Raw genomic sequence first — 67225 nt, forward strand, 5'->3', positions numbered from 1 at the left:
TTTAAGAAACCCCAAGAACTCCCCCATGACGACTGGACGCTTTGATGAGCACTAGCTCATTAGCAGCAGAGGAACGCCAAAAGGAAAGCCGGGGGGATGTGGGGAGGGGAAGAGAGACTAGAAGGGGATAAAGAGGCTGGAGAACTGCCGACCCTTGTCCTTTCTCACTCTTTGACTTGCAAATCACATTTCCTTTTCACGGAGCAATGAAAAACCTCTACACCTTGGCACGGCTTTGGAGAGACCGGGCTACGCCAGATCCATGGAATATCTGTCCCCTGCAGCCAGCCTAAAATTGTACCCTACAGCGTATCACACACTCCTGCCTGCATCCCCAGCAAACCCCATTTTAAACCAGTCGGGGCTGGGATTTCTTTGCAACCACAAGAGCTGCAAATAGGTTGCTGGGAGAGACGCATGCCAAGGGAGAAAGGTTAAACGGACGTCGCACTCTGAGGGGAAAAAAGAAGGATCCGACTCAGCTTTGCAGTTTCTAAAACAGTCTCGTTAGATCCTGAGTGAAGCGTGCGCAAGCAGTTTTTGGCAAGGAGAAACAAAAGACCTGAGGAGTGAGAGAAAGGATGAGTGAACAAAAGACAGGAAAGCTGCACACGTTTTCAATCCCTGAAGCTCACTTGTCTCTCTTTTAATGCCCAAGCACTTTTCTTCATGAGGCACCTTTGGGAAAGGTAGGAAATGGGGGATGGGAGATTTACTACTACCGGTTTTCTCGCTAGATCCTATTAAATAAAAAGAATGGGAGCAAGGAGAAACTCCCAAGGCGAGAAAAAAATCCATCATTAATTGATGGGCCCCTGGGGGGGCTGAAGCAGAGATGTTGAGCTGAATTCGATTACAGACCCGGTCAGAATCATGCAGGAAGATGTGGCTTCTTTCACTGTGTCAATTAAAGAAGTGACTGGGAACGATAGACTTCTCTGCACAGCCTCTGACCCATGAGTCAAAACGTGCTTCCATCCGGCACTGCCTGATGGCTCTGTGGCTCCCACTGGGAACATATGGGCTCATGGACAGTGCAGGGATGCCAGAAGGCATCTTTACAGGCTGGGCACTCGATAAAACCAAGCCTTGTGCCCACTGCAGAAATCGCTGTGCTCGGCAGGAAGACGGCATCATTAACGGTAATTAATTTGCAGCCACTGCCCTTTTCCTCTGTGTTACCTGAGCGGAACCGAGCGCACTGCCGAGCTGCATTGCTGAGCTTACTGCAGCAGCGCGCCCGCAGCTTACTCACGAGATTTGGGTAGATAGTTTCTTGGGTCCCTGTTCAGCATTTCCCTTCGGGAACTAGGAAATAGCTGGCCACACTCCCCTCCGGCCCTGTGAAAAGAGACAAGGTGGAGAAGTTTTCAGGAGGCATCTGGGGACTGAAAGTGTAGCATCAAATCACGCACACATCTCCCTGGCCGATGGAAGCTGGTACAGCTCCACTCGTACCAGCTGGGTGCTGGCCTGCTTGTGTCAGGGTCTGAAAGCCGGAGGGTACAAGAGCAAAAAGCAGATGCCAGGGAATATCACATCCTTCCCCCTTCACTGTCCTCCACCTTAGGCTGGGTTCGGGTATCTCAAATTCTCAGTCTTCCATCATTTCTCTTGCGAGACCAACTCACAGTTTAAGAGCTCCTAGACAGGCAGAGCCATCCTGGCTAATCCACTTACCTTCTCGCTTCCTCCTGTGCCTCGATCTTGTCCCTGTGGCTCACCTTTAGCATTAGAACAGGCAGTGACAGAAGATAACGAACCAACGGCAATCTGCACCTCAAACAATGCAAAACCAAAGCGCATGGATGCACCCAGCAATGGGCTGAGAGAATTTGCTAGGTGATGTCTTAAATGCAAAGCGGTGTACATGTGTCAGGAGAAACCACGGAAAAGGGAGAAAAGCAGCAAGGAAATTCCAGGCTCAGCTGGGCAGGGCTCTGAGAGCATGGCCCAGAGAAGAAACAGGACCAGAGACATCCGTGCTGAGAACGGACAAAGCAGGGCAGAGCTGTGAGCATGGCCACGTCCCCTGCTTCTGATTCCTGCGGGGTTCAGGTGAGCAGGAGCGTGTCCTTTCTTTGTAGGACCAGAGCACTTCAAAGGAACCTCCACTCCATTGCCACTTTCTCCTCCTACCTGGGATAACCTGCAAGGCCTCCCATTGTCAACTGCTCTCATCAGAGGAGTGACAATACTCTGTTCCTACTGACACCATTTTACACTTTAAAAAGGATCTCTCCTTCTCAGATTCCCCTTCAAGGGCTGAAAACATCCTTTCTTCTACTAGTTCCTGCTACTTTCCTTCTCCTTTGAAAACATTTATTTTATTGAACAGTTTCCATTGCAACACATACAGCTTACCGTTTACTTATACCGGATCCATCGTGCCCAGCCAGGTCACAGGATACTGCGGGCTGTTTCAAAGCCTTCCTGGCACACTCACACACTCCTTCCAATAAAAAGCAAGAAAATTGGTACCAGAGAGGTCCAATTCCCCTCTGCCAGCACAGCCCAGAGTGCAGGATTCACTAGCAGTAAGAAGGAGATGGGCTGATCCTGAACTCTCTGTGGACTAGCTGAAACCAGGAGCATCACAAAGCGAGCAAGAACAAAAAGGTCCCATACAGGCACATATATATATATATATATATATATATATATAGCTCTTGAGTGCTCCTTTCTTGCTGGTGCTAAAGTGGTATTGCTAGCGCTTGGGGAAGGATATCCTCAAGAGAGGGGCTAATTGATGGAATTATTGACGGCCAGTTAATGGATAACTGGTGGAGAAGGCTGAGCAGAGTGGTGTGTTGTCGGAAGAAGTTCTCTGAGGCCTTGGGAGGGAGAAAGAAGCCAAGAACAAAGGATCTGTGCAGTGTCAGGCAGGGCCAGGGACGGGAGGAATTTCTGTTTCTCATGTTCTTGGCTTATTTACAAAGATTCCCAAAACTCCTGTAATGAACGGAGGAGCAGCACAAGCAATGCTTCATTCCCCGCTCCAGAGCACAGTCCCAGCAGCCAAGGGAGAGGTTTATTACAGTCAACAAAACCCAGCAGTGTGTTGGAAAAGGAGCTTTTCTGCTGCCTCCAGCTCTACCTTTGCAGCGACCCAAGCCAGACCCTCAGCTTGTAGGAGGCTGATGGTGTGGGGACCATAACACAAGGTCTGAGAATTCCTCTGACCCTCGCCACTGGTGAAGTGGAAAGGACAGGCTGTGGTTGTAAGTCAGCCCTGGGAAAGAGGGAGGGAAAATGCCATGCCCCTTCTACCTGGCAGCTTTTGGGTTCATGTCTGCATTACTTCTCCGCCCAACAGATCATCTCCATGCTTCAAGACACCGCCAGCATCTCTCCCCTTCTTGCCTTGCCTTTCTCAGCTTCTTTGGAGCTCAGAGGGTATCGAGATGTCCTGGTGGTGAAAGAGAAGGCAGCCCCCACTTGAGATGCTAAGAAATGCTCTCCTGCCCCGATCAATAGGCTCATTCCTGCGGAGAGGCTCCCGAGCTGAGCAGACACCATGTGTTTGGGAGAGCTGTCAGCAGGAAGGAAAGGATGGGAGAGAAGGAAGAGGCACGTGCTCTACCCGCTGGTGCTAACTAAACCCTGAGGCTTTGTTTGCTTGGTCTCTCCAGCTCTCATAAAAGTCAAATGAGCTTTATAGCTTGGAGCCCTTGGGGGGACGGAGAGGGCTGGGATAAGTGCGGCAGTGTGGGCCATCACCTGCTGCCTCTCCCCATTGGGGGGCCCAAGGAGCCATTTCAGTCCTTCGGTCTTACAAGACTACCTTGGTCTGGGGCTCCTCCTGCCCCAAGTTTCTCCCTTTAGGAGCAATTCAGGAGGGCCATACAAAAGGTGGCCATGACCGAGATGTCCCAAGAGGTTGCAGACAGTGCTGAACTTCTGAAGGTCTCACCTTGAATCTGAGCAGGGACTGAGGACTGACAGAGAGAGGAAAGCAGGCTCGCCGACTCCTTCATCTCACCCTTCCCTCCCCACTGAGATGTCAGGCAGGACCAAAGGCTTGCCCAAGATGAGGAGCATTTCGGAGCGACAAGGCAGAGAGCACAAACGCTCCCAAGCCCGTTCCTCCAGCCTGGGAACTACCACGGCAGCAGCCGAAGCAGCGATTTCCCCAGTCAGGAGGAAGGAAAGGAGTGAGGAGCGCTTGGCAGGGAGGTGTAACGGGAAATCCCACTTTACAAAGGCCCAGTCAGCCCTGCTCGTACCAAGTGACAGCCCTGACAGCAGCGATGTGACAAAACACAAACAGCGTCTGGCAGGTACAAAACAACAGCGAGGACTCGGCGGTCTCTGCCCCAGCGGGTATGTGGATGCCGAGAGACAGTTCCCAGGTAACACGTGGGGCTTTTTATTTGAAAACTGCTCCTTTTATTATTATCTTTCCTCCCACTGCAAAAGGCAAGGAGAAAAGAGACAGGGAGAGGGAGAGCCGTTTGACGAGCTGAAAACTTTTATGGGGGAAAAAAATGAATAAGTGGGGAAAAAAAATGAATAAGGGGGGGAGAATTAAAAGTACAAGTCACTCTGTAAAGAAGGGAAAGCAAAGTCAAGAGCCTCAGGGCTGAGTCAGTGTGTTGCAGGGTTCGTGAGGGAGACTGTCTTTTGGAAATCAGTAATCCAAAGGGCTCTGCGTGTGTGCGTAAAGTTATTGACTGACTGCATTACCTCCACTTATCCCCCATTAAGCAGCAGGCTGCAGTTTGATCCCAAACAGCAAGGAATTAGAGTAACTCTACCCTGCGTTTCTAGAAGGCTTTCCATCTCCGAGGAATCCGAAGTGCTTCGGCAGCCCTCCGGGGAGGGCTGACATCCAGAGGCTTCTGGGGTGGGGGCTGGCAGCGGGACGGGCTGCCGTGTACAGCGGTGACGGGAGGGAAACCCTTGTACTTCTGTGAAAAGCTATAGGATCGCTCTTATGCAAGCTGAGTGGAAAAGGGTGGGCTTCCAAGGACACGGAATATAATTAGCCGACCTCAGAACAAGCAGCGATTCTTCCTCTGCTAAGCTTCTCGCAGTTCAGCTTCAAACAAATCATCTCTCCTCTCTGCTCTGCTGCCTGTGTCTCTGCACGCAAGAACCAGGCAGCTCTTAAAGTCTGGAAGGGACAAACAGCTATAGGTCTCCATACAGTTACAGAAAATTTTCAGTGGTACAGCTGACTTTTAGAAAGTTTTTGTTCCTCTCTGGCCCCACTTCAGTTTTCCACCCCCTCAGCTGTACTGATGCAACCGCTTGTGGATCTGTGGGGAAATCAGACCACAGAAATTATCTTTTTTTTTTTTTTTTAAATCCTCCTTTGTTTTTTTAAGAGCCATTCACTTGCATCGCTTCAGCAGAACAGGGTCCTTGCAGCCCCCCGTCTCAGAGCAGCACAAAGTTTGATGAAGAGGTGGGAAGAAGCTCCCAGGGGGGAGAAGGAAAGCGAAGGGGGCCTCAGGGTCCCTCCTCCAGCTCCCGAGGGTGCTCCGCTGTGGAGTCACCCATGCTGCATTACGCTGGTGACCCTGCAGCTCTGCCAAGCCAGCTCCGTCCAGATGTCCCTGCAGCTGGCACGGGGGGACGCTTACGCGCTCTTGTTTCAAAGATGCTTTGCTTTGTGTCTCTGGCGTCACTGCCATGCCCCAGCTGACTTCCAGCACAGCAAAGCCGCTTTGTGATAGATGCCGCTGAAAATGCTTCTCATGGAGCTGGAGAAGAACGGGGCGGCTCTAAAGGAAGAGGAAACCGCAGCTCCCTCCAGGAGAAACTGAGTCAGCTGAGAGTGCAGGGTTTCCAGGTCATCCCAGACCTCTAGGGCAGAATTGGGGAAAGACCAATGATCTAGATGAGGGAATTGAGTGCTCCCTCAGTAAGTTTGCAGATGACACCAAGTTGGGTGGGAGTGTTGATCTGCTGGAGGGCAGGAGGGCTCTGCAGAGGGATCTGGACGGGCTGGATCGATGGGCCAAGGTCAACTGTATGAGGTTTAATAAGGCCAAGTGCCGGGTCCCGCACTTCGGCCACAACAACCCCATGCAACGCTACAGGCTTGGGGAGGGGTGGCTGGAGAGCAGCCCGGCGGAAAAAGACCTGGGGGTGCTGGTTGACAGCTGAATATAAGCCGGCAGTGTGCCCAGGTGAGGGGTCTGGAGCACGAGTCTGATGAGGAGCGGCTGAGGGAACTGGGGGTGTTCAGTCTGGAGAAGAGGAGGCTGAGGGGAGCCCTCATCGCTCTCTACAACTGCCTGAAAGGGGGTTGTGGTGAGGCGGGCGCTGGTCTCTTCTCCCAAGTAACCAGCGATAGGACAAGAGGAAATGGCCTCAAGTTGCGCCAGGGGAGGTTTAGATTGGATATTAGGAAACATTTCTTCACTGAGAGAGTGGTCTGGCATTGGCACAGGCTGCCCAGGGAGGTGGTGGAGTCACCATCTCTGCAAGTGTTCAAAAAACGTGTGGATGTGGCGCTTCAGGACATGGTTTAGGGAACACGGTGGCGCTGGATTAATGGTTGGACTTGATGATCTTGAAGGTCCTTTCCAACCTTAGTGAATCTGTGATTCTGTGATTCTGTGAAATCAGAGCGTTTAACCCCTGCTGTGACAGCAGCCATGGAGGTTCCAGCACCTGCACACTTATGTTGGGCTCAATGATCTTAAAGGTCTTTTCCACCCTAAATGATTCTATGCCTTAGCTGCCTCCTCTCACAATATAGCTGGGAGGCTTCACTTCTGCTACAACATATAGCGGTGGTCCTCGACTACATTGCTGCTGTCCTGCACCACTCCTCAAATCCTCCAGATGCGAGCTGGGGATGATTACGTTTGTTGCCTTGAAAATAGCTGGTGTCCCAATGTCAACTAGTTCAGAGGGAGCTGTCAAACTTCCCTGCACACCCCTCTGCACCCTCCAGACAGTGCATCTGAGAGGCACCTTGTTTATGGGCTTGACACTAGGTATGACTTAACCAGCTTTGACAGGGGTGATCCTATTTATAGGAGGAACTCGTAATGCCTCTCATTCAATGTCATATTTTGGGAAAAGTAAAAAATGAAACAGAAATGACCTCTGAGTTTCTACCTTCAGTAATGGAAATTTCAGCTGCTGACCTCGCCGGTATGGGCAGCATTGAGCCAGTTTCTTCAAGGTCACCCAGAAGTTCACATCACAGTCCAACTTCTCCTCTTTGAATATCCTTCTCTTCTTGGCTTGGCTTGGTACTCCTGATGCATTTCATGTCTGGACTCCCTGCATTTTGGAGCTTTCCAGAAGCTCATCCCCAGCTCAGCTCAGTCCATAAGGACGGGCATGTGAGGAGCTGAAGGAGAGGTGCTACTGTCATAGATTACCACTCAGGAGCTGCACAAATACTTTGCTATACACTCCTAAACACAAGTGAAGCAGAAGGAACATCCAACCAACTACCTTTATTCCCCCATACACACCAAAGACTTTGGCAGAGATTTGCAAAAGAATCCTTTTTTTTTTTTCCTGTGGGTTTTTCTAGCATCTCAAAGGATGGCTGGCCACCCTTTGAGCCACCCAGTTGGCCACCAGTGCTAGCCCTTTCAAAGGCTTATGGTCAACTCCTGCCTCACAGGGCTGTATCCAGAACCCACCAAAGGTGCATTGCTCTGTGCTGGGCTGTGCCGAGACACAGCACGCGTGCAAGGTATCTTGAGCTCCAGGCGGCTGGGATGAGTCAGAGCCAGTCGCCTTTTTCCCTGCGGTGCAATTGTACCAGGCCCTGACAGCATCATCTGGCTTTTATCGCTGCTCCACATCAGAGCTGTCAGTCCTGAAGACAATGGAAGGTGTGTGGAGGGGGAGGAATTGAGCATCTCTGCGCTTCATTGGTTTCCCAAAATGATGCCAAAGTGGCGAGCGAAAAGTTTTTGATTAGCAGCCTGCTGCCGCAAGAGGATTAGCGAGGACGTCAGTGACTGTGGCAGCACTGAAATTAAAAAGCAATGCTTATTGAGCTTCCTCTGCTACTGTTTTGTGGGGAAGAGCTTGACTGATGGTGAGGAGGGCACGTAGCCATTGGAAGTTTCACCCATGCTTGTGGACCCATGCATGGAGAACGCCTGATCTACCGGCTCCAGTGGGGTCTGCGAAGGATTCAAGTCACCTCCTTAGTGCAAACTCATCTTGCCCTGCGTGTAACTTCTCAAACTCACTCCCTGCTGTGGCAGGGACAAAGAAAGAGCAGGAAAAGTGCCTGGAAAAGCAAGGTCCAGGGTGAACAAACGGAAAGCCTCAAGTGAATGAAAAGACCAAATCTTGCTGGCTGAGTTCTCTGCCAAGGAGTGGGGGGTGTTTGTGCCTCCTTCAGGCATATCACGGAGTCTCCTGTCCCCCAGGCTTGCTGGGAAGATCACCCACGTGGATTCTCAAGCCGCCCCTCATGTACATTGTCCCGTGCCTCTCCCTTGCGCTCGGGGGCGGCTTCCTGTGAACGCCCACGGAGTGATTTGTTCTCTCCTTGCACATCCCTGATGAGATGCCGATGGGACGGCTTACAACAGCTAGGCAGCTGGTGGGCAATGCCCAGGGTCTATTTGCCCATCAGCTCAGCCTGGTTTCATTGCTTCTCAGCAGACTTGCACCTGCCTGTTGTCCCCATCTTGCACTTACGCACTGAAGTCCCTCCAGCACAGAAATCGGCTTTTTATTCTATTTGTAAAGCACAGAACACAAGGACTTCGATGCCATCTAGGTACTATGTTTATCCTCCTAAAACCAGAGGTAGGGAAAGTGTTATGTTGATTACTTCCCAGATACAGAAGTTAGGTTCAAGGCAGGGTAAGTGATTTAATAGGTCTCGGGAAATCTGTGAACACTGTCAGAGCAGGGTCCATTTCTCCTAGATCTCAAACCAATATCTGAAACATGAGTCCATCCTTCCCTTCAGAAAGGACTTAGAACAAGTCTGTTTCCCTACGGTGCTGAGGCATTATGTAAAATAAATTGGCTTGGTCTGTGCAGGGTCAGGTACAATGGGTTTCTAAATTAAACCCTTCTAAATGGAAATGGTAAGACATGTGTGAAAGAACATACCTACAGGCTGAAAAGCTTAATCAGAAATGAAAGTTGCTGAACGGGCCGGACGCAGTCATTTTAGCAAAAATCACGTGATGTTGCTGCAAAACAGCAATAAAATGGCTGTTGTTTTAATGGTCCCATGCAACCTGCTCCACTCATGTTACAGAAGGACTCAGGCACTGGGTCACTATGTTCCTGCGGGCTGCTGTAGTGACAGAAGTGGCCAACTGTCCTAGGGCCCTGTGTGGTCCCAGCCTATGGCTTTCCATCCAGCTCCCACAGGTAAAATGCCCTGTGATGGCCGAGTGGCATTTCCTCCCCACGGTATTCCTCTGGAAGTGACACATGGATGAAAGAACACATTCAGCAGCAGGACAAAAGCTACAAAATAAGCGGAAAGAGAGGAAGTTTAAAAATTAATCAGAGATCAAAGTGCTGTCAAGTTTCTCCTCCTCCCTCCCTATGTGGACACACAGCCATCACCAAAGATTAGAACCGATCAACTGACCAGGTCAGGGCAGAGAAGATGTGATAATAATGCAGGTTTCCAGTAATTGGCACAGAGTGAGAAAAATCACAGTGCCCAGCATCCTGTGCAATGACCAGGTACCTTATGCTCAGCATGCGCTGGGCTGGGACTAGGCTAGCTGAACGTAAGGTCTCAAGCACAGGACAGTCAGCATACTGGTTTGACTCCCTTCGGTAGGACCATGCAAAGCCAAACCTGACCAGCTTTCAGAGCATGGCGTTAGATTCTCCTAGAAGACAATTTACAGGTCTCTTCCTCCACCTTCCCTCCTCTATAGCTAGTTCCTGTTCCCTTGCTATGAAAAGTTTGGTTGTCTTCTCCTTCTTCTGGCTGAATCTTTCCACGGCAGTTAGCTGCCATGGTGATAGAAGTTACAGAAATTAGTAAGAAGAAGAGTCATAATTAACAATTGACTGACAGTCCCATCTGACCTGAGACAGTAGCTGAAAGCTGCCTCCCACTTCAATCTGCTTGCCACGAAACAACCAGGAACATGCAGATTTGCTAGCCGAGGTGGTTTGGCTATTTGGCTACATTCCTGCAGTGGCTGTCCTCAGCTGATTTGGTGCTCAGAGTGTCAGTGAGGATGTGTCACCATTGCCCTCTTCTGGATTGTCAACCAGGTCTGCTCCAAAGCTTGGGGGATGTCACCGTCTAGTGATGGCAGCATGTGGTGACTCCAAGGCGACAGTTTCGTAGGTGACCTCTGGTACTTTGCAGGTGCTTTGCACTGTTTCATTCAAAGACCTTCAGGTTCTTCTGCATTTCTCCTTCCAGCATGGTGACCACACTGCAGTGCAGATTTACAGCAGATAGTGGATTGAAATGGATGGAGAAAGTAGACAAACTCTACCACTAAATACATAGCTAATACAAGATCTTCGTGAATGTGTACCACTGCTAGATAAAAAGGTTGGTGGTTTAAAACCTCCTGGCACTGCCAAGTTCACCACTAAACCATGTCCCTAAGCACCACGTCCACACGTCTTTTAAATACCTCCAGGGATGGTGACTCAACCACTTCCCTGGGCAGCCTGTTCCAGTGCTCGATGACCCTTTTGGTGAAGAAATTTTTCCTAATACCCAATCTAAACCTCCCCTGGTGCAACTTGAGGCTATTTCCTCTCATCCTGTTGCTGGTTACTTGGGAGAAGAGACCAGCACCCACCTCACCACAACCTCTTTCAGGTAGTTGTAGAGAGCGATGAGGGCTCCCCTCAGCCTCCTCTTCTCCAGACTGAACACCCCCAGTTCCCTCAGCCGCTCCTCATCAGACTCGTGCTCCAGCCCCCTCCCCAGCTCTGTTGCCCTTCTCTAGACACGCTCCAGCACCTCAACGTCCTTCTTGTCGTGAGGGGCCAAACACTGAACCCAGGATTCGAGGTGCAGCCTCACCAGTGCCGAGTCCAGGGGCACGATCCCTGCCCTGCTCCTGCTGGCCACACTAGTGCTGATACAGGCCAGGACGCTGTTGGCCTTCTTGGCCACCTGGGCACACTGCCGGCTCATGTCCAGCCAGCTGTAACTGTGGCAAGAAATCCCTTGCCACAGGATATTGAAGAGGTTAAAAATGTGTATGAACTTAAGGGGAGTCTGGAAAAGTTTGTGGAAGAGAAATCCTATGAAGGTTACTAATTACACAGAACTTCTAAACATTTATATATTTCCAGATGAAATACATATTTACGGAAGAAAAGTCTTCCTAGTCCTTCCTAGGTACCCTCTTTGGGGCTACATATAAGACAGGATACTAAATTAGCCCTTTGCTGACCCAGTATAAGCACACTTCTGTTGTTATGAATATGGAAGAGCACACAGATCTAATCAGGGGTCAGGTCCTCAGCTTCTGCCTCAAGGTTTATTCAGCCTGAGGCAGGCAGGGACTCAGTAATTGCTTAGAGACACTCTTGAGGCCTGGCCCACCATCAAGCTCTTGAGATCTGGTGTTTTTGTAATGCACAAAATTATGCAGAAGCTGCACTGTTTTATATGGGGAAGAAAATTAGCTAGACTCAGTGAAGTACATTACTTATGGACTGAGCAAGGCAATTTTTCACGCTCAGCTGGAAAGTATTTCTCCACTTGTCTGTTTGCTGGAGTATGTGCAATATGGTAACATGGAGCACCAAACCGAACTGACAATGGAAATTACGGGGCTGTTGTCAGCATCCAAGGAATGAAAATAGGCAGAAAACAGCAAACCGGTGAGGAGTTGCAACAGCTTGACCCAGCTCCGTAACGGACTTCAGAGTCAAGAGCAGGTTGATGACAGCTATTAATCCCTTCCAGTGCAACCCAGCCTTCCTCTCAGCTCTGCCTGTGTTCCCTACTGTTTGAATAATTTACTTCCCAAACAGGGAAAAAATGGGAGTGGGCATCTCCCCTTTCACTCAGCATGGGGGGAAAGATGGGGAGAATGGTGGGCCCCTGGCAGCAGGGGAGAAGTAGAGGGAATGATGGGTGAGAGAGGCAGGAGATGCGTGGAGTGTCTGGCACATGGAAGGAGAATGGTGGATCCTGATGGAATGGGAACCAGTAGGGACACAGTAGGAGGGCACATACATACCTGAGCCAAGGGTATAGGGGAAAGGATGGCACGCAGACCTCTTGGTTCAAGGGACGGGTCAGAGGGATGTAGAGTGTCTCTGATATTGGTCTGGCAGACTGGGACTCTCCAGAAAAGTAAGAACGGAAAGCGAAGTACCCCCAGTCCAATGCAGTCAGTCCCAGTATGAAGCCCTAAGTCTGAACAGTGGGACAGAAGGGGCAAACCCACACCTGGGGTATATCGACATCATCTCCAACGGGTCTCTGCCAAATGAAGACCCAGCCACCGTACTGCAGAGGTCTAGAGAAGAACCTGTGAGACGGAGCTGTTCTCTGTCATTTTTCAAGGGTGATAAACGGGATACAGTACAAGTAGCGCACGACACGCATAAAAGATCCTCTTTAGGATCCGGATGATAGAGTGCCTGACAGATAGACCAGGGACTAAAAGTCAGAATTCCTGACCCCTGTTTAAACTTTGGCACTTGAAAATTTACATTGGACAAAAGGCACAACGCTGTTCCAGTTCCCTGCTTTCCAGCGTGTAACAGTCACTGCCTGCTCTAGCGAAACAGCATTCTCCATTCATGTTTGGGGAGCTCCTGGATAGCAGAAACTCTACAAGTGCAAAGCATTATCTCCTCAGCATCCTGCAAGAGCCTACCAGCAACATTTAACGTCCCCTCAAATCCGGTGGCAGGTCACGGCGATTGGCGGGTCTCGCATGTGTGACTGTGAGTCACCCAGTATTACTGATCTTCATGTTAATCTATTGTTGTAAATGACTTGGAGCTGCCTACAGACAATCCTTCAGAATACGGAACAATGGAGAACCTGCACATCTGAAGAAAGCCTCCTCTGCATGGCAACTTATTGCCATCGTAACCAGCATAAACAAGAGCAATTAAGACAATTTCAGAGCATCACCTCCTCCCTCTGGGGTCTTAATGAGAGCACGCTCAGAAGGGGGCTGGAGCAGCAGCAAGCAAGGGCTGGGAGTTAACTTGTGTGGGAAAAGAAGGGTAGGAGAGTTTTAGATTCAGAGGATTGCTTCCTCTCCACCCCATGGCGTAATGCAAAGGGCAATTAGGGGGAGAGATTCAATCCATCAACTCTGTGGTAGATAGAAAAGGCTCAGAGAAGCAGAGCTTTTCTGCTGCCTAACCCTCAGACCGGGTGTCATGACCCTGCAGAACTTTTTGCTGACATACCCAGGTAACGAGAAGTAGCTAGAATGGGTAAGTGCCACAGGCGTCGCTCAGAAGTTCAACAGCGTTCACAGCCATAGCTCTTGGTAGAAAACAGGGCTGGATTGATGGCCTTTAAGAAGCAAGGTGTTAAGGAAGACGCTCTTCTAAAGATGATGATGATCTATCCCAGAAAATAAAGACGGGTCTTAACGTGGTTCTGTTGGATTAGTATATAAGTTGTTTGCACATCCTCCTTAAAGCTTTGCTATAAGCTAGTGATCTATGAGGGTGTGGGCGGCTATGCAGTGAGGAGAGAAGGAAAATTGGGAAGTTCTTCTATGAGGAAGCTGCCAGGAGATGAGAGCTTACGTATTAGAGGGACTGACCTGTATAAATACTCCAGGGAAGGAAGGAGACAGCTCCTATCAGCTTGGTGATAACACCTCTTCCTTTGGCAATCTGCCCCCTTGCAATGGAGAAGAAATGGATGGGGCTACAGAGCAGAGCTTTCGTTAAGGTTTTCATATGATCTAATATTGCAGGAACTATATGTTTTTCGATTAACTCTTCTCAGATTTAAGGCAGAAGTCAGAAACTAGGTTCCTGCATTGTCACAGTGTATAAATAGCCCTGATGGAAGCATAACAGGAGCTCAGTTAGGTTTTGCCCAGTACAGCAAATGATGTATCATGGACTCAAATATTTTTATAAAAAAGCCATAGGATTTTATCCAGCTACTCTTGCAACAAGCTCACTAGCTTCTGTTTAATGTGTGTGTAATGACAGCTACACATGCTTGAGGTGGATCACAAAACTCACCCTAGAGACAAAATGGTTCTTTCCATTCTTTGCAGAGACAATCTTTTCCTTTTAACTTGAAATTTGCTATCACAGATTTGATTGTCTGCTTAAAAAAAAAAAAAAGAAGAGGAAAAGTGGCACATTAACTTGCAGAGAGAAGAGAGGAGCTAAATCTGAGACCTCTTATCTGAATCTTCTTGATGCCTAAGTGCTGGATAATTGGAATTGCTGCCTGAGCCATAAACGTTGTTTTGCTCAGATGTTGCTAACCTCATATATTCTTCTTCTTTCTGCTTTCCTAGCACAGAAGAACCCTGGTTCTAGGATCTAGAAGATACATGAAATCTGACCTTCAATGGAGAGAGATCCTACAGAAACTTCCTATAAGCCAGCAGGAGACAAGCGCTTCGCAAAACGAGAAGCCCACATTCTGGAGGCAGGGGCTGTTCAGAAGCGAAGCATCACTCAGCCAAGCCACATGGACCAACTTCTTCTTAACTAAGACTTTTGACAACCAGAGTCCAAACCCTCCCAGCCAAAGGACTTTCTATCATCTACCCCCATCAGGTGGGTCTTTAGGAGGGATGTGTGAAAAGGTCACGTTGTTGTTAATAAAAGTTCAGGAAACTGGGGTGATCTGCTGTGGTCCTCCTTGTCTTGTGCTGGTTCTGCATGCATCAGACTGGATGGGTGTGCAGAGCCAGAGTCCACCTGCAAAAATATATATGAGTGCATAAAGAGGAATAACCGTTAGTGGTTGCTGATATTCAAGACAAGACAGCTTTCTCCATGGATATCTTGTTTAGGTACTGCCTGGAGGGGAACTAGTGAGGACTCAGCAATTCTGAATATCAGCTTACGTATTTAGGAACCTCATGTCAAACGCTTTCTAAAAAATAGCAAAAAGGCCATTTGACAGACAAAAATGGGGAGATGTGAGCAGCTGAATCTGTTCTCTACCACTGACTCACCAAAGGACATGGAGCGAGTCACCTTATTTCTCCGTGATTCAAATACTCCCTTGTAAAACGAGGCCAACAGAAAAGCAGGTACAGCATTTTCTGTAGAGCCCTGGTTTGTACCTGCTGATGTGTGTGTCTGGGTGGGCTGGGTTGCACAGGAGTTTTCAGTTCAGAAGAAAGGCCTGCAGAGAGACATCAGGATTTGTTAACCCATGCTTTATAATGTTCTGACATCTGGAAGGGCAGAGAAGAATCATTATTGTTAGGATGATGATCACTGTTTCCCTTATTAAGAGGAAATTAAAAATAGGAAGCGGTTATAATTATTATTTTGGACACCATTCCTGTGGCATCATTCTCACCATGCTGTCAGGATTATAATGTAATAGCAAAGTGAATGTCATCCTACAATTCCTTTATTCACTGCAGCACAAGCGTGAGCCAGTGAGATCCCTGCTATCTCCTTCCTCGACACCCAGCCGCGCATTTTCCAATAAGTCTGGCTCCCTCTTTCCGAGGTCCATTGTAACATTAACAAAGGCAGCCAAGTGGTACTGTTAACATCCAAATGATGGAAGGGGACACAGAAAAAAAACAAACCCAGCATCTCTAGGGATTAAAACAATCATCTTGCACCATTCCAGAGGGGAAGAGAAGAATTTCCCAGGTAAAGTTTTATCAATGTCCCTGTCACCTGCTCTAAGGCGAAGTGCTGTTGCCCGTTCCAAGGTCACCAGTTTTTCTCGCTGCTCCACTCAAAAAAGAGAGGACCTTCCTTTGGAAACTGCTAACCTTTTCCTGCATGGAAAACCAAACGAATACACTTTGTTTGGGAAAGGCTTGAACTGGGATTCGTAATAAGCCATCGTTGACGTGACAGACCTTGTTATTGACGTGGAGCCAAATCTTGAGGTCCTTGCCTGAAGGATCAGAAAGATTTGACCCCAGGACTGTTATTAGCCTTGACATCACCAGCTCCTGACATGGGATAGTTTTCCAGTGAACTTGCTTGAGAATGTTTAGAAATGTCAAGTGGCCGAGCCATGAGGACACAAGAACGAGAAGGTGTCAGATTCGCCCAATTGAATGGGAGAATTTCAGTCCTCCCCCTTGCTCTCGTTGGCGATGGCAGTGCTGCTGACAACGTATGTCAGGGTTACACTGCGTTATCAGACCTCTCCTCAGCCCAGGCATCCTTTGTCAGCACAGTCCATGTGTGAGATCCCTGCTAAGCAAGAGCAATGGGATCCCTACACAGGCTCAGAGACCCGTAAGAGCAGTTTTTCAGCACTACTTGTATTGTGGTGGATGGAGCTTGTACCAAATCTCTTCAAGCGGAGGTTGGATGCTGTGTAAGCTGGACAGAAGCCTACAAGTCCTGGTTGTGCTGTGGTAGCATTTTGCCAAAAGAAACCTGGTGTCACATCACGCTGACAGCTTTGAGGGTGAGGAAGGCGAAGGGCAGAGAAGACTAAAGAAGCCAGATAGCTGTAGGCACCGATGTACCACTCTTGAGGTGCAGTGATCCCCATACGTTTACACTTCTTTCAGAGAGGCAAGACTTCTGTGTTTGAACTCTAGTGGAGGAAAGGCTGTGTGTTAGCTAAAATCTCTGGCCAAACTCTTGCTCCATGCTGGGAATAGCTACTGCACTTTCTCTACTTGTAGAACAACTCAGCTCACCATGGTCTAAACCAAACTTGTCAACAATCTTTTCCATTCTCCATTGTCTTCATTGTTTTCAGTGCTGACAACCTTCCTCAGGTACATCCACAGCCTGAATTATACAGTAAATCTTACTCCTGTGCTCATGGACTCAAGCCACCATTCTGGTTGTTGACATTACTGAAGGTCTAACAAGATCTACCATTCATGCCTCCAAAAAACTTATACCATCAAGGTGCCATTATTGTGTGATACTCATAGTTTCATGCAGCTAAAATCAGTTCCACTAACAAAAATGATAACGGGTCAGAATCCGTATCGATCATATATCCACCCATCTATCTTGCCAGCTCTCCGCAATTTCCATAATCCTTGAGAGCACCACTTGTCAGCGTGCTGCAGGAACTCACCCAAAATGCTTTAAGATCCCCAAATTAATCACGGAGGATTCACCTTCCTTTCCATCAGGGAAAACAAAAGCTTGAAATTCAAGGGGAGGGCTGAAATCTACTCGGCTGATTGGCTGGAGGATGCCTTCTCGCCCACACGTCCTGCTCGGTAACATTTCCAAATATTTTTGAGCAAGCTGAAAACAATTGTGTTGGAGGGGCAGAGAGGGCCTGCTAATACCCTATCGGTTTCACATTCTTAGGAGAGTTCCCAGCCCACCGATCCACCGTCCTATATCAGGCAATGAGTCTTCAGCTGGAAACTTTACCCTGGCTCTACCTATTGTCCAATGTTTTCCTTCCTGCCAGATGATTGGAATCACACCAGTTGTTAATTTTACACCTGCTGTTTGTGAATATCCCTGGGTGACCTTTCCGACAACAGCTAGCGCAGGGGAGTTCTCGATGGAGAGATGCACATACACGCATGTGGGAGCAGATAGAAAGGGAACAGGAAGGGGCCTCCCGATGAATGATGAGGGATTAAAATAGCTCTTGCTGGGGCCATAGTGGGATATCGGACAGCAGGAATGATGAAGCGGATGTTTAAAGCAGAGTGAAGTGTCGATCTAAGCACGGAGGGCAAAACAGTGTTATCAGATCCCTTCCTCTTTCCAGGTCTCTCCTTGTGCCCAGTTGGCTGAGCTTCTTACAAAAGAAGAATGTCTCTCTCAGATGCTGAAGCCAAGGTCTGGAAAGTCAGAAAACTTTTTCATTTGGGAATCTGAAAGGAATATCTGCCCTACAGCCCCATTCATCTCTTCCTTACCTTGGTGTAACTGACCTTAGTGCTATCTCTGGAAGGTATTCATCACCCCAAGAGGGATGTGTCAGTAAGGCATGAACAGGAAAAGCCATTGGCTTCACAGTCCTGAATTCTAGCTGGTCTGAGGAAGTCACAGGTGCTCAGATATCACTGTGACCAGCTTTAATACTCAGATTAGGTTAAACAGATCTAGCCCACACTAGAACTGCTGCATTAAGCACACTCTGGTTATTAAAAATTATTTATGGGGCCAGAGATGGATCAGAGGAGAAACTGGCCATGGGCTGTAGCCAGGTCACCTCAACATTTCCTACAGCAGGCTGGTGCTTGGCTGTAGAAAGTGGAGCTAGTATGCATGTGGGAGCAGGAGATGGCACGTTTCCCTCTGAGGGAATACTGAATGTTGGATAAATATCTCAACACAGTGGTGGATGTCTGCTGAGTGGCAGCAGATGTTCGGGGATAGGCAAGCCTGACCCTTGTGGAGGAGAAATCCCCGACGTGGATATCAACACGATTCTGTGTGTACATTGCTCAGTCACAGGCCTCCATCCTGCCTGGTACAGCAGCGATCAGTGTGCCAAGCAATCCCTCTCCCAGCAAGCTCAACACACCCTTTCACCGGAGAACGGCTCTGGCTCAAGAACTGACTCTGTTCAGAGACGATGGGGCAAATCTCACTGTTTGCAAAGCTTCTCTGCCCTTTATCCTGGTCAAGCACAACTCAAATGGAAAAAGGCTTCTCAGATCTGAGCCCCAAGCCCAAAGCAAGCTGGAAGAGCCTGGGGCAGCAGTCCCCACTCCTGTAACTCATCACAGTAACAGGATGAGGGGATCCCATGCTGTTCTAGATGTCACCTTGCAAGAGAGGCTCTCTTTGCATCTAAGCTAATGATCAGCCCCACCGTATCTTGTGCAAAATGGGAACGCTGAGAGTTGACCACTTGCCAAACTGAAGAACAATGTTCTGACAATCTAAACTCCCGCTGTAGTTTTTACCCCAGCAGACAGTGCCCACATCTTCTCCTGACCAAGTGTAGTGTGGAAGACAGGACTGTTTCTGCAGAAAGCCTGTCTACAAGCGCCGGGTGAATAATTTCAACATGCCTCTCAGAAGGAAGGATGTCCCTGACTAATCGTTTTGCTATGGTGTTCTTGCGATTCCTTCTTCTGAGACTTTCAGGACAGCAAGCCACCACTTTCTAAATACTTTTGGCCAGAAACCCACTCAAATGCAGGGACAGCTGCAAACAGTATGATGCACTGTGGGCAGCATCGGAAGGGGTCTCTGTGTCACGTACCTCCAAACCCCTGGAAACCAGGGGAACAATAGTTGTTATCCCAAAACAACAATCCCTCAGCTAAGTGAAACCCATCTTTGAAGATCAGGGATGGCAGATGAGCTTCTCCCTGCAGCCTCACAGACATCCTAACAGCCATCTGCATCTCTGGATTCAGTCCTGTCCTTGACCAACCCAGTTTAGAAAAGGTTTTGTTTTTCTTGGGCTGGTTTTGTTTACAGCCACTTGACCGAGGCAGAGAGTTCACCAGCAGCTGAATGCAACCCAGGCTCTCTCAAGTGTAAGTTCTCCAGTGAAACATCTGGTCACAAGGCAAGGTCAAACGGGCCTGAAACGGGAGAGGGCCACAGGCTCTCTCCACAGAGATGCAGCTGGGAAAAGAACAGGCTTTTCTGGGCATGTTTGAGCATTTGGCTGGGAAAAGGAAAAAGAAAAAGAGAGAAAGAAACAGATACTGCAAAAAAAGCCAGGGATCAAGAGGCTGGTTCTTTTATTGGTTAAAAATCAAGACCACCCTAGTTGCCACATGAATTGCTGGGTCTTATTTAGCAGGAATTCTAGCTGTTCCCAAATAAACAGAAGGTCTCTTCAAGTCCCTCATTTATACATATTTACCGGCATATATATATATGAACTCCTCTATTCCCCACTATCCTGGAATTACCCCCGATACACATCTCAGGCAGAAGACCTTCTTCCCACTCTGTTCTTTCTGCTATTTACCGCTCACAATTGCACTAGAGCTGGAAGGGTAAAGACAGACCTGACCTGCAGCACACTGCAAACCTTGATCTCACAAGTTCCTTAGGACAAGGACCACCCAGCTGCGCTGTGGCTGTACAGCACCGGTAGCACCACTGGTGCCCAAGTCAATGTCTGGTTGCGATAACGACACAAATAACAATATTGCTCACGAACGGCGCGAGAGCTGTTGAGAAGCAAAGAAACCATTCAGGAAGCCTAAAGAATGAACCCTTCCACGCAGCCCCAGGGAATGTTAGCAGCAATCTAACATTTAGGATGTCCTTGTTTTTTAAAAAAAGCCTCGTTCCTCAGAACAAGGATCAGGAAAACACCCATGTGAACCAAATGACCAATCAAGCACACAGAACAGAGATAAAGCTTATGATGGACACACAGCGGGAACTGTTTGGTGAACTGGGATTGATTCATGGACTACCAAAAAATAGCGGAAAAGATTAAATTCACATTATGGCATTCCTACAGCATAAGCTGACCGGCCATAATAACACTAATCCTTAGTACATGATTTTCAGAGAGAAACAAGTGAAGAATAATTGTCTGAGCATGGGACCAAGCACTATTTCTGAGCTCTGATGCTTCCTCCTTTAGGGACCTTCACTAAATCTTTCAACCTTTTTGTGCTTGAGCATCCTTCTTTAAAAGGATAAGGACAATAGCAGTCACTCACCTACTTCACCGGGTAATGAATGATTCTGATAGCTCTCATCGACCTCTTCAAGTCCTATACAGAATATCCGATGTGTCATGCAGCAGTTCGCATCAGCCAGAAAGCTATCATCTCTTAATGGGACAGAGTTTCAAAGGTGATGGACAGGGCAAAGCCTGTGGAAGGACCTGGCCTCTGAAACTTTTTCCTCTGGCATCTCTGTCCGAGCTGGGGCTGGTTTGCAGAAGGATCCACTTTCCTGCGGAAGGAAGTACGGAGGGAGGGGGGCACAACTTGTGCTGAGTGTGTGACTGTCATTGCACAGGGTCATGCTGGAATCCGGACGTCAGGGGCAGAAGCATCTTTTGAAGCACAGCACACCAGCTGCTGCCTTCGTGCTCCAGAAATAACGGACTCCAAATCCAAACCTGGAAGCCAACCAAAATACCAGAAGACCGCCGTGGTTCTCATGTGCATAATCTGATGCCTAATTTGCGTGCACCGCTTGTGTATCTTAATCCCAGCTTTCTAGAGGATGCTGTGCCATCCCTGATTCCATCAGCAGATGGGCTACATCTGCCCAAATGAAAGCCACAGTTTCACCCTACTCAGATTTTTCCCACCAAACTGCTGGATGCAGCTGTTACCCATGCCCCTGCCTTATGCAGCCTTTGGTCCAAATGCGGAGATTTTCTTTCACAAGCTCGTTACCATTTCGATCACCCTTCAGGCTGCCTGGACACGAGCAAGCTCTGATCTGGAGTCTCTGTGCTGCAATGAACACAGTCAGCACGTCTCGGCACATAGCACTGGCGAGTGTTTGCCTGGCTTGGAGCACAGATCCTGTGCAAAACCCCACCCAGACCAGCCAGTTATTCTAACAGTCTATAAAGGGCACATCTGGGTCGGGACTTTACTCAGACATGCTTGGGAGTAGTCATTGCTTACTTCAAAGCACACCTCACCTTCAGAAACTTATTTGCAAAAAGCCAACCACGTGACTTTGCAATTTTCTGCACCCTCCATCCTGCAGGTAGGATCCCGTGAAAAGAGATGTTTGCTCTGACCCTCTGGTGTCTGCAAATAGTGTTGGAGGGATAAAATGGAACCTGGTCCCATGCTTTTCCCAGAAAGTCTGGGGGACAACTCAAGACACATATTCCGTCCCCTAAATAACAAGCAACAACAGGGACACAGAGAATCACACTCTTGTTCCTGAATTAGTGCCTCCCAAAACTGAGCCAGTGGTATTAGGAAAAGGTGTATTTCAAGCCCACGGACTTAGATTTACCGGGAGAAACTGAATGGTTTAGGCATAATGGTAGGCAAACCCAACTTAGAGCACTAAGTATGCACATGCTGGAACCCATCGTAGAAACTGGGCTTGAGAAGCAACATAGTAAAATGTTGATTCATCCTCAGCCCTTTCCTTCACTTCTGTCTCTTTTCTCACAACGGGGAAGAGTCTCTCTAGAAAATTTCATCCCGTATCTTTCAGTTTTGATAAAACAACTTTTCCAGCTGCCTACTCCAAACATACACATCAGTGCACTAAGCGCGGAGTTTTGTCATAACGTAAAGGGTCAAATAGTTTCCCTCTCCTTCTATTTATTCACCTCCTCCAGGTGGATTCAGGTCATTCCCATCCTCTCCTGGGCAAAAGGGGCTTCTTTGCTTGTAGAAGTTGTACCAAAGTAGCCAGCAAGTTTTGGCGAGGCTTCCCCTCTCTCTGCTGCCAGGAGGTGAACTGCACTGACAGAAACCATCTGGGACTTGGGCATTTTTCTTCCTCTTCCTTCAAGCAGAGGTGTTTTGATTAAATTAGTAAAACCATTCATGTTCTCTGGCACTCCTTAACTTTATTTTTGTCAATTCTAGCCAGCTCGAAACATCCTTTCCCAGGTAACATTCCCTAACATTCCCAACATTCTTGGAAGCCAAACCTACTGCCTCCCTGCACCCAGACGACAGACACTCCTGCGCAGTCAGGTCTGGTATGGGCTGGGGAGCCGCAGTGAACCCCTCCAACCCCAGTTCCCTCCAACGAGCTCCTGCTTCCCTCTGGTCCTGGGAGGTGACATCCTCCAGCACTGCATCCCGGCTGGGAAAGGTCCCTGCCCCGCTCCCCGTGGCTCTCACTTAGGAAGCGCCAACCCTCAGCTGAGGACAGGGTGTCCTGGGGGTCCACCTCCGTCGCCTCCCCGTACCAACGGTCTAAGGGCGCTGACTGGAAGCATCCGCGGTGGCTGGGCAGCTCTCCAAGCACGTCGAATGCAAGCTCAGTTCCACTTCCACGGGCTGGGATCACGCTCCGGGATGGCAGCGTAGCCAACCCTCAGATTGCATTGGGCAAAATCCTGAACCAGGGAAAGGGTCCTTAAAGCTTGTTCCCTCTCTCCAGTTATTCACAGCAGGGATAAGTAAGGCCTCATCTATAATCACCTAAAAACATCGCATGATTCCTGCTCTCACAGTACAACAGCTGAGCACGCTGCAGGATACGCAGCAACGTACATTGGTGATGCACCATTACACACTTTCCCATTGCAAGCCCTGTTGAAATGCTGCCATCAAATTATTTGAACTGATCAAAATAGGAAAAAAATAGAATATTAAAGCCCCAGATAACAAATTAATAAGAATAAAAGCATGTAGGTGAGAATTAAGAAGGCATTAACATTCTGATGGCATCTGCTGCCTAAATTAAACTACAGGGAAAAAAAAAATGAGTTCAGCTGACGCTCAGGATCAGGACAAATAGTTCTCAAATGGAAATTACAGTTTTGAAAATTATGCACCAAAAAAGGATCCAATTTAGGACATTTCTGATTTGTGAAGTTCTTTCTCCAGGTGGGGATCTCAGGCTTGACTAGAGGGCTGGCAACATGATGGGCAAGTTGCTGGAGTCACTCAGTTCCTGCATCCCGCAGTAGGACTAAAGCGGCCCATGGTCCGGCTGGGCCAGTGCCTTCTCACCTCCCCGGTCCCTCTGGGGCTCTGTCCCCTTTTGGAATTGGACCATATGGATATGGTGTGTAAAGTGTCTTTCATTCATGCAGACGCCAACTCGGAAAATGAGGAGGAATTAGGCCTGGATTTTCAAAGGAGCTCAGTGTTAAATTATGTGGATAACTGCATCCGTAATTCACATGAGCAGTTACTGTGACAACTAATAGTGAACGTCATAAGTAGCCAGTTGAGCATGTAATGACCTGAGTTATATGCACCATCACGTCTCTTCGGCACACCAGATTAGGTGTGCATACACATTTTGCATGCCCCAGAGGACTTCTACCTCAGCAAAGAGCCTTAATTTCACAGCACAAGCCTGATCTCAGCAGCCAAGCGCAGCACAGACAGTTTATGCAATGCAAAGAGCTGGCACAAACTCCATGGCCCAGGTCAGAATGGATCCTCAGACAGCTAATTAATTTTTACTGCTCCTTTGTGAACTGTAAATTACCCTTCATTTCCTAGATTTCTGTCCCGTTTTTTTGCCTGCCTTTCTCTAGTGAAGCAGTAAAAAAGGGAAAAGTGCCAGTAATAGGCTCCCGTTGTGATAAAGGCAGCCACGACTCACTCACACTTTGGACAATGCGACGACCGGAATACAAAGGCAATTGGGTTTCAAGAAACTGTCCAGAGACAGCGACTGTTCCTGGAGATGGGAGGATACGAGGAATATTTTAAAAAAGAGGGGAGGGAGGAGTGTCTGTTTTTGCAGGACAAACACAACCAAGCTCCTCTCTTGCAGAGGGTTAAAAACTAGATAAATAATCTTCACTTAGAGACCAAGTTCATCAGTATTGCCTGCACAAGAGCAGAAGGAAACTGCTTACGACGCTGAACCGCTAACAGCCTCCCCTTCTCACTCAGAGAGCAGAGGAGAGCCTCTCCGAGAATGAGTGACCTTCAGACCACACACACACACCAGAGTCTTTAAGGAGCAGCCCCGGAGCAAATGGTGCCAGAGCAAGGACGGGCAATATTTTTTCAAATTTTTTCAATACGGCCGTGACCCTGTTCAAAGACTAAAGCTGCCCATTCTGTTGAATCCAGATAGCAACACCCTGCCAAGGAAAGACCTACTAGTATATACAAACCTGCCAAAACATGGCTCCAGTGTCTGCTCTTTGCTGATGCCACTCTTACCCAAACCTCTTACCTTCGGGCACACACCTACAAGAGGCAGAAGTAGCTGTAGGGAAGAGATCATAACACACCTGAGGTGAACTTTGCACAGGCTCTGCTGAAACTCAGGACAGCTTCAGCATGGTGAGAATCACTTCACCCTTGTGCCAGGACACCAGTATTTGCATTAAATCTGTGAATAACAAAAAGGTATTACTGGAATTTTCATGTGGTTGCATCTACCAAATGCCCCTTGAAAGGCCATGGCCACAAGAAGATATGGAAGATCTCTGGGTCCATGCTGTTGGGATGCTGCAGGAATGAGAACACAGCATTGTTGGGGTGCCTTTATGGGGCCTTCAGCGTATTAGATACTTATATTGCAAAACACCACATTCCTCAGCTCTGACTGAGCCTCTTTTATCTCAGCTGCAGATTCCTAAGCCGAAATCGCTGCCAGATGACTGTGCGCAGTGAGTTAATGGCCACAAAACCCGAGCTTCTCTTGGCTCAAGTCATTTAGCCATAGCATCAATGACGTTATCATGTTCAGCCCATATTTACTACAGCTACAAACTGATTCAGAGAAACCTGGAGTACAGGATTAATCATTACTCTTGGGATGTTGAAAATGGATACCAGAACGGACTTCCAAATTAGGTATCTAAAAGTCCTGCATCTCCCAGGAGAGCCCCATTACATCTCCCTACTCGTTCTAATGGAATCTATAGTATGTGAGCACGGATTTGCCTCCCACAAGCCCTCCCTGCATAATTAGCCCCAGCTCAGACTGCTGCTCTCTGTAATGGCTGGAGAACCACTTTCTTCAGGCTACCGAGATGTAAAGAGGAAATGTTTATTGCAAAATGCAAGTCAACCACAGCCAGTGGGTCTGGGCCATGGTGGAGGGATACAGAAATGGCTGCTGTTTTTTTTTTTTTCCTCAGAAATAGAACTCACTAAAAATAGCAGTTCCTCAGGAACAAGACTGCCTGAAAATAGCTGTTTCTCAGGAGCAGGGCTGGCTGCTTCTGAAAGAAGTAGCTATTAATGTATAATTGTCCCTGAGGCTGACTTCTGAGAAAATGCTGTACATACAGAGGGCTGTAAAGAGATATGTTCACAGGCAGAAACACAGGCACCCCTCTCTTGTCAGAGGTCCTGTAAACTCCAATAGCTCACGTAAGTGCATTTGGTTCACTAATCTCAGGCACAGTTAGATCTGTCACAGCACTGGGAGGTATTTTCCTCTGTCCTGGTGAAAGCAACACTCTGGGATGCTCTTATTATCTAGACCCGTAAATGACAAAGCCTCCATCAGCTCTAACCAAACCTACCATGGTTCTTCACCTGGGACTGCGAAAGCCTTGCAAGCTGGAGCCAGATCGGAAACTCCAGCACTCTCTTTCCACAAAAGATTAAAGAACTTTGTTGAATTGCAGGTTGTGCAGTCTACTTCCAATTTCCTGCTCTACTCAGCACTTAGAGTTTTCTCATGCAGATGCTACAGGGCAATAAATCTTCTGAAGAATGATCCTACATTTCTCCCACTATGGTGTTGCCTTGTAATGAGGAAAGACAAATTGCTTGTGAGATTGGTTGATCGGTTGGTTATTCCCTAAAATGTCTCACTCATCCCTCTCATATCACCATGGGTTCAACAGCTCATTTCTCGTGTCATCTTTTTCCTTCCTGGCACAGACAGACGATATCTGCACAGAGGCCATGCTCCTCGTCTTCGTCTCCCCTTAAGAAAAACTCCAGCTGGCCAAAAGAAGCAGAGATTTTAAAACAACCAGAAGAGGCGAATTTTGCAAAGCAGCAGCTTTAAGGAAACAGTAATGCAGCTGAAATACAGGAGGCTCTGCTTGATTGCTGCCACCGTTTCAATCCCACAGCACGAGCGCCAGAACCCACAGTAGCCTCTGCTGAGAGCATCCTTGGATCCCAAAGGCTGGGTAGGACTGGGCTGTGTTGTCACCGGAGGGAAATCTATACCCTGCTTCTTCCAGGCTCTGCTTTAAGTGCTTCCTCAAGTCATACCTCTCCTCTGTTCACCGGTGATCTGACGCTTCAACATTCCGCTAACAGCAGAAGGAGGAGGAAGTGCAAGGCTGAAGTTCTAGCCACTGAGTAGCACAAGGCAGGTCTTTTGCTCAATAAGCAAAAGTTTGAGTCTTTTAGCTCAATAAATCACTCTCTTTTTTTCCTGACCAAATTCCAGCAAAAGAAATGGCACTCTGCTTGCAGTTACAGCAGGCTGCAATTTTCACTATGGAAGCTACCTTTGGTTCGGTGGGTAGGCTTACATTGCAGCGTACAACAAAGACAGACATGCTCAGACTTCATTTTAACCTCGTTTGCTTAGGAGGGAGTACCAGAGAAGCTGCAGCGAGCCTGATTTCACATACCCACAGCTGTGGGAAATTTGTAAAACACAAAATATATGGTGCCAGAACTCCGGTGTCTGACATGGCCAGGCAAAACTAGAGCAGGTGTACATACCCCTGCCACACAGCCATGACGTCTAACCACGCTGTTAACTGATTTTTCCTTTCCCTATTGCTAAGTGGTATTGTTATATAATCTAAACCACATACCTAAAGGGAAAGATCTATAAAATACAGATATATACATACAGTCCTTGCCTTTTTATTTTGTTAAAAGTTTTGAAAAATGCCTTGGGACCCTCAAATCAAATAGCCCGTGAAAGACAGACTGCTTCACAACATTTCTGTTTGGTAGCAGCAGGGTGAGGAGTTTTTGCAGCTCAGATCGGTTTGATTAAACAAGCATTTTGTTGCAGCCATCATACAGCGCTCATTAAAAAATACTCTACATTTGTGTAGCATTTATCATCCAAGAATCTCATCATGTTTTACAAAATGTAATTAATTGACTTTACAACTCTCCTCAGAGAGGGATAAGGAAAATGGAGAGTTGCCTTAATCCATCACCGCACCGCAGCAGACGCTGGGTTAGAGGAAAGCAGCTGTTCAACAGCATGCAGCAGCACTAGGACAAGAGATCTCCAGGCAAAGTCACCCAGGGAATGTACTACACGCCTTGAGTTTGCATGAATTGTGCACTTCCACTATGGGTTAAAACCCGAATCTTGCAAAAAGGAGGATGATTTTTCGCCCCCACCTCGCACCCCGCAGGACAGCACGCCTTGTCTCCGCGAGAAGTATTCCATCTGTTGAATCCCCGGCGCTGCTAAGGACCAGGGGCAGCCACAATCCTGACCAGAGCTGCGAGAGGCAGAAGATAGAAAGCCATACAGCCACAATTGCATCTCACCGTGCTGAAATGCTGCGCAAGCTGGCGCTTAAAGCGGAGGGAGGGTCAAGTGCCCTTAATCCCTTGCTTACAGCCCTCTCCCCGCCCCATCAGTAAATTCACACCTGCTAAAGGTCACCCTGAAACCAAATACATTTGAATGCTTCTTGCTGCTCTGTCCCAGTCCCCTGCGGTCCCTCCCAGTTCACGCTGCAGAGCAGGAGAGGGAAGGGGGGTGCCCGTGTGCCCTGCTTGAATGTCAGTCGCGTGGCTGAAATCCCAGCCGACTCTTAGCTGATCTTTAGAGAGGAATCTCTTTCTCACCTTGGCTTTGAGCTCCTTGCTTGCCGAGCATAGAGGATAACATGGCCACCGGGCAAGCCTGATGAGACAGATCTGTTATGCCACTTTCACTACCTTGCAAAAAGCCAGACTTCGATCTGGTGCAAGTTGGGGAGGGAGTGCAAAGCGTCGCTCATTTGCAAGTGAAGTGTGACAACAAAAACACAGAGATAAGCGTAGGGAGAGAACGATGCAAACACACACGCATGCATCCGCGCTGCACCACAGCGAAGCGCGGAGAAACTGGACAACAGATGGAAGAGCAGGTATTTCACCAACTAATCAAACACAGCCATGAATCCTGTACCAATGACTGCGTCTATTGATGGGACCGTGGCTGTGGCTCTCCCACTGCAGCCCTACAAACCTCCTGATTCCTTCTAAGAAGATGCTTAGCTCACCCACTGGTAAAAAAATAAGAATGAGATCTAAACAAAACAGTAGTGCTCCTTGGTTCCAAAGCATTTACTTCAATCTGAAGTCTTCTCGCTATGACAGGTTAAACAACTGCAGCCATCAGGAAGAAAGAGAAACCCTGGGATACAAGCCCTCCCAGAAGCGCTCAATGGGGAGATGCACTGGGCTGAACTGGAGACTGGCTGTGGTCTGAGATCTGCAGAAAGCAACATCAATGGCCATCTCCACAGGGCTGTGGAAGCGATAAAACCCCAAAGCCACCAGTGCCTTTTTTCTGAATTAGACTGCTGTCAGCAACTGAATTTCTTCCAAGACACAAACCAGCAGAGGAAGAATAGCCATCCACTTTTTTGGCTGGGATGGTCAGACAGACACTTTCCACGCATGGCTACGCAAGTGCTGAGTATGTTCATCAGACGTGAATGCGGGAAGAGAGGAAAAGTTACAAGGATTGTGCTGAAGGAACTGACAGAGGATTCAAAAGTGGTAACAAGGTGATTTTTTAAGCCTCCGTCACACTATTTAATTAGTCTCCAAACCCTCCCCTGATAATATGAGGCCCATTTGTACAACCCTCCTGCTGGGCCACTCACACTTAGCCAAACAGACACATTGATAAGATGGGATTCATCACACCAACCTTCTGCACAGATGGAAGGTGTGTTCAGCCCTGCCCTTTGGCATTGATAACACCGTGGTTTTCCAGCGGGTACATGTCTTTCCTCTTTTTAGCATGAGGCAACTGTTGTTTACTGGTCCCTGGTTTTATTTTCGTGTTTGTCTGCAGGAAGCAGGCAGTCTCAGATACAGCTGTCGCTGCAGCGGATTTATCTTAGTGAAAATTCCTGCTTTGGTTTTGCAAGTGTTTTAATTAACGTAAATTATTTTACTACACTTTACTACTGATAGCATGTAATTATCTCCCCACAGGTATATATTTAGCAAACCAGCAGGCTGATCAAAGACCTACAAAATAAGGTACTTTTGCAACTGACACTAGATACAAGCAAAGGCCAACAAGATGAGACCAAAGGCGGAGGGAGAAATGAAAGGAGGTTTTAGCGAGGTGGGTGCTGGTCTCTTCTCCCAAGTAACAAGCGATAGGACAAGAGGAAATGGCTTCAAGTTGCACCAGGGGAAGTTTAAATTGGATATTAGGAAAAATTTCTTCACCAGAAGGGTCATCAAGCACTGGAACAGGCTGCCCAGGGAAGTAGTTGAGTCATCACCCCTGGAGGTATTTAAAAGACATATAGATGTGGTGCTTAGGGACATAGTTTAGTGGTGGGCTTGGCAGTGCTGGGTTAACGGTTGGACTCGATGATCTTAAAGGTCTTTTCCAACATAAATGATTCTATGAATTCCCCCTCCCCAGTCCTAAAGACAGGGCTCAAATTTCTCCACTTGAAAAGATAATCAAAACATTAACTTACACATTTTATCAGAGGAGCATGAAGATGCATCGATACTCAAATGCTGTGAAGGAGAAAAGAACTATGTACATGCTAAACTATTAATCATTGGTAAACAATCTCCTTTGTAAAGTGTTTTGAGGTTGACTAAGGAAACTGGCTCTGTAATAACTCAGAGCAAGCAATCCGCTTACAATCATAGGTTAATTCTTTCAACTGCTTTTGCTGGTTCAATCCCTAGGTATTATTATCTATGCAAGGCAATTCACCATTTTCCTGAGGAAGTCTGACTATGGAAGAGATTCCAAACTCCACACCCCTTTCTCACCCTATTCAACTCGGGAGTGGTTTCCACTGCAAGCACATTTTTAGATGAATGAGGTTGAGACCTATGCTGAGCAGCTGCATTGCTCTCACCACATCAAAATGTTCATACAAATAAAAAGTAAGAGATTGGACCAAGCTACCTGGGACCATAACTTTTCTCCAAATTACCGGTTGATAAAATGTGCATCTCTCCACTGACCTCCTAGAAGCGCTGGTAGCCTATGATTTCTCTTTCTCCTTGATGGCTGCAGCTGCTTAACCTGCGCTGGTGGGAAGACATCAGCTTGAAATAAGTGTTTAGGAGCCAAGAAACATCCTACGCCAAACCACATGTTTCAGAACCGTATCTGTCCACTTGTGTAGGTTTGATCCTTTATTAAAAGCACTGGGTGCTTTGTCATCAGTTTCAGTGGGCACAGGATCACTTGGGTAAATCCTCGTCTCTTGACCTTCTTGAAGGCCACTCTGTGCTGCTTTACACACCTGTGGACACTGTGCCTGCATATTACTACAGCATCACTGGCCACCAGGCCCAGGTGAGACCCTGAGTTTTCAAGGGTGGCTCACAGAACAGAAAAAATGATCCCAGCCTCTAAGGTCTTACAGTCTGAGAAAGGTTGTGTTATGCTTTTTACTTCTCCTTTTCAGCAACTTTAATGAAGAGTGTTACTTAACTTTTCAGGCCACAGCTGAATCTTTGGACTGAAAGCTGCAATATTATGTGTTACGGTTGCTACCGGAAAAAGGAAACCTCTTTCGTATCTATTTACGTCTTTTGCAAAATAACCTGGGTTTTTTTGAATTATGTACTCCCTATTATTTCTATGCCACTACTTATAAACTTCACAGCATTTTCTAGAGGGGTCTTCAGTAAGATGAAAACCTCAGGGCAACACTCCATTAGGCTTTTATTTTTATAGGTTGGGTTAAACCTCCTTGAAACTGGTAGGTTTAACTGCGTTCCTTTATTTCGGGTAGCTGAAGGAGACATTAAGTCTATTTCCACCCACAATGCAAGATTGCTCAAGTACCTGAAGGCTCTGGGAGGACAGTTTCGGGTTGGATATTAAAAGGAAAGAAGGTTATGTGTGGATGGACAATACAGTTCAGGTGGAGGAGGAGACAGAAGATGGTATATTGAAACAGGCAGGGAATAGAAACTTCAAACAGCCTGAACAACCGTTGATATAAAACCTGGACTGAGTACAAGAAACAGGGATTTGGGGTCACATTGTTGCCTACAGCAGGTCTGGAGCTATAAGCAAGGAAACTGGCTCAACTGCGTGATTTCTTCTGTGTTCAGGAAAGGAGGGCTGTGAGCATTCTTGTAGGCAAACAGAAATACATCAGACATATCTTTCTTCATCACTCCTCCTCCAACCTGGATCAACCAAGAAGACCCTGAATTTTGGCCAGCACCACAGGTCACAGGGAAGAAATGTGTGCTGCAAAACCTCCTGTACTTCTGTACCATTTAACTCTTCCTGCTTGCTTCAGGATTAAGATGGCATAAAGACAACAGCACTGTGCCTCTCTTACTGTACCAGAGCAGGTAGTTCAGGTCAAGGTTTAGGTCACTGCTGTCACTAATTGCATTGGAGATGTGCCCTGTTATGGACTTCCATTCCTACTCTAACAAACCAAATTTCCCCAGATCTTGCTACAAGCACTTTGAGCAACTCTATGTGCTCTTCTGCTCTGCAGGGAACTCCTTAAAATGAGGCACCTGCCGTTGGCTTTTTTCCTGTAGGTGAATTAATCTGCCTTGCATGAGTAATCCTATTTAAAACAATAGGTTGCCTTGCAAGAATGAGTGAGGCAAGTTTGAAGCATGCTTTTATGCAAATACTGTAAAAAGGCCACACAGTAGTTCATCAGGGGACACTTCAGCAATAAAATGACAGTTACCGGTAAAGTCCAATAATAAAATAAAGGATAATTTGATAAGGGGATTTTTAACCCATTTAACAGGGACTAAATTTGGAATCCTTTCTTCAAGTGATCAGGCACACTATACTTTCCTTACTCTACTTAACAGAAAGTAAAAGAAAAAAAAAAGAGGCACTAATCTATTCCTCCTGCTTTTATTTTTATGTTATGGGAGAACACTATTCAATGTAAATAAATTAGTTTCAGTAAAATAGAGGTTGAAGCTAGGCAGACATGTAGACCAGCCTCTGAGCAAGACGCATTGCAAAGTACCATATCTCTTGAAACAACTGTGCTCCCATCCTCAACTCATTTAATACCAGGTAACACAAACCCTACAGATTATAACGCAGGGGCAGGAGGAAGGCACATGCAGTAAGAATCTGCAACCTAAGAGAAGTAAAGGCTGCAGAGATCAGTAGTTCAGTGTTCATGTAAAAGCCTTGTGGGCCCCCTTCAACGTCTTTAATTTAGTCTTCATCATCTCTCATCTGTTCTAACAGTCCTCTGTGGGATGGAGATTTAATATCTAGGAAATCTGGGGTCCTGGCTGACCTGTCATCAACAGCGGTGGATGGCTGCTCCCTGTTTACTGCTGTATCACTTTGCTTTCCAGATTCAGCACAATAAACAACAACAAAACCTGAGACTATTTTATGAACCTGAATGATAGGATTTAAAACCTCTAGAGGTCAGGCTAATGGAGAGCATCTTTCCAGCAGCTGCATTCTGCTAAGTGCGAGTGACACCTGCTGGAGTCCCCCTCCCTGTAACCCACCCTGGTACCACCATGGCCACCTTTGCAGGTGCTTTATCTGTCCAGGGTGGTGCTTCCAGGGGCCTGTATGCACTGAATCCCCTAGAAAGACTCTTGGGAATATGAAAGAAATCTGGGTGGCTCTTTCCTATTGCGGGAAGGCAAAAGTTGTCTTTATCTGCACATTATCTCTTCCACCACTCTGGTTATGCAGGTTTACTTCCACCATATACCTCTGCTTCGGCCTTTGACATCCTTGCAGAGGAGCTGTTCTGAAATGCAGCATATTCCCACAGGTAAATGTCCTGAGTGGGCACTGAAATGGGACAACACGATACATTATTCATCTGTCATGTAATCCCTGTGAAAAATAGTCTAACATTCCTCCTCTTGTCTTGACGCCACCAAGAAGACTGTGGGAGAGGGCAGGTGACCCCTGGAAGCGGTCTGTGAAGCCTCACTTCTTACTTTACAATATACAATAACAAATGTAAAGGTATGTTGCAGTATATACCATCTGTCAATGCACATTTACAGCATTAAGAGTTGCAACTTCTTCAGAGCACAATGCAAAAGGTTCATTTGTGGGACATCAGCAGCCCCCAAAAGACTGCTGATGAAGTCTCGTGACGGTGCTGATGATGACATGTGAATTTTTCTCTCTGCTATTTTCACAATCTGCACGAGGCTTCACCTCTGGCAAGCGCTGGCACCTGACATCCCACAACGTACGGTGGGGATGGGGCAAGGCCCTGGCCTGCCCCAAGGCATCAGAGGTCACCCTGCACAAGTCACCCAGTGTCGCTGGGCCACCGTCTCCTGACAAGGGCCCCTGCCCCTAATGAGGCCTTTTGGAACCCGGCAGGGCGGGAAAACCCCCCAGGGTGCCACCAGCCCCATGACAGGCCACCAGTGCTGGCAGGGCCTCACACAGACAGGCCTCAACGCAATGCCTGTGGCAACTGTGGCAGCGTGTGCAGCCCCCGCTGGGGAACCGACGTCCCTGGTGAGGAGACGGGACGCGCAAAAGGCGACGCCGGGGCCAACACCTCCTCAGTGCGGCCGTCCGGGCAAGGGGGCGCGCGACCCGCCCAACATGGCGCCACCCTTCCCTACTCACCCAACATCCGGGGTTCCCGCCTGACCTTCTTCCCGTGAGCCTCAGCGGCCCGTCCTTTCCCGACGTCCCCCGCTACGGCGCAGAGTAGCAGCGGCAAGATGGCGCAACCGCCGGGTGAGTGTGGCGGCTGCCAAGGTGACCGCGGCTCCCTCCCTTCCCCTCTCTCTCTGACCGGGCTGTCTCTCTCTGTGCCGCAGTTCTCCTCAAGGACATGAAGCTGCTGGACGTGAAGCTGGGCCAGCTGCCTACCTGGCTGGCCATGAGAGACTTCACCCCCGGCGGCATCGTGGGGGCCATACGAAGAGGTGAGTGGGGCTGAAGGAGGCCCGCGGCGGGGCTGCCCGCCCTGCAGAAGCAGCTCCGCACCCCCTCGGCCGGCCAGGGCCCGGAGGCTGTGAAGCCATCCTCCTGGCGGAGCTAGGCAGATCGATGCATGAGCGTCTCTGGCTGCTGGAGTGGACCTTGGCTGTGGCCGGGGAGATCCGGCCGCACAAAGGCTGCTTCATGGCAATTTTTGCTTTCCCAGAGCAGTGCCTCCTGTAGCGTCTTGTTCTCCCATCTCCCATGTAAATGTGTTTCTCGCATGGGCTTTATCCACCAGAGGTTTGTTTTCCATATTGGCAACTTGACTCCTGAAACTATTTGCTGAAAATCTGGAGGTTTCCCAAACATCACAAGTAAATAAAAAAATGCAGTGAATCCCTAAAGATGATAAGGACACATGGCTTTTATAGATCGCTTGGCAAAAGTTTTGACTGATGCCCTTTTCTGTCAATACAGATACGGCATTCAGGTAGACTTAAACACAAAATACCGAATGCAATTGTCTGCATAATATATATACATGAGTATGAAAGAATCAGAGAGTTCCAAAGCAGCTTGACCTCATGAAAGTCACAATAATGATTAGGGAAAAATGATAAATGGCGCTTTTGTTTCCCCCTCCCCTTTTTTTTTTTTAAGGCTTAGCACTGTTAGCTTGAGTTCACCTTGCTTAACTAACACACAAGTTGTGTTCTCGCAGACTTGCTTCTGAGACCCTCAGGTGTTTCATTAGAAACAATTTCCTGAAGTTCTGTGAAACTGGGCTGCTGCTTTCTGACACACAAAAATACGGAACTCTTCTGGCTGCTGTGAAAACTTTTCTCCTACACAGGTTACGACAGATATTACAGTAAATATATCGATGTCAGGAAAGGAGGCCTCGGTGGTATCTCCATGGTGCTTGCTGGTTATGTTGTTGTCAGCTACATCTGGAGCTACAGTCACCTGAGTAAGTAAAAGCAGTATGGCCATATGTCTGTAGTGCAGCTTGGAAGATTGCCTGGGGCAATAAAAACAATCTGCTGCTGCTTTTAGAAATAAAGTGAAAGGCTGTGCTGACCATTGCTGCTTGAATCCAGGACTGTTGGCAAGCAGACTTCTTCCAGCCATAGAGAACTTGAATGCTTTTAGTAAGTTACCAGATGGACAGTATTTTCTTGGTGATGAAGATCTTGTTGCCTGTCTGACCTGAGAGTACTTAAAAACTACATGCTCTTTTTTTTTTTTGAGAGTGCTTTCTTTTCTGCAGTTTCAGGTGTGTTGTTTTTCTCTTGTGATTTCAGTAAAATTAACTTGCTTTACTTTGAATGACACAGAGCATGACCGCCACAGGAAGTACCACTGAAGCGTGAAGGTGCAGCTCCTGAACAGACTTGGCTACTGGAACAGTTGTCATGATGGAAGACATCAGAACTATTCATACTAAAAATCTGTGGTATTATGACCAATAATAAAGTGCATACCCTTTAAACTTGCCAAGCTGACACTCTTGTAACTGACTTGTTAATTGTACTGTGCAAGTGAGTTTGTCTTCTTAGAGTTTCACCCTTCAAAGATCAGTTCAGAGATGGCTGGGAAAGCATCTGCTACTTGGGTTGCATTATGAACTGGGGAAACTATTACAAATTATTCCTATTTAACTGTTTGATGAAAGTAAAAAGCAGGGGATTGCTTCATAGTGGCTGTTATGTACAGGCTGGACAACTAGCTGAAAAGATACAATATATTGATTTGAAAGAACAGTATTTGAGCTTTAAGAGGCCTGTTGGTATGGCCATGTGTTTCTGGTTCTCAGTCAGGCTGTCACCTGGGGACTGTAGGTATTTGGGCAGTTTTCTGTCCTTGCAGAGCACTGCCTCATATGAGATTGGTTTAGCTTTAAGAAGGTCTGCAACTCCCATTCTGCCATGGGGATTCTAATGCTTCTTACCTCCACTAACCCATTTCTATCAAAACTACCTACTTTCATTACTAAAAGAAGCTGGAAGGTTATAATGGGTATAAGTTTAAAAGACTTTGACTATAACAAAGGTCCATGAAGTTAAACTAAAGGAAAACTTTGCTTCTTGACTTAAATGCAGTGGTGAGAAGTTTAGCAGGAGACACTATGTGCATAAATGCAGCTTAAAGGAGCATCTGTGGGTTTGGCCCCAGCTGATGAACTTCCTCACACATCCCTCCACGCATGTGCATCCCGCTGTCGCAACACTACCTGCTGACACTTGGCAGAACCTGCAGTATCCTTTTCTGAATAGGAGGGAGAACAAAAACCACTTCAAAGGGATACAAAGGATTTCTCAAGAGCTTCAGTGGTAACAGGAAGGCTTTCGGTTTTGGAAAACATCTGTTCAGGTAGTGAAGACCATAAACTCCTGAACTAGACAGGGAAGGCAGCCAGACACCGAGGTGTTGGTTCCCTTTCCATGTGCCTAGTTACATGCAGGTAATACATCTCGTAGTGAGAAGTGTCTGATGGTCTGTCATACCATAGTCACTTACACTTGGAACTTCCTATTTTGACTGACCGCGACTCCCCACAGTGAAATAACTGCAGTTATTCAAACCAACCTAAGTTCCGGTCACTTCTCTTAATCTAGTCATATTACCTTGTTCTTAAAAAATAAAGAAGAAAAATTCACAGAAAGCTTTTCCATTGGTACATTTCAATAAAAACAAAGTATAAAGGCAGTCAGCAAATGAGAAATGGGTTAGAATCAATAAGGCTCATATTGTAGGTGCAAATTTTTTTTTTAATTCACATTTTATCATTGGCCCTTTTGAAATAGTCTTCTCACAAAATGGATGGGTTTTGGCTTGCAAAATTGCTCTACCACTTTAAAAAGCAGTGTTCCATAAGAATATACATCTCCACTTCTTGGTCTTCTCTAGGTTATGGAAATACCTGCTCAGTGTGAGCTGGACAACGGAGGCGGGGGCTGAGAAAAGGCTCTTCTATTCCTACTCTTCAAGCTGTGTTCACTTCTCTCCTTGCTTTTTGCAAAGAGAAAATGAGCACAGATGTGTCTTTCCTACAATCGTTTGGCTAACCACAGAGATGCCAATTTATTCTCCCCTTGATTCATTCTCACTCAGAAAATTAATTTCTAACCTTCAGTATGGCAAGAAGCACAGAAACAAAGCAAGTGGATGAGAGTTTTACAGCCTGATGTACGTGATGCATTAAGTCAGCCATCAGGACAAGCTTACCAACTACAACAGGCTGGACCTCGGAACACGACTTTGCTTTTTAAGAGCTACAGGATAGCAGAATCCCTGCTTCCTCACTGAAGGGAAGGCATTTCAAATATTAATTTTCCCAACCAGTCTTCCTGTTTCCACAGGGAGGGCTGAAACGCTGCAGGTTCTCCAAAGAGAAGTGGCAGAAGGAAAACACTTTAAAGAAACACTGGCGTAAGATGCGTTTACGTAGAATGCTGCACCGGTGAGGGGTTTGCATATCTATTTGCTTTTAGATCTACCTTTCCACAGGGCTCAATGAAAATAGGCAGAGACGAAAATCTATTTTTAAAAGGTTAAAACATAAAAAAAAGTTGTGGACAATTACAAAAATGTTGCTTAGCAGCAGCCAGCCTCTCACCAGTTCTTTCAGTAATGGCATTAAAAAACAACCTGATTAATAGTTCAAGACATAGTGCTAGGCAGAAACCTTTTCTCAGTGTTAATAGCTCCCTTGCACTCTTCGTTCTGCTCTTTCACTGTCCACTGAGAAAGGCCAGATGTCCTTTGGTGCATCTGTTGGCATAATGACCTTTTTCACCACACTAAAAGAGAAAGAGAGAGGAGTTATTACACAGTTACAACTTTTTCCCCTCTAGCTGCCTTTATTAAAGTAGCTGGCAACTTGTTCCAGTCTGGAAGCTTTTCTGTGCATGGAAGATGCAGCATTTAGCAGGTGAAGTGAAACACGGTGTCCCACGGGACATGATTTATGGGCTATTTCTACTCTCTGGAGCAAAAGCTGCTTCTGTGCTGGGATCGACCTGATGCCATGTTATTATCACACACCACAAAGGAGAGTGCTCTCAGCACACTGCTACAAACAGCAAAGGCTGTAACACAGAAGGAGAATTTCAATGTTTGAGGCTTCCAAAACTACTCCATCTGACACGCACTACATCAGAGACACATAGGGACTCTCCTGATACACTATCCTGAATTAGATAGAGAAAAGTGCATCTGAACAGGAGATTCACGACTTTGCACCTTGAAGCTATTCCAGCCCAGAAAGAAATGCCAGTATCTGATGCTACAGCATTCTCCAGATATATAATTTACTTGCAGCTAAAATAATAAGCAGCTATTAAAGGGTTTCAGCGAAAGATTCAACTACTTAATATCCCTGTCCAATCACAATAATTTTTACCCAAACAAGCACTTTAGGCCCAGAAGTTGGCATGTACAACGACGTAACTGTCAAAGCTGGTGGGACAGGAAGATTCTTTGCCCTTTTCTAGCAGCTAGGGCTGGAGCTTTTGTGGAGAAATAAACAGAGATGGAATCTCAATTGTGTTGAAGTTTTACCAGTGCTCCCTAATGAGCAACCAAAGTGAATTCCTTCGTTTGACAGTGACAGGGTGCACTTACAGCTGCAATACTGAACAGTCTTTGCATATTCAATTTCTGGTACTTGCAAGGACCTTCCATGCTAACAGGGGAGACTAAAATTTTTCTACAGTCACCAAGTATAAGCAAATTAACTCATGAGACAAAACTAATATTAGTTCTTATTTTGAAACGTAAAGATCAGCAGTCTCCCTTAACCGTCATTGTGGTAGGGCTTCCTGTTTATTAGCAGATGAGCAAAGTCTGTCCTACTGCAGCCTTAATTGTCACAGTAAGTCCATGAGCTGGCAAACTAGTGACCTAGAGGCTTCAGAACTCGATGCTAATTCCCACAGCTGTATCCACGCACCAAAATGGAGTGTCTATTGAGCAGCAGAGTGCACATTTCATGAACCTGCTTATGCTGTGAAAAAACCTTTTGCAGGACCAACACCCCTTATCACAACAGTTCGTTCCTTTGCCTGCGGCAAGCAACCAGCAGCAAAGCAGCGTGATGTAGTTCAGGTGATGAGCACTCTGTACTTCTTAAGTCTAGTACCCTCTGCTTCCCTCCCCTCTAAATTACCTTGTAGCAGGTGACCTGCTCCAGCGGCCGGGGTCCTCTATTCCCAGTGTTGTTATTTTGAGATTGCATGACTCCAATGACTTGCGGTGTCCTCTGTTGGTTAGGAGAAGAGTTCCGACTCATTAAGCAAATCAAGGATAAAGACCTTTAAGGTTGTTATTTTATTAAGAAGGGAAAAGAGCACCCCACATATCAAGTGATCAATTTTCCTTCAAATCTGTGTGTGGGTGCTCTGCCAGCTGGAACACCAGCAAGAAGAAATCAAGCACCGAGGCTTACAAAGGCCAGCTATCCTGCTTTTCTTTGAAAGCAGATTTAGAGAGTAGGTTTAGGCCGGTAAAATATCATTGCCATTACTGAGATGTCACACAGATTACAAAACTGGCAGATGGCCGCACAACCACATGTGACATGCTTCTATGTAACGTGGGAGTGTTTTGTGACTAGATCTCCATGTAAAGTTGGAGTAATTGTAGGGCTTTCAGCACTATAATGGCACTCAGGGTTGGTCGCTGCTTAATTCTTGCATAGCACCCTCCCTGCCAGGCAGTGCCCCAAGCAACGGAGCTGCCACTGCTGGCCTCTGAGCTAGAGGACAGTACTAATAACTGAGAAAGTTAAGCAGGGCGAGGGGAGAAACAGAACAAAGCAAAACACACGGACGAAGGCAGCAGCAGTCTGTTGTGATCAGATGGTGGACGTTAGAAGGCTGGGAGGAGGGGAAAGAAGGCAGTGCTTTGTGGTTTATTGGGATTTTGTCTCCAAGTTCTTAATTACAAAAGGGTATCACACCCTGTTGTAAAATAGGAAAGGTTTTCCCTCATTCAGTGAGTATTTCTCCAAGGCTCTCCAGCAAGTGGGATCCAAGAGCCCAGGTGTCCAGTTCTGACCACTAGACAATACACCCTCTTTTAAAGCACTGTGGGAAATGCTTCAAGGCTGGGTGTGTAGGGGAGGCAGGGGAATTGTGTACCTTTTGCTGTGTTTGTGTCGGTTGAGGCAGTGGTGGTTGCTCTGTGGTTCCCATTGGCAGTTCAAACCGAGGGCTGGTTTAGATGGAAACAAGAAAATTGATCCTCAAATCATATGCCAACATTTTACCCTCAGCTCAGTCAAGTAACTCCAAACAATAAAACAAACATTCAGCCAATTAAATTTGGCTCACAGGAAATAGACTTCCCCCTCCCCACTTCTCTGCATTCTGATGCTCAGCAATTACGTATACAAAAATGACAATCCAGTATGCAATATGTCCCTCTACCTGTGAAGTCTTCTGGAATATAAGCCCATGTGACCCCACTGCACTGATGGCATCTGATCACCACACCAGAGTTCTCACTGGGAACTCCCTGAAGAGGCCCTGCCCCACATCCTCAAACTGGGACAACAAACTAAATGTTGGCCAAATCTCCAAAGCCATTGGGAAGCACTGGAGCACCCTCATTTGACATATACTGGATTACAAAGGAAACGCAAGATTACAGGACAAGCCTGGAAGCATACTCACTGCATGAATTTACAGGTAGGCCCCTCTGGACAGAATCCTACTAGATAATTCACACAAATGACTCTTCGAGTGTGCCGGTGTCTGCAGAGGGGACCTGCAACACAAAACTCAATAGTTCATGTTCCACATATGCATACCCCAGCACTCAGTAGTAGCAGGTACACAAGCAGATCACGCAAAAAAAGAATAGCAACACCCTACCCTTGATTTATAGCCACAGAAGCAGCAACTGTGTGACATACATACCATGTTTACAGAAGCCTCTGTCATACCAGGGACAGTCTTTGATCTTAGACTCCGGGTCAATGTGCAAGAATGGACATTCTTTGTTACTGCATTCCCCTGTACCAAAGGCAAACACACTTCTTAGTCAATTGTGCCTCTTCAAGATCAAATGACTCCCAAAACATTACCTGGATCATGTAGCTCCCGCAAAGCTGCTACCAACGTGTATTAAGTTCAGGCACAACAGTCTTACTGCCTGCCTTAACCTAGATGAAGAACACCAAGGACTCACCCCCGGCAAGTATACCAGACTGGATTATTTATGTGTGCTTTTAAAAACAATGCAGAAACTAAATTTGAGAGAGCAGTCACAATAACAAAAACCAAACATTTAGTGCACCAGAAGTGTGGAGAAACTACAAATTGCACACTAACCTCAATCCAAGGAAACCTACAAGACTGTAAGTTTCTGACAGCAAGTTGCCTCATTATGTCCAGATCTCCAGAGCTGGAAAGCAAGTGCATAAAAGTTTTGCACTCCCATGCCCTCTGCTGCTCATCAACTCCCCAAAATAAGAGTCATGCAAAGACCAACTGCTCAGCCTACTCATCTCGTACCCAAAACAGAACAGTAAGGCATAAAACCCAGTAAAAACTTGAACTTCCCCCCTATTTCCCCAAGGTACAAGCTCTTGAGAGAGAAGACACCTACAGTGTATCACAAATTTAGGGGGATAATAAGATGAAGGACTAAGCAGACCTCAAAAAGTACAACCTAACAATATCATCAGACACAGAAGAACTGTAACACTCTGAAGACGGATGAGAGGGATGTACCAGGATCCTCTTCACCAGACTCCCACACCAGCAAGGAACACTAAGTAGGAGCTACAATGCCCCTTACCAAATTTGGAGTAGAAGTAACACTCAGGCATCTTGGTCATGTCGTACTCGTGCAGAAACTCGCACTGGTCTCCCTTTTTGCACAGTCCTCGTAGCCAGTGTTTGCAAACAACTGTCTTTTCCCCACTGATGTGTCGGAACGGGCACATGCCTCCTGCAGAAGGATAGGACAAGGAGAAGGGAAAAAAAGAACCATTAAAATCTGTGGCACATGAAGGTGCAGGACAACAGCAATACCCCGTTCCCCTCTGCAAGAAGGGTCTCAGAAAACATAATTTTTTCTTAGGAATTAAGCCTTTAGTGGCAATAGCAAAAAAGGGAGCTCCAGACAAGTCTTATGTTACCCCCTAATGCGCTAAGCAATGTAGTCTCCAGCTCTTAATCCTGGCAGCCACGAATCACAGCAACTAATACAGGCACATCCACAGCAAGGTCTGTGCGTGGTAAGTTCAAGCCTTCTTTTACGGGTAACTTCGCTTATTCACCTCCCAACTTCTTTAAAAAAATATCATTCTTTCCTAATTGTTGCAGTTATTCCAACATCATTCAGTTTTATCCTCTATCTATGTTATCTCCTTATCTTTAAAAAAACAAGACTACTGTAGACAGTGCTAGAAAACCTAGTTTCCTGCCTCCACCCCTACGAGTATAACTGTACTGGAAATATTACTTGCCTTTTCCACAAGCCGCTTTTAAAAAAAATTCACAGACAGCTGCGCCTGATTCTGAAAAGAGAACAAAGAAACATAATTAATTTTAACAAAGTTTTGTGGCAGCTTTTAAAATATTTTCTTCCCCAGAAAGCCAATCAGGTCCTCAATGTCAAAAGAAAAGTATCGTTTTGGTTTGCAGAATCTCCTTTCCCACATAAGTTCCTTGTTCAAGTCTGGCTCTCACAAATATCTGTATTCTTCTTGACGGACACCGAGGGGAATTTGCAGACGTCTGGTGGTGCTTGCTTTGCTTTTCAGATATTTAGGTTTTATTGACTAGGTTTTCCTCTACTGCTAAGTCAATCATGTCAGTGAGCCCCTTATTTACAGTCCTGACAACTGACAGTCTCCTGTTTTTTGACCAGAACAGCCTGAAACAGCCATTAGTGCGTTATCACTTGCTGATCCTGACCAACAGGTGTCACAACATTCAACAGAATTAAAACACAAATTTAGTAGCCCAGACTGAAAATTTCAGCAAACTACAGGTCTTCTGAGAATACCTGTGTCAGATTATTAGACTGGAGGAGAAAGTTTAGAGACCGCAGATATACCTAAAGATGAAGTCCCCTGCCATCAAAATGCCTCATCTATCAAAAGGGCATGAAAAAAAATAATAAAGTACTGTGCAGGAAAGTGATGTTTATTCACCATAATGCCTCAACTTTCACTTTTCAGCCTGGCTAGGTATTAACTACAGCTTTCATTAAGTCGGAAAGAAAATATCTGGACTGAGACAGAAGCTTCACAGGGAAAGCAGAAGTTGAGTGTATCGAAGGATAAGACCTAAACAAGACGCCTAGACCCTCGGAAACCTCCTCCCCTCCCCCCAGCCCCGCGACGGCTCCGGGGACAAGGGAAAAACGCCGACCCCGAGTACCCCGGGGAGGAGGGAGCCGCGCAGCGCCCGGTGCCCGCACGCACTGTCCATGCCGGGGAAGGGCAGCGGCTGCGCCCCCAGCTGCTGCTCCACGGCAAGCTCCAGGTCGAACTTGATGTGGTCCACGCTGGCGATGAGCTCCTGCATGGTGGCGGCTGGGGGGCGGCGGCAGCGGGAAGGAAGGGGGGGTATGGTGGTGGTGGTGGTGGTGGCAGCGGGCGGCCGGGCTCGGGCTGGCCCGGCCCGGCCCGCTCCGCTCCGCGCCGGCAGCGCCTGAGGAGAGGGGAGGCGGCGGTGGCAGCACCTCGCCGCCCCGCGCCGCCCGCCCGCGGAATGCCGGGAGCTACCTCTGACCCTGCCGCCCGGCGGGCAACGCGTGCGTTCCCACCAATCAGAGCGCGTCGCTCCACATCCGGTCCCGCCCCTTCCGTCCGCGCAGGCGCCGTGCTTGAGGTGAGCGGGAGGGGCTCCGGGCCCGGCCCCCGCTCCGCCGTGGCCGGGGACGCGCCCTCTCGGTGGCCACATCATGAGGGCCATGCGGCTCATCGTCCTCTTGGGGCCGCTCGCCTCGCGGTGCCGGTGGGCCTCCTCCGTTCTTCCGTGGCGGCGGTGGGCAGCCCCCGAGCAGCCCGGGAAGGCACCGCGCCTGCTCCAGCCCCCGGGGCCGCTGCCGGGCGGGAGGCCGTTCAGCTCGTCACAGGCGTCCTGCAAGCTGCCCGGTAGCGACCTGCGAGAGAGCGATGCTGGCAGCCGCACTGAAGCTGTTGGTGAGGAAGAGGAGGATGATGAAGGTGTGGAGTTCGGGACGCTGTCTGATAAATTTTCTTCTAGAAAATATTATCACAAAACCACGTCACGCTTTCAGAATTTAAAGCTTCAAGAAGATGGAGAGGAAGAACCGGAAAGAAAACCACGACGTGGTCCTAAGAACACCCCGTACTGGTACTTCCTAAAATGTAAGGCCCTCATCAAAGAAGACAAGGTTTGTGCCCAGCTCTCTGCTTATTTGGGTTTTAATAGCATTTGATCGATGAGAAACAGTACAGCCTTGTTGGGAGGAAAGACGTACTCCACATCTGTTTGCGATACCTGGATTATGGTGCTGGGCAGATGGTTGCACCTCTCTATGTCTGCTTTCCCTCTGAAAATAGGAACAGCATTAACTCATCATTTTTGAGGGTGTCCAGACAGTTATTTTTTCTAAAAATTAAGCCTTTCCTCAGTCCTGTCTCCATCCAGTCAGCCTGCCATCCCCTCTGGCAGCCCTGGATTTGACATTTGCCTGCGACCACTTCTCATCGCAAACCCCTGCAGCTCTGTCTCATCTCTATCATCCTATCACTTAGTATCTTTCCAGAAGGAGGTAAAAGAGGAATTTGTGACAAATCCTGTGCTCTGTAGGACTTCTACCACAACCTACCCACAACTGTGTATATTAATATCCATTGTAATTGATTCTGTTGCTGCCTCATCGTAAATTCTCCTCTTCCCTGTAGCTGGCAGAGGCTCTGGAGCTGTTTGAGGTGCAGATGCTGAAGGAAGAGCGTGTGCAGCCAGAAGAAAGCAATTACACTGTTCTAATTGGTGGCTGCGGCAGGGTTGGCTACGTGAAAAAGGCGTTCAGGCTCTACAACGATGTAGGTTTATGTTCCCTCCTCTCTCAAACCTTCATTATATTTTCTAAGCTAGAACTGTTCCAAGCATTTGGTCACATTACTTTGTCTCCAAAATGCCTTTGAGTTAGTGTTTGTATCTTCTCAGCCTGAAACTCTTAAAACCATATTATGAAATTATAGAACTCTTTTTCCTAAAAAGCCTGTTCCAGTTGTTCTTCTCTTCCCTTAGATGAAAAAACGAGGCTTAACTCCCACTGAGGCTACTTACACAGCCCTGTTCAATGCCTGTGCCGAATCGCCATGGAAGGACTCGGGCCTGCAGAGTGCTCTCAAATTACGGCAGCAGCTAAAGAGCAAGAATGAAGAGCTGAACCTGATCACCTACCACGCACTGCTGAAGGTCTGTGCCCTGTGCTCAGATCTCAGGATGTGCTTTGATGTACTGAAAGTAAGTAAGTGACTTTTCTCATATTAAGTGTAGTCTGCTCTGGTTAAAGCTCCTGGAAGTTGCCATATTGCACAGATTTTTTAATTTTGTTTCCAGCAGAGGTGATTACAGATCATGTCTATATTTCATTGATCCTTAGTCTTCTACAGTGAAATTGTCTTGGTACATACCAAACATTAACCTTAAGTACATAAAAGGAGACAGCTGCAGAGGTGAGCTTTAAAATGCTGGTCAGGTGTGTTAAAGACTTAACCAACCAAGTTTTTGTGGGGTTTGGGGCTACTGTGTCTGTCTCAGTTAATTTTGAAGACCCATATATTGATACCTAGTTCCTTTGAGAGCCCTTACAGCAGTTCTTCTCAGAAGGGGCAGTTGGGGAGTAGCTAAAAGGATTGCTGTTCCTGCCTCCACATTCCCTGTAGCTCCTGTAAGGGAGAAGCTAGGACCTATGCAGGAGTTTCGGCGCTCTTTTTCTCCTGGAGTGGTCGTTCTGCTCACAGGACTGGGACTTCACCCAATGCTTTGTTGCTGCTGTATCCCTAGAAGACAATAGTGGCATTTAAACTTCACAGTCAGCTGCAACAGACTGTTGGGGTAACTGGGAAGTTTAATGCTCTTTCTCCTCTTTTAGGAAATCGTGCACAAGGGCCATGTTCTCACGGCTGAAACTTTCAGCTTCCTTCTCATGAGCTGCATAAAGGACAGCGAAAATGGCTTCCGATACGCCTTACAGGTTTGTCTTCATGTTCTGAGTGGGGAGGAAGAAGTGCTTCTGTATTGTAACTTGTCAGGAGCAGGCGTGGAAGGCAGCAGGTTGCTCAGAGCTGACGAAGTAGGAGGGGTTCAGCTCCTCATAGAAGAAGTTCTGTAAACCAGACGTACACTGGTGAACTGCCCTGGATGATCTGTACTAGCACAAGGTAGCTGTTCACTGTCTCACGTCATCATGCTGTAAATTCACTCCTTTTCTGCAGGCAGATACTGTAACAGAGGGCAAGGCAGATATGCTTACAGTGTGCTAGAAATGCTCCTGTTACTTCCTATCACATACATCTGGTGTTCATCTTTGCCTTTTCAGGTTTGGAAACAAATGACTAAACTTGGAATAAAGGCTAACAGCCACTCTTACAATTTGATGCTGCGTGCTGCAAGAGACTGTGGAATAGGAGATCCAGTCGTGGCTTCTGAACTCCTGCTCAGACCCACCCATGAGAACTCATCTCAGCTAAGGCTTGCACCCGGGAGGCAGAAGGAAAAGGTGAAAAATCAGAGGAAGAAGGGATCAGAGAGTGCACCTGCTGTCCAGCTGGATGTGGAAGCTATGGAAAAGCAATTATTTCAGGAGAGTTTGGTGCAGCCTGAAGAACCGATGCGGCAACAAAATAAAGATGTGAATCAGGCTGAAACAGAACCAGCTGCTCTCGACAGCCCCAGTGTAGCTCACAGCAGGACTGGAGTGTTGGTGAGGAGAGGCCAGAATGAGATGGAGCAGGAACGAGCACGCCTAAGCTGGAGGCAGCGTTTCTGCAACCTGCCCAACTTGCTGGATTCCAGGATGCCTGACACAGCCTTGGTTTCCTTGGGGACAGTGGCCACACCATCTGATAGACTGGCTTTGATGGGGGATGTGGAGGGCTTCTTGAATAAAATGAGAGAGGACAATGCAGAACCCAACATTAAAACGTTTACGTTACTGGCTGAGCTGGTGGAACCCCAAAGCCCCTCCGAGTCCTCTTTGCTGGCACTCCTAGATGAGCATAAAGTGAAAGTAGATGTGACCTTCTTTAACACTTTAATAAGGAAGAAAAGTAAACAGGGAGACCTGGAAGGAGCAAAGGTGAGAGAAACTCAGAACCAGCACTGTCACCACCTCCTTGTCTCAAACCTTCAGTTTACCTGTTTCACTGCAAGACCTGTTTCTGTATTCGCAGTAGAAACTGGGGATCTTACACTGTTTTCCACAAACCAGTGCTCAGGTTAACTTAAGTATTTAGGGCTTCTGTTCCAGAATGTTCAGTGCTCTGGAAACTAATGTTGACATTTGTATCTTGCAGAGTGTGCTGCCAGCTCTAGTGAAGAGAGGACTATCGCCTAACCTCCAGACATTTTGTAACTTGGCAATCGCTTGCCAAGGAGAGAAAGATGGACTGCAGTTACTCTCAGATTTGAAGGTAATAAACCCTGTTGCTTAGGGTTTGAGCTGCCGGAAGAGGCAGAGTGAAGTGTTAACACATAAAAAGAGTTGCTGAGGTTTCTCTGCTGAGTGGTTTTGTTCTCACTCCAAAACCATACAACTCCAGAGTAGGTGCCAGCTCCAGTGGTCTGTCCTACCTGCGCTGGGATAGGAAGCTGCTACACTGGTTCTGAAGTGAGAGCCTTCCTCCTTGTGTAGGAGGTGCCTGTGTGTCTCCTTGTTCTAGAAGTCCTGTGCTACTTGGCAGATAAACAAGTTTAACTTTAGTGTTTGTTGTTTCTAGAGGTCTGGAGTAACCCCCAACAAATATATCTACAGCACCCTCATTGCTGCTGCCGTGAGGCAGCTGCATTACAGTTACCTGATAGAGATCCTGCGAGACATGAGGAATAACCAAGTGCCTCCCAATGAAGTTATCATACGCCAGCTGGAGTTTGCCGCACAGTACCCTCCAAAATTTGACAGGGTAAGTAGCCATGACTGGTCAGAGTGTGAAGGCATCACGAAGGACACCAACAATCAGGAGAAACATAGATGTCTGCCTAAGTCCTTTTCCTCTGGGTTTGTCTGATCTGGCTGACAGTTACTTGATAGCAGTTTCCTCAATACCAGCATGCAATAGCTACAAGCCGCTTCTAAAGTGAGCTCTCACCTAATAAAAACTTGTTTTGTTGGATTTCTGTTTGCAGTATAAGTCAAAGAACCCATACCTGGAGAAAATTGATGGCTTCCGCAGCTACTACTATCGGTGGTTAAAAGTAATGCCAGGAGAGGAGACCCCTCACCCCTGGGAAAAATACAGAACTGCTAAACGTGCAGTAGATGACAATAAGGAAGAGGCTGTGTAGGAGGAGCCAGGGCAGAAGTAGCAGTAAGCAGGACACTGAAGTTCTGTATCTGCCTTGTGCTGGAAGAATGTCAATCTTGTTCCCTTAAACCGTCTTGTAGTAAAGCTGCTTTGTATTTCCGTGAACCCCAGTTCTTGGGATAACTACATAATAAAATATTTGTCCTTTGTTTTAAGGAAAAGCAAATACATTTTCAGTGAATTTCCTTAAACTGCAGTGGATTAGATGGGCTGTAGTTTAACAAACCCTGTGCTAAACAAGGGAGAAGCTTTAAATTCAGTTAGTTGAGAAAAAGGGGGGGAAAAAGCTGGTTAAACTACCCATGTTTAGATTACCTCACAGTATATAGAGCAACCTTCAAAGAAAGCAAAGCACATCCAGCAGGAGAAGAGTGGCATAGAAATGTTTCACCAGGAGATTGCACCACTCTTTCAGGAAGGCAGATTTTATTTTCAAATAAATGGCTACACAAAAACCTACTCCAAAACAACCATCATTGTATATATGATTCAGGGGACTATGTTGCTGGTTTAATTGTTATACAGAAATACCCAATCACGCAGAAGGTGGCTGTAACTGCAGCGATAGTCCATTGTGTAGGATGATATCCCTCAGAGTTCAAAAAGTAGTCTTATGGCTAAAGGCTTCACCCAGAACAGCCTCTGCATCCACAGTGAGTGCATTCAATTATTCTTCCCTAGGAAAAAAAACAGAACAAAACAACATGAGGATGATATTTCAGCCAAGCTACGTGAGCAGACCGACCAGCAGGCTTGAGCCTCAAGGCAGAGAATGGGTCTGTGTGGGAGGGGTTTCTACCATCTAGTTTTCTGTTGTTTCCCGTACTTTAACACCTTTAAACAACTGCATGCCAATGCTGACAGTAACTTTAGAAGCAACTAGATACCAACTCTACCAGCAAAAGGTAGAAAGTGTTAGAACTAGAAGAAGTTACCAGGAAGAACAGCACTACCTCCTCTGCTGTCCCTGAGCTAGGAAAGTTAGACCGGGTACTGCAAGGGTCCAGACACGTAGAGGAACAAAAACCCTTACCACTTCCAGCTTGCTTTTGGGGACCCTGCAGATGCAGTTGGTTCCGAAGTTGGTGTCCCGTGTCTGGATACACCGCAGGCAGCAGAGGTTCTCATAACCTTGTTTCTTCCACTTTGCAATCAGGTTTTTGTCAGCGTATCCTTCTTTGATGCAGTACTCGTAGAGCTCTGTAGAGGAGCAGACACCATCACAGGTAGCTCCCAGGAAGAGTTACAGACTTACAATCAGGAGCTGTAGTAACTAGTAGTTAAAGCCATGCAGCTGCCAGCCTTCCCTCCATCCTCCCTCCCCAGAAACACGATCCTTTTAATCAGTGCCCCAGTTCAGGCACACCCACAAGCAGGCTTCTTACTCTGTTCTGCTTTTCCCTGCCCAGAGTAAAGCATTTGCGTTCCTCACCTCTGCTGATAGCTTTTCTTTTGTAGAAGAGATCAAAGATATAACGTGTTTTCTGGTGATGAATTCTGAAAATAGGCCAAAGGGATTCCACTTTCCTCTTCCCTTCGTGAGGCTCAGTCTCCGCTGGGAGGGAACACAAATACCAGGTTTCAGCTGTTTCAAGCAGCCAACTTATTCCTTTAGTCACTTTGCAATAAACTATTCCAAGAACATTTGTAATGTTAAAACATTACAAAGATAAGACCAAGCTTAACGGGAGAAGATTCAAACAAAAGGGACCTGACTCAGAACAGCTCCTTAAGGAAATGAAAATTAAAAAAGACAGACAGCAGGGATGATGTGACCAGCACTAGGATGGCAGGTGACTTCATGGCTGCCCTGGCTTGTCAGACTGGAGCAACAGCACAGACAAGAACTACCAGTCCCTCCATGCACACCAGTGAGCTTCAGCCAGGGCTCAAACATGGCATACCCTAAAACAACCATACACTAAACCTCTGTGCTCTGTAACCTGTGTACACCCAGAGAAAAGCAACCAGTACAGGCCCAGTCTCAGCCTGCAGTATCACTGTGAGGCAGAGATATGAAAAAAAAGTCAATCTATATTTGTGGGGGCAACTCTGCTTCCTGAAGCAATTAAGGATGAGCTTGTCTCAGAGACACTGCCCTGAAAACACCCAGCTCTGCCACTCACCTTCTCTCATCTTCTGATCCAGCTCATCCAGCGTTGGCTCAATCAGCTCCCAGCCATCCGGGGGAGGCTTCCTGCTCCTCTTCACTTTGGGCATTGCCTTGGAAACGAGGAAGGCAAAAGGCAAGGGTTTGCCTGCACCCAAACGTGCAGGTGCTTCAAAGTCCTTAGAACCACTGGAAAAAACGAAAGGAAAACAGTTGCTAGATACATTTCTCCTAAGATTTCTGTGCCCCTTTGCCATGTTCCACTGCGATGATAAAAATGAGATTTATGGAGTTCGTGAAAGAGGTAAAATCTCGCCCAATGCGGCCCTGGGGATAGCAGCCGCTCCGCCACCATAAATCATTTTTTCTCCTCAGCAAAGTGAGAGGACAGCCGCCCCTCCTCCACACCGAGCTACCCCGAAGCAACACCTTCCGCCAGCTCCTGCTGAAAACCCGGGCGAGGCAGCCCGGCGCAGGGAGGCCCCCAGGACTCGGGCCGTGTTGGTGGCGGAGGGGGGAGGCCCCAGCCCGGGGTCCCGCTCACCTGCCGGGAGCCGCCGCTTCCGCTCTGCTGTCGCGCCGCCGCCGTCGTCACCAGCAGGGCCTCTCGCACCCGGGCCTCCCCGTGGCCCCGCCCCAATGAGGGGGGCCCCGCGGTGCCTGAAAGAAATCTTCCCCGCCGTGCGCGCCGCTACCTCGGCCGAGGAAGGGCGGAGAGCGCGGCCCGTCGGGAGGGAAAGCGGCTCCGCTCGTCTCTGACGGGGGGACCCGGAGGGGCGCCGCGGGCAGCCCCGACGCGGGGGCCTCGCCGGCCGTGGTGACTGGGCGGGCACCGAGGGCCGTGCGTCGCGCGTGGGGGTGGGGCGGCTTCCGCTTCCGGGTCGCCGCTCGGGGCCGGGGGGGCCTCGCTGCAGCCGCCGCAGCCGCCATCGCCGCCGCGATGCCGAAAGGAGGTGGGGGCAGGGCCGGGCCGGCGGGGTTCGACCCTGCGAGAAACAGTGGGGTGCGACAGGGGCGAGGGGGCTGAGGGCGTGTACGCCCCTCAAGCCCCGGGAGGAGAGGAGGGGCGCGGGGGGAGGTCCCGGCTGTGGAGGCTTGGGGGTGGGGAGGCAGGGCTCGCCCTCCCAGTTCCCCCGGGTCGGCTGAGGAGGTACTGGGGGGCGTCAGCTCTCGTTCCCCGCCCTCGGGTCTGAAGGGAGGTCTCCTTCCCGCCTCTTCCCGGCCTTGGGGAGGTTGGGGCGGCGGGGGGGTTGTCTCCTTTCTCCTTCTCGGCCGCGGACGGTCCTGGAGGGAGGTCCCCTGACCGCACCCTCCACTCGCCGTAGGTGGTCTCTGAGGGAGGTCTCCGTTTCCTCCTCCAGCCCACTCGTGGAGGGCTTCGGGGTAAACCTCCCCTCCCCGAAGAGAGGGAAGATTCTCCACGTTTCTCACAGAGCTGGGGTTCCCATTCTGTGCCCCCCACCTAAGCGCCGTGGGATCTCAGTAGCACGTGGGGGTGCCCGGGCCGTGGGGTGCCAGCCCCCCGCCCCCCGTCCCGCGAGACTGGGAGCGGGCTGGGCCCCATGTGCTCCCCGCTGGGCTGGGAACTGCAGCCGGTTCCCCCCGAGGCAGGGCCTGGGGCATACGGACGCCCGGAGAGGAGAGTTTACAGCTACCCCGGGGATCGCGGCGGGCACACAGGCCGTGTGTGGGGGCTGACGGCCCTCCCATCCCGGTGGTTCGATGGTGGAAGCCTTCGGAGCTGGGTACGGGAAATCTGAGCGGCTGGGCAGCATGGGGGGGATGCAGAAGTGGTCTTCGGTTCACGGGCTCCTTTCATGTGGCTCCGGCAGCTTCGCATCTGGGTGTTACGGAGCGGGTACCGACTTGCTTGTGTGATTAAGGAGAGGTAATGAGGGACTGACAGGCTGTCAGGGCTGAGCTGGATCCACCCAGAACCTTCTCCAGATGCACCATCTGCATAATTGGCTCTTGTGCGAGTGTCGGTGAAACCCCAGTCATGTACATTAATGTAAACCAGCCCTCGTCATTCATCTTCTCGGTAGTTTGCTCCAATTTATTTCATCAGCATTTCCAAAGCTTTAGTACCAAATCTGCTTCCCTGTTTAGATTTTCTGTAAGCGCTTTATTTTGTGTCCATTTGCACGATGTTAGTAGATAGCGTTGAAGCTTTTGCATATTTTTGGTGAAGGTGAAGAACTGTGGTACGTTATAACCCCGATTGCCATTTTTAAATGCACCATAACTCAGGATTTTCTGCTCTGTATTTAATTGTATGGTTTTAAATATTTGTTTCAAACGTCTTGCTGCTTTGGAAAAGAACGATCTTTGCTCGCCTTCCCCCAAGTCAGTAGGAGGTACTGTATTGTTAGCACAAGAGTGGATTTTTGCACTCACTATTTAATATAAAATGGGGGGGGGGGGGTATCTAACTAGCCAATAATAAATTTCGTTACAGGATTATTTCTGATTATTTTGTTCTTTTTTTTTAATACCTTGATTTTTAAAAAAGTGATTCTTTCAATATTCTTCCATTCTCTTTGATTTAAGTTCCTTAATTATGCTGTTTAAAGCTGAAGACAAATGTATTTGAATGCATGCCTGCCTTAGGAGCCAGTGGTCTTTACTGCAGGTGATTATATTTTCAAAATGCTTTGCAGAGGAGGAGAAGATAATCGTTATCCCTATTTTACAGATGGGGAAACTGAGGCACAGAGCTGAAGTGAGTTGTGCAGCATGATGCGGTAGGTCAGTGGCAGATGTAGGACTGGCACTCCACTTGTCTGACATGTAGTTTGATCCCCCTGGGAAGAGCAGGGCCCTGTCCCTGCCCCGTGCTGAGCTCCCCACCATCCCTCCAGCTGCTGAGCCTGTGACACTGCTGCTCCTGCTCAAAGGGGCCTTACTTCTCTGTGTGCAGGCTTGAATGTAAATGAGATTGATTCACTCTTCAATTTACTACTTTTTAGGCATTTAATGTAGGATAATTTCTCTCAAATTGCTCCCTGGCCCTTATTACTGCTTTTTATTTGCAGTAATAAGGGTTTTGTGTTCTTCACTTCTGAGCCCAGTGTAAAATTTTGAGCCCAGCTGGACAAGAAGGCTGTTTGGCATCAGCTAAGCTTGTGGCACAGCGTTGTTTTGGTTTATTTAGACTTTCTTGGTGTTATGCAGCATGTCAAAGACATTACTGTTGTTCTGTCTAGAGTGATGTCATTTGCTGGGCAGTGAGGTAATGTCTCCTGGGCTAGAGTGCTCTGTGGCAGATCTTGCTCCCAGAGAGTGTCAGTATTGCCACGTGGGATGGTTGGGAACAGCCAAACAGAAAACACACGTCTTTGGGTGCAGCAAAGCTTTTGGTTGCACTTACAGTTTGAGTGCCCATGAGCTTCCACAGCTGGGTTCAGAGGGAAGAGTCTGGTCTCTGTGCTTCCCCATTTCACACGAGAGAAACAAAACATCTTGGGAGTCTCTGTAAGGCTTCACAGTGGGGTTTTCACGATCATTTATTCCACAGCTCAGCTTTTACTGAGCTAAAACATATGAGAGCTTGTCTCCCCTGAGCCAGGAGGACTGGTCAGAAAACATTGAATTTCTAAAGCCTGCAGAGACTGCCTGCACTGGTGCTCCTTGTCCCTCCAAGTCCAACCCCGCAGCCAGGCGTGGCCGTGGCACCGCGCTACAGTTGAGACAGATCTTTCCCATGCATCCTGTGCAGTCCCGAGGAAGGAGGGATGATCCCCTTAGCCCTCTCTGCCTCTGTAAGGTTTCCCTTGTCCTCGGCAGGTGAAGTGGGGGAGGGTGAGAGAGAGCGTGAGGTTTTCCTACGCCTTCTGTCGGACTTCAAGGACTCCTGCAGTAGCAGAGAGCTCTCTTGCCTGAGCTGTTTGCTTTTTGCCAGTCTCATGCACCAGTTGTGCCTTGAGCTCACTAGTTCAAGGCTAGAGAGTGATTCTGGTCAGCTTGCTTTTCAGCAGTTCTTTGAGCTATAAGAGCGTAAACGGAGCAGCCACTTGCGGGAAGCATTAATGGCTTCAGTACTTCATTAATCAACAGAATTTTGAACTTGAGAGCAGATCTTAGCCAGGCAGTCCAGCAAGCTAAGCTCACTCTACCCTTCCTGGTTTCTAGAGCTTGTTTTTATTTTTCCTTATAAAGCAGTAAAACATGGAGGCTCTTTTTAGTAGTTCTTCAGCTCTCATTGTAATTCCCAAAGCTTTTGTCCAATTAGCTTCCTATTTTCTCTTGGCACAGCCCTAGTGTAGGGGAGGGGTTAAGGAGGCAAGCTTGTCAGAGAGTTGGTTATAACCACGGCTGCCGCAAGAACATGCTGTGATTCCTCCTGCGCAGGAAACGCAGAGAGCGGCTGTGGGACTGAGCACCCCTTGCCAGCCCGGGAAGTGATTCAGAGAGGCCACAAGCGTAGGCATGGATGGGTAAGGAACAGTGTGTCACCAAGAGCTGAGGGGGCACTTGGAAGCTTGTTGCCTGATAACTGGTGTCACGGCTCTGTGAGGGGGTACCCCCTTCGGGGGGTACCTTCCCAGCTCCCTCTCTGTAGGACAAACCTGGACTTGATTTGGAAAATGCTGTACAGCTGGTAGGCTGCTCTTGGTTCTGGTGTCTCCAGAACCACCCCAGGTGGAAAGAAGGAGCTGATTCTCTGAGTATTTTTCTATGGATCAATAATCCCAATTCTCTGTGCAACTTACTGGAAATTCTTAGTGTTTCACTGAGGCTGGCAAGTTCAGTGTGTCCTTTTTTGTTTAGATTCTGTCGGAGGAGCTATTTTGGTTTGTCCTATCTGCAACCGAAAATCCAGAGTGAGTGCTGCAGGAGGAGTAAACCTTTCTGGAAGCTTATCACTAAACTATTTATTCTTTTTCTTTTTTTGTACAGGTAGAAAAGGAGGCCATAAAGGCCGAGCAAGACAGTACACAAGTCCTGAAGAGATTGATGCCCAGCTCCAAGCAGAAAAGCAAAAGGCAAGGGTATGTGTTTGCCTACGTTATGTGCTTGCTGTCATGAGTCCTGGCTTGTAGAGCATGCTTAACTTGCAGTTCATGAGAAATGGCAGCTGAGTCAAATGTTGCAGATCATTCTGTCAGTGATCACAATATGAATTCTGAATATCACTGGCTGGGGAGACTGCTAGGTGTGATCCAGTCTGGTTCCTCACAGAAGTGAGGCCAGGTAGACCATCCAGTTCACAATTAGAAGGTTAAAGGATAGGGAAGATGATTACCCAGCAGCTCTGGACATATTTCCCCCCCACTGTGTTTCATCATTCTGGTCTCCAGTGTCAGCTAATTTTTGTAATCCATGCTCTGCAGCTTGGCTATGGAGGAAAAGGGCTCACATCTTGCTGTGTATTGAAATTATTATATTTGCCCTCTTTCTCTTCTAGATTTAAAAGACCAAATTCCTTTGACTTCTTCCTGTACACATGATTTTCTAGTTTGCCTCTGACTTGTAGGGAGAGATAACAGTTTTCTGGCATGAGTTCTTTTTTGGGAGTGTTTCTATGCCCCAGCATAGGATTGTAACAGCTCCCCTGCTGCAGCTACCTGACTGGTGTTACAACAGGCATGGCTGCTTTTTGCAGTACTTGCTCTCGTGTATTCCCAAATTATCACAGCTACGATGGCACTCTCGCTGCTATTTTTCTGTGACTTTCTGAAAGTGCTGCCTAAGCCCAAAGACACTACTCCAGCTGAAGCCTCACAGTACTGACTACAGTAGGATAATTATACCCCATATAGGAAATACTGATGAATACCTCCCGGAAGAAGATTACTCTTTCAAGCAGTTATGAGCCATATTGTTGACTCCTTTTTAATGTTTTGGCCAGCTGTAACTCAAGATGATTGTGGGGTGTGCTGCTTAGCCACATATTCCGACTTTGTGTTGGATAACTCCTCTTGGTTTGTTTTCTGATTCCACCTTCTTGGTTTCATGCCATCTTTCCAAAATCTGAAATCACTTACGGTTTCCAAAATGATTCCAACTCCTACCAGTGCGATGTCATTCACAAACTTTATAAGTGTTCTCTGCTTCTGAGTTGTTAATAAAAATACCAACTGGAAATGAAACAGAACAAGCAGGACCCCACTGGAAATGTCAGCCTTATTTCAAAACAAACCAGAGAAACGCTCTTTGAGAAGGATTTCTTCTTTTTCTTTTGTGATAATCCATACCACATACGTCTAACGCCATTTTGTTAGGGAAAGCTTAAAAAAAAGCCAATTAACAAAATTACTCCTCTTACTGCCCATAGCTCATCCACTCTGCCAGTTGCTCTGATGAGGGATATTTGGCAATGGTAAAACAAGCTATTCCCACCCATGTTGGTTCTTCTAATGATTTACAAATTAATTAATTTAGACCTCTGACTGGTAAAAGCTGTGCTAAAAAACCTGTGATTTCTTGGATAATAATCTTCTGGTTGATCGTTGACAATTTGCTCTTCTCTAGTTTGTTTTTTTTTTAACTAGATCTAGGATGGGATCCAGCTCTACACTACATCCCTGTAGTTTCCAGTCCCTGAGATATTGTGCACTGGAAAACCGGGCCAAAATGTCTCCTGGAGATCTTTCATTTGGGGAAAGTAAAGTGCCAGTTCTGTATATTACAATAATTTTCCTGGCCTGTTAGGCAGAGAGAACAGCAGAGTTGTTCAGAGGCGATCTGCCAGGGCAGGTGATGCACACCTACATGTTGAGAATGAATTGAGTTGTTCTGTAACAGCCAAGCACCTTCAGTGTCATAAGGGCCACGTCAGGAACACCAATACTTTCAGAGCTGTCTCTCATCCCTCCAGAATGACCTCATTTAAGAGTCACTGTTGGATTTGGGGGGTTTATTGACATATATTTGCTCTAATTTCCTGTGATTTTGTAGGAAGAAGAGGAGCAAGAAGAAGGAGGCGAAGGAGCAACAGGGGACCCCAAAAAGGAGAAGAAATCTTTAGATTCAGATGAAAGTGATGAAGATGATGAGGATTATCAGGTACTGTCGTTCTCAGGGCACTTAATGCATTTGCACCACACAGATTTTTGGGGCAGGAGAGAGTTGCACGCTCTTGGCTCCCAGTTCTCTTTGAGAGCTACCTATAGTGAATTTTTTATGGAAGGACTATTTTTAGAAGCCAAAAAAGCCCTTACTTGACTGCCTTTTGTCCTCAGAATGAAAACTTGTGTATTTTTACAAGTGAAATGCAAAGGCAAGAGGATTTTTAAAAAGGCTGAGGATGCCTGGTGGTATAAATCTTGATTCATGAATAGTTTTGCTGTCTGGTAGTGAAAACATCTTGAGTTCCGCTTTTGGGGTGTGTTGCAGTGTGTTTGACAAACTCTGATACAACACAGTGTTGGGTACGAGAGAGCTTCTTAATCTTCCTCTTGTTCTTGAACCTTAGCAAAAGCGCAAAGGAGTGGAAGGGTTGATAGACATAGAGAATCCCAATCGTGTAATTCAGACAACCAAAAAAGTAACTCAGCTGGACCTGGATGGACCTAAGGAACTCTCACGACGAGAGCGGTGAGTCTTTCCTGCTGCCTCGGCAGGAGCTAGCGCGTTCCTGGAATTTCATCCTTTCTGGTGGCAGCAATTTAACGTGGAGAGTTGTTTCCCTGCTGCATATGCATTGGTGTGGGAAGCCCTTTAAATGTGTCGCTCTCTAAAGCGGATGTTGAACAGCAGCAAACTGTCAGGCAGGACTCACTGTGGTTCAAAATGTCTTTCCTTACAAACTTTACAGAGGTTGTCTGTTTTCTGGAAATAACTGTGGCCATCCTGGAGCCAGGCAGCTTGGCCAGGTGCACTAAGAGAGTGAAGTTTGTCGCTGTGAAGCAGATGGAGACCATTTCTTTCCTGAAGTGTTATGCCAAAAATCAGACGTAACCAAAGTCCATTAACCAGAGGTCATCTTGGGGCCCGCTTTAATCTTGCTACAGAAGGTGCTCTAGTGACAGGTAGCGGTTTCGCAGATTCCAGGGGTCATGGTGAAATTCTACTCTGAGCAGATGAATGAGATGAGAACCAAAGTTTAATATTCTAGTTTTGCTTAGTAATGGAGAGTTTCAGAGTGAAAGATTTAAACTTGCTTATTTGGGATAGATTGCTTCAGCAGAAGTACACCTTTGTGAGGGTAAGGCTGAGGAAAACATGTCATGGTGTTGTGCAGTCTGGGGCTAATTGATTTGTCCTCATTGTGTGTCAGTGTCCTTATTTAGCTGAATGAAGGTAGAAATAATCTCTCTCATCATCCCTGTTCAAATCCTGCAATAGATATAACCTGTTGCTTGAAAACTGGTGACAGGCCCCCCCAGGCTCTGTGAGCAGTCCAGCTCTGTCCTCACCATGCCCCCCAGTCAGAAAGTCTCCCCGTCTCTGCCCGCATGCTCACTTGGATACTCTGATGACTGGTGTGTTTCACTCAAACAGAGAGGAAATAGAGAAACAAAAGGCAAAAGAAAGATACATGAAAATGCACCTAGCTGGCAAAACAGAGCAAGCGAAGGCAGATCTCGCCCGACTAGCCATCATTCGGAAGCAAAGGGAAGAAGCTGCCAGAAAGAAAGAAGAAGAAAGAAAAGGTTAGAGAGTAATTAATCATATCCTCTTACTCCTCTTTGCCACGGCTGTACTGCCAAGAGGCATGATTTCTCATATTGCATGTGGTAATCCCTCATCTCCTGCGACTGCGTGGTGTTGCTGAGCGTCATTACAACTTCGCGCATCAAAACCAGGTTCAGCTGTTTCATTCTAACAAAGCTCTTGGGTTATAAAGCTCTAGGATGTCTGAACAGGGAGCAGGGAAAGAGAGAAGGGTATTACTCTTGATATCCATATTGTCCTCAGCCTCCCAGGCAACGCTTGCTCTGATTTGGGGAGTTAGTGAGTGTCTTGTCTTGGGTGTGATTTATCTGCTTTGCATGCTGGGGATCCAAACCGCCCAGGATTTGCAGCCCCTGCCTGGACTTTCTCTTGAGCTCTGCTTGGTGTGAGCCAGAAGTCTGATGAGCATGTCATCTCAGTGGCTTCCACTGAGAAATTTCTGCATCAGCATCAGGGTAATTTGTGGACGCCTGAAGAGAGGCCGAGGATGAAAGTGAAGGTGCAAAGGGGGCTGCTCCTCTTAACTCTGGAGGGGATCTACCAGGGGCTGGTGGGGAGGGTTGGATTTTTTCCCCATTACCTCACTGTAGATGACGAGCGGCATTTCGGTCTCTGGGGCTGTCAAGCCACCACCGGTCCCCCTGAAATGAAAATGTGAAACCTCTGTTCTTCTCCTCCCCCAGCAAAAGACGAAGCGGCCATGGCAGGTAAAAGACTGCAGTCACTATCCCTTAACAAGTAAGCACAGGACATGCAAGAGGAGGAAACGCCAGGGAACTGTGCCTGGTGCCTGCCAGGAACCCTGTCGTGTTGCGTACCATCGATGCCACGTAGGGTGTACTGCAGCATCGAAGTCACCTTCACCTCCAAGAGATACCGACGATGTGTTTGTCTTCATCCTGGCACAGATTTCCATTTGGGGTTAGGGGCAGCTGCTATCTTCGGTGCAGAACTGTGCTGAACAGCAATTCTCTGTAACAGTTTGGAAACCTGAATGTTTTTGCCGTTTTTAGGATTAAGAACTCATAGACAAGGGGACAGGGTGGGAGGGAGCTGTGCGGGAGGGGAGATGCTTCAAATACTAGATTGCAAGAAAATAGATTGTGGGGTCATTGTAGGGTGGGGCATGGGGTGGGGAACTTTGACTTGCTAGTGAAAGCCCAAAGGATAACGTATCCGAGGAAACCCTTTGGGCAAATGGCCCGTAAAATTTTGCTGCAGGGTGTTGCAGTATAATCTGGGAGCCTGACTTCATGGACATCTGGAGTGCTGTTCCTTCCCGGTTTCATCCCTCCCTTCTTGCAGCCAGTCTCCCCTTTTCCCTCCTCTTCATTTTAATTTTTTTTTCTCCTTATTAGGGATAGTGCCAGTTTTTAACCACATCATCCTTTGTTTAAAGGAAAAAAACACACAACAACATTAATTGTATCAGACCCAGATGGAAAAAAAACTTGATAAAGTTTAAAAAACAACAACAGAACTTGTATATTTGGCTGATTAAAATGTAAATTATCATAACTGCTCTGTCCTTGTCTTGTGTGTGTGTAAGTGAACACGGGCTGCTGCTGAGATGCAAGGGGCAGCAGCAGTCTGGCGGTGTGGTGACTTCTGTGTCCACTACTTTGCTGGTGCTGGGGCGTTTGTGGTGTGGAATTTGTCTGGAGGTTCAGGAGCTCCTTCAGCAGATGGAGCCTGAAGGCACAACGCTTTTCCTGCTGCCTCTGATGGGCGTCTTGCACAATCTGGTTACCACGCTGGAGAAGACAGTTACCATCAGGCTGCTGTCTAACCCAGTCACAGTGTCAGGCGGCCGGTCCCTGAACTGTCACCCCTGTCAGCTGTCCTCTTCCACAGTGTAGGGCTGGGGTAGTGCAGGCGGAGAGGCTCCAACGTGCTGCGCCCCAGGGAGCCCTGCTGTCAGCCTGTGCCAGGGACGCCGGCGCTTTCCGGACTTGAAGGGGACAGAGAACTGACGCAGGAGGATTGGGTGGGCCTGGGGACGCAGGGAGGCGGATGGACCAGGGCGGTGGGATGTAGCGGGGCAGGAGCCGCAGCTGGAGGGGGAGAGGGATGGGGCTTGTTCACATGAGGTGTGAAAATGAGTGCAAAAATATTTTCCCAGTAGGACATACCTTCTGCTGCCAACATCTGGCCCAGAATCCGAATGCTACCGTCCCTCTCTGCCAGCCAGCAGTCTCCTGCTGGGCTGTGATCAACGTACGGGCTGGTCTGCTTTGTGGGGCACCACCAGGCTGGGTTTAACCCGAGCTGTCATGGCGAGGTCTCATCCCAGGAGGGGTAACCACGTTACACTGCAGAGGTTCCTTTCCCTTTTGGTGAAAAATGTAGGATTTCCCTTGCAGAGGCGCTCGGTTTAAGGCAGGGCAATGCTGGAGGAGGGGCTGGGCGTCTTGCCTGCCCCAACACACCTGCCCAGGTACTGGTTCTTCTGCCTTTGCCAAAGCCCTTACCAACCACTTCATCACTCTGTCATACCCGCTATGAAATGTGTGACCCTGCCCGTTGTTTACTACATGCCTTTAAACCCTGCTCTGCAACAGAAAGATTTATCCACTTTCTTACAGCTTCTTCGAAGGCTCCTCGGCACTCCCAGGAGCCGCTTTGTCCTCCCAGGCGGCTGTGAGATGGGACTGCTCGTACCCCGAGTGGGAGGTGCGGGAGGTGGAAGTCGGAGGTGCCTGGCAGCCTGCGGTAACGGGCTGGAAAGGGGCAGGAGTGGTTTGGGAACCCAAGGTTTTCGAGCCGGCTCCCCAGGCGTGGGGTTGCCCGCCTGACGGGACTTGACCGGTGTCCAGGAGGAGCTCAGTGCTGGGAGCAATGAGAGAAACCTGCCTGGCCACGCCACCTCCATCCTTCCCACTACCTTTTCGCTCATGCCAATCCTGTTTTGAAATCCTGCTGGAGCAGGGAACGGGGAGGTGACGTTCCCTTTATCCCCACGATTCATCCTCAGGGCTGGCAGCAGAACGGACGTGACCCCGGCGGTGAGATGCGGCACAGCGGCCGTGACACGCTCTAATCACGCATGTGTTCGCATTGAACTTGTTTAAAAAAAAAAAAAAAATCTTTGGGTTTATACAGGAAAATCCTTACTTTATTTTTGATTTCTTTAAGCGATGTATGACCAGCATCGGGTAGGATGGTAACAAAAATAGTAAAAAAAAAAAAATGTTGTCTTTGTCTGAGAGCAGCCGCCGGGGCTGGCTGGCAGCCGGGGAAGCGCGCTGGTGGCATCGCGGCCGGCTCGCGTGGCGCGGGGGCTGGCAGGGGAAGGCAGGCAGGGACGGAGTAGCAGGGGCAGGCTGGCAGCCGGGATGCCCTTCCCGGCTGGCTCCTTCATTTGATCTTGAGATCCTTCAGTGCCGATTCCAGGCTCTGAAACGAAACGGGAGGTCGTCTGTCAACAGCTTTTTGCTTTCCAAGGCAGCTGGAGGTGGTTGGGGAGCTAACGGGGGGCACGGTCTGGAGGGAAGCTCTCCCCTGGGGTGCCAACCCCTCCCCGTGGGGAGCAGGTCCCAACTTCGGCTGGTTTTGGCTCATTTTTCAAGCCGTGGGGGCAAAGAGAAAGCCAGGAGAGGGTGCTGGATCCCTGCGCAAGGCTGGCTTCAACCCTCCCCCCCCCCCCGCCCCGATGGTGAGTTGTGGAAGTGCCACCCAGGGGTGTCCCCCACCCAGCCCTGGGTTAAAGGGGGTCCCACCCAGGACTGTGGGACCCCTGTGGGCAGGATGGGGCCCACCACCACCAAAGCAAAGAGCTGCAGAGCAGCGGGGTGGGGGGATTGCAATTAGAGCTGTGGCTAACGAGGGTCCAGTGCTGGGTACCCCCAGCCTGGGGGGAGCGAGGTGCTGTGGGGACACCTCACCTTGACGTCCCAGATGCTCATGCCGCCGTCCATCCCCGTGGTGCAGAACTGCGAGCAGTTGGCCTTCCCGCCCGCCAGCACCGAGATCTGGCTGCGGGGCACAAAGAGGTGGCGGGGAGTCAGCCCTGGGCCCTCGCCAAGCCCTGCGGGTGGAAGTGGGGCCAGACCCCTTCATCCCGCCCCCCCCCCCCCATTGTGCAGGGATGCTCCGGGGATGCTCTGCGGCTGTCCCAGCTCCTGGGGCTGGACCCCTCTATCTCCCCCACCCATGTGCAGGGATGCCCAGGGATACCCAAAGATGCCCAGGGATGCTCCAGGAATTCCCAGGGATACCCAGGGATGCTCCAGTGCTGTCCCAGCTCCCGGACCAGACAGACAGCAACAGAGCTGGGGGATGCTCAGCAGCCAGCACCCCCAAGAAGCCCCTTGGGTGACCCAGCAGAGTCTGACCCCATCACCACCCATCCCCCGAGTACGCGCCTGATGCTGTTCTTGTGCAGGGTGTCCAGCGCGGCGTTGGCCGTGTCCGAGCTCGCTTTCTTGTCCAGGTTCTGGAAGCGCTCGCGGGCGGTGAGGCCGCGCTGGGAGCTCTGCTTGGGGACGTCCAGCTTCCCCCCGAAGGTCAGCGCGCCCTGGCTCTCCTCGTAGGTGAACAGCATCGGGCAGCAGTCGTGGCCCTGAGGAACCGGGCAGCCCAGCTCAGCACCCTCCTGCCGGCTCCCGGCACGGTGCCCGCCCTGCGTCCCCAGCCCGGACTCACCGCAGCCACCAGGCTGTTTTCGGTGATGAAGGTGACGGCCAGGAGGGGCAGGGTCTCGGTGCACAGGGAGGCAACGCTGGAAGGGAGGGCAAGGCATTACCAGGGAGCCGAGCTTCAGCCGCTCTGCACCGAGACTGGCACAGCTCGTGACGCAGGTGGAAGCCACAAGACCGCAACGAGAGGATGCATCGCCTCCACCAACCAGGTCCGCTTGGCCCTTCATCCCCACCCCAACCCAGACACCTCCATCCCCAGGTCAGTTTTGGGCGACAAACCCCCTGCCACCCACGGCTCAGTGGGTGGCCCTCCCAGGCCCCCCCAGCCCCCTCTGTTCCCCAGCACTGCTTACGCCATCTTCTTGTTGGCATCGGCGAGGCAGAGGGTGCTGTCGTGGCTCACCCAGGCCACGCGGGCGCCGCTGGCCGAGAAGCAGATGCTGTGCACCCACCCGCAGCTGCTGCTCGACTCGAACATCAGCTCCCCGAAGGGCATCTTGGAGCCCCACGGCGTGGGGCTGGGCCGCTCCTCCACCTCCTTGATGTAGGCTGAGAATATCCTGGGGGGCAGAGCGCCCTGCCATGTGTCCCTGGACACAGCACCGGAGCTGCCTCCATCCCTGCCCCCTTGCGTGCCTCAGTTTCCCCGCGGGAGCCCATGGGGTGCCCCACCGCCTCCTGCGCCCCACTGGGTGCTGTAACATCGGGATGGTCCCCAGGGCACCTCCCAGCCCTCCCTGCCTCTCCCCTACGCCCCAGCCCCAGTTCCCAGCGGCACCTGGAGGGGTGAAGTCTGCCCCACAGGCAAGCCGGGGCACTTCCCTGCCTCACACAGCTCTGTGCTGTGCCAGGGTGGGACCCCAACCGACTCCCCGAACCTCAGCCCCCCCACCCCCCGGTTGCCCACCCTCCTGCTCCTCACCGGCACTTGAAGTCGCAGGAGCCGGCAGCCAGGAGGACGTTGTTGGGGTGCCAGTCGAGGCTGAGCACTGTCGAGCGGATGGGCTTCTTGATGTGCTTGCAAACCCACCTGCGGGGAGAGCGGTTGGTGCCACCACCCCGGGCTCCCCCCCGGTTTTTTTGGAGGGCTGGCTGAGGGCGGTCGGGGCTACAGGCACCCCAGGAGCTGCCCTGGGTGACCAGCCTGCAGCAGCAGCCGGGGCATGGGGACAGCATGTCCCATCTCCAGCAGCAGGGTTTTGGAGCATCTCCCGCCATCTCCCCATATGTCTCCTTTCCACCTCCTCCTCCAGCTCCTCTCTGTCTCCCCATCTCCTCCTGTCTCACGTCCAAATCCTCCGGTCTCCTACTTCCCAATCCATGTCCCTTCTACTACCCTCCACCCACCCACCCACCCACCCATCCATCCATCCATCTCCCCATCCATCTCTCCATCTCCCCACCCATCTCCCCCAGGACAGACCCAGCGAGGCCATGGCAGAGCCTCACCAGTCGTTCTCCTGCTCAAAGTAGCAGATGGAGATGAGTCGGGAGCCGCTGCCCACGGCAAACTTGTTCTCCTTGGGGGACCACTTGACGCAGCGGGCGGCCCGGTGATCCGCAGGATGACCAGGGTGGGTTTCCAGATGTTGCCCTTCAGGTCCAGACATAGGCGTTGCGGTCGGTCCCACATGTCACCAACCGGTTACTCTCAGGGCCCAGTCGATGCCTGGGAGGCAGAGAGGGGTGATGGTGGCACAGGGAGCCATGGGGATGGGTCACTCAGGGCTGGAGGCCATTTGAAGGCAGAGCTGTTCTGTCTTTACTCCAGAGTCCCTCTTTGCCCTACTCCACATCCATCCCAGATCACCCACCCTATGCTTTCCCATCTGTCCCACCCCATCCCATTCCATTCCACCCCATCTCTTCTATCCATCCATCCCTTCCCAACCATCTGTCCATCCATTCATCTGTCCTATCCCACTCCACCCCCCCATCCTCTCCACTCTCCCATCCCATCCATCGCACCCTTGGGTGCCTTCTGACATGCTGGATTGGGGCCAGGAGAGGTAGACACAACCTACTCCCTTCTCCTCCATCCACTGCTCAACCCTCATCCAGAAGCTGCCGGTGCCACCAAGTGGGGCTGGGACCATCTCCAGGGCAGGGCCACCCGCCAGCCGTGTCCCGTCCCCTCCGTCAGCCGGGACTCACCGTCACCTGCCCGTTGTGTTCCTTCAGCTCGTGGACTTTGCTCCACTTGGCCCCGTCCTTGCGGTAGATGTGGACCTCGTGGTTGTTGGGGCAGAGGGCGATCTCTGGGGGGCGAGAGCAGCCCTGGGTGGTGGGCTCTGCCCGCGGGCATCGACCTGCCCCTTCCTGTGCTCCAGGCTCGGCAGGGCACGGCGGCATCCCAAGCCCCCCAGGTCCGTGCTGCCCCGAAAATGGCCCTGCTCCCGCAAACCATCCCCACGGGGAAGAGAGACCCTCCCCCAGACCCCACGGCCCAGCGTCCTCCCTTCCTTGGCACGTGGTCCTGCGGGGCTGGGGGGACGGGACTGGCCGAGACGGGATGGCTGCGGGCGCTCAGCTCCCGTCCGGCCCCATCCTGCGCTGCTGCCCGGCGTGCCGGCCCCGGCAGATAAAGCCCTTTTTGTTCTCTCCCACATCCCCCGCACCGTGGCCGGGAAATGCCATCGGCCGTGAATCACC

At 48.8% G+C, this 67225-nt stretch overlaps 6 protein-coding genes across 7 annotated transcripts in view; 3 read left to right on the plus strand and 3 right to left on the minus strand.

Annotated features, from left to right (window-relative positions):
* The first annotated feature begins 34472 nt into the window (after positions 1 to 34472).
* On the plus strand, positions 34473 to 36213 carry ATP5MF (ATP synthase membrane subunit f). Its single transcript, XM_082006530.1, has 4 exons — positions 34473 to 34491; positions 34575 to 34682; positions 35534 to 35650; positions 36018 to 36213. Exons 1-4 carry the CDS (start codon positions 34476 to 34478, stop codon positions 36044 to 36046), a joined length of 270 nt encoding a protein of 89 aa, XP_081862656.1. The 5' UTR covers positions 34473 to 34475; the 3' UTR covers positions 36047 to 36213.
* Positions 36214 to 38414: 2201 nt separating this feature from the next.
* On the minus strand, positions 38415 to 44225 carry CPSF4 (cleavage and polyadenylation specific factor 4; the record flags this gene model as incomplete). 2 transcript variants are annotated; one of them, XM_082006529.1, is made up of 8 exons in its annotated part: positions 38415 to 38483; positions 39851 to 39943; positions 40824 to 40896; positions 41358 to 41451; positions 41604 to 41699; positions 42487 to 42639; positions 43160 to 43210; positions 44123 to 44225. In XM_082006529.1, the coding sequence occupies 8 exons, from the start codon at positions 44223 to 44225 to the stop codon at positions 38415 to 38417; spliced, it is 732 nt and encodes a 243-aa protein (XP_081862655.1). The 2 variants fall into 2 exon arrangements, with proteins under 2 accessions (XP_081862655.1, XP_081862654.1); XM_082006528.1 differs by having other exon boundaries at positions 39851 to 39995; positions 40771 to 40896.
* Positions 44226 to 44604: 379 nt separating this feature from the next.
* Positions 44605 to 49184, plus strand: PTCD1 (pentatricopeptide repeat domain 1; the record flags this gene model as incomplete). The annotated part of the gene is made up of 8 exons (XM_082006527.1): positions 44605 to 45060; positions 45575 to 45715; positions 45924 to 46142; positions 46774 to 46875; positions 47221 to 47979; positions 48197 to 48313; positions 48620 to 48802; positions 49026 to 49184. The coding sequence occupies 8 exons, from the start codon at positions 44605 to 44607 to the stop codon at positions 49182 to 49184; spliced, it is 2136 nt and encodes a 711-aa protein (XP_081862653.1).
* Positions 49185 to 49652: 468 nt separating this feature from the next.
* BUD31 (BUD31 homolog) lies at positions 49653 to 51424 on the minus strand (the record flags this gene model as incomplete). The annotated part of the gene is made up of 4 exons (XM_082006551.1): positions 49653 to 49881; positions 50238 to 50404; positions 50637 to 50759; positions 51331 to 51424. The coding sequence occupies 4 exons, from the start codon at positions 51422 to 51424 to the stop codon at positions 49831 to 49833; spliced, it is 435 nt and encodes a 144-aa protein (XP_081862677.1). The 3' UTR covers positions 49653 to 49830.
* Positions 51425 to 53036: 1612 nt separating this feature from the next.
* PDAP1 (PDGFA associated protein 1) lies at positions 53037 to 60735 on the plus strand (the record flags this gene model as incomplete). Its single annotated transcript, XM_082006750.1, has 7 exons — positions 53037 to 53172; positions 55101 to 55172; positions 56085 to 56305; positions 58215 to 58322; positions 58732 to 58853; positions 59760 to 59911; positions 60617 to 60735. 7 exons carry the CDS (start codon positions 53037 to 53039, stop codon positions 60673 to 60675), a joined length of 870 nt encoding a protein of 289 aa, XP_081862876.1. The 3' UTR covers positions 60676 to 60735.
* A 1843-nt stretch (positions 60736 to 62578) lies between these two features.
* Positions 62579 to 67225, minus strand: part of LOC309410369 (actin-related protein 2/3 complex subunit 1B-like) — a gene marked incomplete at its 5' end in the record, with an annotated part of 7873 nt that continues 3226 nt past the window's right edge. Inside the window, 11 exon segments of the mRNA XM_082006751.1 lie at positions 62579 to 63329; positions 63818 to 63904; positions 64294 to 64494; positions 64578 to 64653; positions 64927 to 65133; positions 65496 to 65603; positions 66023 to 66128; positions 66131 to 66172; positions 66175 to 66231; positions 66234 to 66242; positions 66724 to 66831. Of these exon segments, the coding sequence (XP_081862877.1) occupies positions 63291 to 63329; positions 63818 to 63904; positions 64294 to 64494; positions 64578 to 64653; positions 64927 to 65133; positions 65496 to 65603; positions 66023 to 66128; positions 66131 to 66172; positions 66175 to 66231; positions 66234 to 66242; positions 66724 to 66831 (1040 nt within the window). The 3' untranslated portion in view covers positions 62579 to 63290.

Source organism: Phaethon aethereus (genome assembly GCF_964289735.1).
Source record: "Phaethon aethereus genome assembly, chromosome: 15".
Classification (NCBI taxonomy): domain Eukaryota; kingdom Metazoa; phylum Chordata; class Aves; order Phaethontiformes; family Phaethontidae; genus Phaethon; species Phaethon aethereus.

Excerpts from the sequence above, each read along its gene's own strand:
- ATP5MF (XM_082006530.1), top strand. Across the intron at positions 34,683-35,533 it reads CGTGGGGGCCATACGAAGAG|GTTACGACAGATATTACAGT; the intron begins GTGAGTGGGGCT and ends TCTCCTACACAG. Across the intron at positions 35,651-36,017 it reads CTGGAGCTACAGTCACCTGA|AGCATGACCGCCACAGGAAG; the intron begins GTAAGTAAAAGC and ends TGAATGACACAG.